At 39.1% G+C, this 69,208-nt stretch overlaps 7 protein-coding genes across 9 annotated transcripts; 3 read left to right on the forward strand and 4 right to left on the reverse strand.

The window, feature by feature from the left end:
• Positions 1–2,319: 2,319 nt before the first annotated feature.
• Positions 2,320–4,702, reverse strand: LOC129777825 (uncharacterized). The gene is made up of 6 exons (XM_055784345.1): positions 4,434–4,702; positions 3,610–4,256; positions 3,332–3,491; positions 2,985–3,275; positions 2,711–2,927; positions 2,320–2,650 (listed from the first exon to the last, which is right to left on the reverse strand). The coding sequence occupies exons 2-6, from the start codon at positions 4,149–4,151 to the stop codon at positions 2,442–2,444; spliced, it is 1,419 nt and encodes a 472-aa protein (XP_055640320.1). The 5' UTR covers positions 4,152–4,256; positions 4,434–4,702; the 3' UTR covers positions 2,320–2,441.
• Positions 4,703–13,419: 8,717 nt separating this feature from the next.
• On the reverse strand, positions 13,420–15,390 carry LOC129778453 (uncharacterized). Of its 2 annotated transcripts, XM_055785348.1 has the most exons (5): positions 15,300–15,390; positions 14,677–14,967; positions 14,457–14,621; positions 14,236–14,404; positions 13,420–14,175 (listed from the first exon to the last, which is right to left on the reverse strand). In XM_055785348.1, exons 2-5 carry the CDS (start codon positions 14,874–14,876, stop codon positions 13,471–13,473), a joined length of 1,239 nt encoding a protein of 412 aa, XP_055641323.1. In that variant the 5' UTR covers positions 14,877–14,967; positions 15,300–15,390; the 3' UTR covers positions 13,420–13,470. The 2 variants fall into 2 exon arrangements, with proteins under 2 accessions (XP_055641323.1, XP_055641324.1); XM_055785349.1 differs by lacking the exon at positions 15,300–15,390 and having other exon boundaries at positions 14,677–14,980.
• An 11,592-nt stretch (positions 15,391–26,982) lies between these two features.
• Positions 26,983–28,820, reverse strand: LOC129779011 (uncharacterized). The gene is made up of 4 exons (XM_055786244.1): positions 28,297–28,820; positions 28,033–28,201; positions 27,675–27,974; positions 26,983–27,621 (listed from the first exon to the last, which is right to left on the reverse strand). Exons 1-4 carry the CDS (start codon positions 28,644–28,646, stop codon positions 27,223–27,225), a joined length of 1,218 nt encoding a protein of 405 aa, XP_055642219.1. The 5' UTR covers positions 28,647–28,820; the 3' UTR covers positions 26,983–27,222.
• Positions 28,821–31,769: 2,949 nt separating this feature from the next.
• Positions 31,770–32,525, forward strand: LOC129774120 (uncharacterized). The gene has a single exon (XM_055777819.1). It carries the CDS (start codon positions 31,770–31,772, stop codon positions 32,523–32,525), a length of 756 nt encoding a protein of 251 aa, XP_055633794.1.
• Positions 32,526–34,686: 2,161 nt separating this feature from the next.
• On the reverse strand, positions 34,687–39,135 carry LOC129778464 (uncharacterized). Of its 2 annotated transcripts, none has more exons than XM_055785364.1 (5): positions 39,003–39,135; positions 37,841–38,335; positions 37,614–37,779; positions 37,027–37,540; positions 34,687–36,968 (listed from the first exon to the last, which is right to left on the reverse strand). In XM_055785364.1, the coding sequence occupies exons 2-5, from the start codon at positions 38,182–38,184 to the stop codon at positions 36,817–36,819; spliced, it is 1,176 nt and encodes a 391-aa protein (XP_055641339.1). In that variant the 5' UTR covers positions 38,185–38,335; positions 39,003–39,135; the 3' UTR covers positions 34,687–36,816. The 2 variants fall into 2 exon arrangements, with proteins under 2 accessions (XP_055641339.1, XP_055641341.1); XM_055785366.1 differs by having other exon boundaries at positions 37,841–38,256; positions 39,003–39,079.
• Positions 39,136–53,040: 13,905 nt separating this feature from the next.
• On the forward strand, positions 53,041–54,944 carry LOC129777007 (uncharacterized). Its single transcript, XM_055783031.1, has 4 exons — positions 53,041–53,655; positions 53,717–54,010; positions 54,077–54,293; positions 54,393–54,944. The coding sequence occupies exons 1-4, from the start codon at positions 53,137–53,139 to the stop codon at positions 54,572–54,574; spliced, it is 1,212 nt and encodes a 403-aa protein (XP_055639006.1). The 5' UTR covers positions 53,041–53,136; the 3' UTR covers positions 54,575–54,944.
• A 9,196-nt stretch (positions 54,945–64,140) lies between these two features.
• Positions 64,141–65,949, forward strand: LOC129776461 (uncharacterized). Its single transcript, XM_055782119.1, has 2 exons — positions 64,141–65,291; positions 65,349–65,949. Exons 1-2 carry the CDS (start codon positions 64,223–64,225, stop codon positions 65,546–65,548), a joined length of 1,269 nt encoding a protein of 422 aa, XP_055638094.1. The 5' UTR covers positions 64,141–64,222; the 3' UTR covers positions 65,549–65,949.
• Positions 65,950–69,208: the final 3,259 nt, after the last annotated feature.

Below are 69,208 nucleotides of genomic sequence, written 5' to 3' on the forward strand. Positions count from 1 at the left end.
TAGATATAACCCACTCATTTTATTTTTTATTTGTAATTATTAATTTTATCCTAAAAATTCATACTAAACTTGATTGTTTCTATCAATTAAATTAAAGCTCTCTAACCTCTCAATTTGTTCTTTGACGCCCAACTTCTATCTCTCTTAATTTCGCTGCAATATCGATATAAACAATTCCTGATGAAGATTCAATCAAAATCTTCAAAAATCGCGATTTTTAACCCACTGTACTTATAAAAGCCACTTAAATTTCACCTTAATGCTGAAAGGTTAATTTTTTTTTCTTGAAATTATTCATATTTGAAAAAAACTTTTTTTTTCAAACTGTATACAATCGAGTCCTAAATTTTACATAATCGAATCATATATAATCGAGTTTGTATATAATCGAGTCCGACTTGCATGAGGCACTAGGTTAACAAAGAAAATATTTATTAAGTATGTTACTCAAACTGAATTGTAACAATCACGCAGGAACTGTTCAATCACAAAGAAATGTTCGAATAGTTTCACAGGAACATTTTCAGTTGATTTCAATATTCCGGACATATTCATCAGGTTTGATTAAACGTTCGAATTAACATCTCAATAGAACTACTATCTTCAGTGTTTTTCTCAGGTTTTTCAACACTTTCCAGTATATCGGTATCTGGCATCAGATCACAGCAAATCACATTTTGGTCCTTTTTGCACTAATTATTAAAAGACATTGAGCAATCGAGCGGTATTGTACCGTCGACATCAGCAAGCTCACGACGCATTAATTATGCCAGCGGAATATCACTCCCGTCCATGTTGGTTGTGCTTTGAAGCTAGGAATTCCCAGTTTCTGGACAAATTCTCAAGCCATATCCCGAAGAATAGAAGAGGGGTAATTTATTTTGTCTAGCTTGACAAGACAAAAATTAATTGACCAACCTTATATGCTTTTGGTCTAGATACAATTTTCCATTCCGATTCCATTTTTACTTTAGTTTGAGTAGTGTTGATACCGCACTTTGTGCAATACTGAAATTTTTTGCAGCTTCAGATCCCTTCCGTCCATACTTTTCGACCTGCTCGATGATGCTCAAACGTTGCCCAATGGTTAGCGTTTTGATTGTTCGCTTGAAAGGTTTCTCGTGGCTTTTCATACTTGAAAAGAAATTGTTTGATGACACGAACACTCCGTCTTCACTTTCAAGAACAATTGAGGGGCTCAGAATGCAAGGGGTGTCAGTGACTTGATCGATTTCTCTTTATCAACTTTTTATTTAGTTAATAACTCAACTGCAAAAACTTTCCAATTTAAGTTTGCTATAGAATCCGATAGATGAGGTTCCGACCTATTTTCCACATTGGTAAATACAGCTGGGAATGTATTTGCAGCTAAGCTATGACCCAAAGAGAGAGTCGATGTAGACAAATCGATCAAATCACTTACAACCCTTTCATTCTAAGCCTCTCAATTGAAATCTGAGGTAATAACGCACAAAAACATGTTTTGTACGCGAAAATCAATCGAGTTAGGGAGGTGAAAATCCATGGAAAAATGAATCAAAACACATCGAGTAAGGGTGCTCATACACTGTTTGACCGAAGCCAAATATTTGACTCTTTTTGACAGATAAAATTTGGTCAACGTGTGCTGATCGAATATATTCTACACAAAACACGACAAGCAAATATTCAATTATTGGATGCCTAAAATATTTTTTCAGTCTGTTCTTCGAACCTGTCGGTACATGGTTAGGTTACCTTGAATATTTCACTTGATTTTTTCCATGTTCGGTGTTTGATATTGTTTACTACTGTTGAAAATTGAAGAGTGGCAAACAAAATAGTGTTTGTACAAATATCAAATCAAACCTTATCTGTCAAAAAATAACAAATATTTGACCTCCGGGCAAACAGTGTACGGCCACCTTAAGAGAGGCAAAAGTTAGGGAGGTTAGGGAGTTAGGGAGGTATCGTGTTATGGAGTGAAGTATGCTTGTAAAATCGAAGGTGCCATGAAATCCATCGAGTTAGGGAAAATATCGAGATACAGAACATCGAGTTAGGGAGAGTTGACTGTATATGTTATTTTTAAGTGTAATTTCAGACGGTGTATGGTTCCAATTGTGTGGCTTGATTTCTTTGGTTGCGTTCCATGTTCTTTATCATCCAATTCGAAAACATTGTTGAAACCACTTTTTACAAATGCCTGCCGTTGAAGCATATTCCTTGTACGTTTCCGCTCACCGCTTTGATCAATGAAATCCCACTGCTCTTTTTATCTTCGTCTATTTTTTTCAGTAGTATGCGAGTATGACAACGTTAAAAACTAAACGCAACTGATTATATTAAAAACGATTACATTTTTATTCATACCAGGTGTGACCAAGATATGGAATATTTTTTAAAACGTAGCCTCCTTTTTTTAAACTGGATATTACAACATAAAAAATACAATAATAGGTTTACAGATCAAACAAGCCCTGATTCAGGAATACGGGCAAATATCTTTGTATCACTTTAACATAATCATTTTTTTGGAAAAAGTAGTTTCTGACATCATCCATTCTTTCCGGCTTACTCGCAAGTTCCGTTGGCGAAGCTCCTCCTATAATTATTAATTCTTCAAAAGAGGACATCATAAATGGAAGGAAGGTACACGCAAGAAATGACTCTAGAAATATACAAAAGCATGAAAATAAACGTGTATAAACTGAGTTCACTGTCGACCTACCAAAATGACCACATCTCAAAATTTCCATTCGCAGATTGAGTAGAGATGGAATTTTGTCTTTGTAGCCCAACTTTTTCAGCGTTGTTACAAATTCGTCATAATACAATTTTATTAGTTGATCACGATGATCATCGCGCGTTTCGCATGAGCACGAGTTGTACAATACATAGATGATGTCGATGGCAGGAGTTCCCCAAACACTGAGCTGATAGTCGTACTGAAATAAGAAACTATTATAGCATGAAAATAACATCAAGTATTGCAGCAATCGCACAAATAGAATATCCTCAATTTTTCCGTCCCCGTCTTTGAACATCATGTTTCTGTTGTGGCAATCGCCATGGTTCAATACGTTGCAGAAAATGGAACTAGCGGGATCGAAAATATGTCTCAATTTCTCGAAAATAGGCTCTTTGAACTTAGCTATCACATTGGCGTATTTTTCGTACTCAGGCCATGTGGCCAGTATTTCACTTAGCTTTTGTATCGTTGCTTGCCAAATAGTTTTGTAGTGATCGTTACCAATATCTACGAAGTTTTTGGTCAGGTTCTTAATTTTTGGTACCTATACAGAGGGGTTCTTGGATGTAATAATTTATGTTGGAATTTAAATGTTCGAACCTGTTCAGCTGCTATCACCGAGGAAGCGTGCCACTTGGCTAGTTTTGTAAATACTAACTCAGCGGTTTGAAGGTTTATCAGCTTGTAGGACATATAGTAACCGCGTTCTTTGATATCCTCGAAGACTAGCCCAACTGGGTCACCGCAGTTATACAGTAGACTGGGAAAGATATTGAAATTCGCATGAATGAAGGAAATTTGAATTACTAATGTCTAATATTGGATAAGATGGGAGATGAGATCTTGGATTCAATATTTCTGTAAAAGCTATGCCTTACCGTGGTCCGAATACAGTTTTATCTTTAACTGTACCAAGAAGATTCTCCATTGCCGGAACCACGGTAGAATACATAAAAAGCTCCTTCGCAAACAGTTGTCCATCTTTGCTAACCTCGTTTTTGATACATTTTCCGTTGAGCGGTGGTACTTTGAAAATCATCGTCATGGTGTTCATCTCATTTTCGTAAGCTTTGGTGTATCTTGTGTAGGCACGGTAAATAGCACTCGAGAAGTTATCCCCTAACATACTGCCAGTTTTGACAACACACCCGTATACACATATCCTAGTCTGGTCCTCTACTTCTTTAAGTACCTTCTCGGCCATAATAGTATCGATCCAACGAGGTGCGTATACCTTTGCATCTCGGAGTTGTTTCAAAATTTGCCAGTTTATGACCGGCAGCAATTTGGCTGTGGTGGTTAATAGAGGGTTGCTTTCGACTTCGGAAATAATAGCTGCTTTGTGTTCGTTCTGAATCGTTTCGACATCATAATAATCGTGTTCTATTAATTGATACGCCGATTTACTATGCTGTGCCATTTTGAGAATCTTTAGCGAAACTTCATGAAGGATGTTTGGTTGTAAATGGTAAATAATAGGGTTTTTTTCTAGCACGACAATTGTCCGTAAATATTATATGAAATGCTGAAAGGGAATCCGAGATTGTAAATTCATAATGATGTTTTTCCGTACATCATAACATCAATAATCAACAAAATCGTATGTTCTAGATAATCACTTTTATAAAATTGTGTCGCTTGGCAAAGCAGCCATTTATATTACAAATTAATTAAATCTATTGTGTTGATATCAAAGTATTACCTTTTTCACCGGTCGAATAAGACAACAAGGTTAAAACACAAAGAAAGCCCTGCAGGTATCCTATACAAAACGCTAACTTTACGAAACTTAAATTGACACAGATAAAAGCACTAATTTGACTTTTATTATATGTTTTGAATCAACTTGCCAGAACATTGAAATAAAACACTTAAAATTGATATATAGACAAAGCACTAATTAAAAACTACATTTAAAATTGATAGAGATGACCTGCATGCCCCGATGGAAGAATCTCCAATGAGCTATTGTGCGCTGCATGTGCTTGACAATAGAAAGTCTGTTGTTTACGCGGTAATTGTTCTGCCGAAAAGGCTTTTAGTATATCGCCATCAACGCTGTTAAGTTCGAGCGATGGTTAGATGAGAAGCAATAGTATGGTTAATTTTATGGCTGTTGTCCAGTTCATAATTAATTAAGCTACATTGTGTTTCCCATATATGTTTGTTTTTTTTCTCCCATTTTATTTATTTAAGGCTCATTAGCATTTTTAGCTGTAACAGAGCCGAATTTTAATCGTGTACATGTCACATGGTTATCATATCTATAATTAGCACATTACACAGTTGTCATTCGCCAGTATTCCTTCTATACCATTACAAATGGTACATTCACACAGTAGCCATTTAGGCGTAAGGGTTTTTTTTCTGTTCTTCCATTAACCAGTTGGACCACCGGACAGCGGAGACAGTTGTTTGGTCATTGTTGAGTTATTTATAGAACAGTAGCCCGATGTGTCTGGCAGAGCAGAGCAGTTGTATGGATGAATCGATCTTATTTCGACCGTGGATCGATCTCCATCGCTGATGATTGTTGCGTGGACGTAGCTATTCTGTAACAACACAAAGATGGTCAATGAGGGCCCTGAGTTTTGAACTCACGATCGATCGCTTACTAAGCGAACGCGCAACCAATGTGGCTACGGAGACCCCCTTATATATGTTTGTTGAAATTAATCAAATTAATAATTCCGTATAAAAAATTCGGACCAATATTTCTGTTAATTCATGTTCCCTTCAAATTCATCTTGGATTACAAGGAATCTTCGATATACGGCCATTCGATATAACGTACATTTTACCCCGATATAACATACACATTTTCAATGGACGAACTTCATGTCAACTCGTCTTAGGAGGTGGCAGCACCATCTCAGATTGCAGTTGGTTATTTGAGCAACTTTGCATATATGAAATCTCCAAAAAAAGAATTATACTACTTTTTGGAAAGCGACAAAGTTTTTTTTCTTATTTTTTTTACAAAACTTTCTAACTCAAACACTATAATACCTACGAAATTAAAATAATGAATCGTAGGAAATTGTTTAAATTTTCATGTGAAAAATACATAAATGAAATTACATTGAAAAAAAAAGTATAGCAAAGATACAAAAAATAGCAAAATACTCATAAAAATAGAAAAAGTAACAATACCTTTCTCCCAATGTATGGGAGGCTTTTTGGGAGTTGTATGGAATATCTATATAACCTTTGTTTAGAATTTTAAAATAATATGTTTTTGAGAAGAACAAATTTTAATTTTCAAATAATTTTGTTTAATGACTTTTTTTTTGAAATTGAGTTTGCTATTTTTCAATGAAAGCTTTAAACATTTCCTATACCGTCGTGCGGGGCTACTTTTGAAATACGGGGCTACTTTGGACAATTTAGGTTTTCACAAATTTCTTATAAAATTACATTTTTTCAAAATGTATTATCTGTGATAATTCATTCATACAATACCTTTCTAACATTTCACGTTGACAGGTTTTTTTAAACGCAACTACTTCTTTTCAGAAAATTAAACATCTCGAAACGTCGAGTGGTAGTGAAAGTAGCTCCAGAAAAATTGTTTCCGTATATATTGTTTTTACAATTTTAAATACTGGTAAGTATGTAAACCTATCAGAGAACTATTCGTTTGTCATATATCAGCAGCAGCAACGTTATTTTATCGTTGAAATTAGTTGTTTTTGAAAAAAAAATTGAGAGCGATAAATTTTCCACCGTTAGCTATATTGTAAGGTTATGTTTGTTTACTTTTTTGTAGGTACAAGAATGGTGAGGAACTATCGGAAGGATAATAATGCTCGGAAATATACTGTAGTTTCCACTGCAGATTCAATGCAGTGCCTTGAAAACGTCATATCCGGAGAAATGTCCCACGCAGAAGCCGCTAGGCAACTCCATTGCAGCCGACAAACAATATACAACAAGCTAAGCGAATCGCACCAGAAACAGCCCGGACATTAGAAAGTTTTTACTGACGCGGAAGAATTATCGTTTTCAGACCATCTCAGCTGCTTGTCCGATTGGGGCTTTCCCGTTGGAACCGATGATCTGCGGGAAATAGTTCGAATTTATTTGACAAAGCAGGAAAGAAAAGTGCCAACTTTTGTAAATAACAAACCTTCACGGGACTGGGTGGCACGATTCCTACGCAATCACCAACAACTAAACAAACGTTTTGCACAAAATATAAAGTTAAAACGCGCAGCAATAACAATCGCAGAGTACATGGCCAACTTCAAGGAATCTCTGGAAGGTGTTCCGACTTCCAATATTTTCAATTGCGACGAGACGAATTTGTCAGATGAGCCTGACTTAAAGTATTTTGAAAACGTGAGGAACTTCAGTAAATTTGCTACTTCCGTTATGTTTTGCGGAAGTGCAACTGGAGAACTGTTGCCACCATACGTGGTGTTCAAGGCAGAACATTTATGGGATTCTTGGACACTTAATGGCCCTCGAGGAACACGCTACAATCGAAGTGCTTCTGGCTGGTTCGACGAAAGAATTTTCGAGGACTGGTTCAAGACACTTTTTCTCCAAGCTATAAGGCATTTGAAAGGACCAATTGCGCTGATCGGAGACAACCTCTCATCTCATTTGAATCCAACAGTTATTGAAATTTGCCGTCATAAATATATTAAATTTATCTGCTTGCCACCTAATGCAACTCATCTGACACAACCGCTCGACGCAGCATTTTTCTCTCCAATGAAGCGTGAATGGCGGAAAATTTTAGGACGGTGGCGTGCCTCTTGTGAGGGTTCTAAGAACGCAACTATTCCCAAAGGTCGCCTCGGAAGCCTTATCAGTGAACTTTTGAAGGCACTAGCACCACACACTAGACGTATTCTAATATTGGGCTTCCGGAAATGCGGTATCGTACCATGGAATCCCCACGAACTCATTAATCAGCTGCCATCTGATAGCTTAAAGCCCAAGTTGATCGGAAACTCATTTAAACAATTTCTAAAGGAACATCGTAACGACGTGATCGGCTGTCCAGTTGAGCCTCAACCGAAGAAAAAACTAAAGTTTTCTCCTGGAAAAAGTGTTTCTCTTGATGAAATTCCAAAATGTGTTTCGAAACCCATATCTAAGACACCCGGTAAAAGGGGACGAAAGCCCAAAATCACCTCGTTGTAAAATGTAAAATTGTTGTAATAAATTTGGCCTATGTAATTGATGTAATTGATGATGATTTTAAATTTTCAAATGACTATGTCCAAAGTAGTCCCCAACGTATGCAACGGAGCTATTTTTGATCGCTCTATGAACAAATGTTTTATTTCTCAATTAATTCAGATCATATTTTGCACAAATGTCATCTATACATCCAGGTTAAATATATGTCAAGATTGTTAAAATCCACCCACAACAATCGGAGTTAAAAAAATTTTAAATGATGAAAATGAAAAAAAGTGTCAAAAGAAGCCCCGCCCGACGGTATTTAATTTTTTTTTATTTCTGTATTATAGTGACTTTCAACACTTTTGGCTAGTTCGTCACTTTTGCTTCCATATTTGGAAGAATGTCGGGAGTGAGAATTGAACTCGTGATCTTTAGCGTGAGAGATATGGATGTTACCACTACGCAAGATCGCCTCCTTTCACTCCTATATTTCATTGTCCGACCAAAATTATGTAGTTAGTATTAGTTTAGTATTAGTATTAGTTAGTTAGTATTATAGTTTTTGAGTTAGTTTTTCTTTTGATTTTTTTTTTATTTTTAGTTTTTTTTTCGAAAAAAAATAACTTAAAAACTTCAAGGCCTATAAAATTTTGGTCGTATAATGAAATATAGGAAATAATTAATTCTATCATAAAAAATACAAAAAATAAATATAAAAACTACACTGAAAGAAAAATTCCAAAAATTTAAATTAATTCTTCTCAAAAATATATTAGGCTGTCAAAAAAGTCCTGCGGTATTTTTTTGAATTTTCATTTGTACATAAAATTAGTTACAATCATCTGTTTTAAGTCAAATATGCGCCGTTTTGTTCGATGACTTGTTCCCAACGAGATGCCAACTTCATAATACTCCTGTTATAGAAGCTCGCTTTCTTATTGGCAAAAAACTCGGATAGCCAATTTTCACAGGCCTCTTTTGTGGCTAACTTCTGACTACCTAGCTCGTTCGCCATGGACAAAAACAGATGGTAGTCGCTTGGTGCAAGGTCCGGACTATACGGCGAATGCAAAAGAACCTCCCATCCGAACTCCCGGAGCTTCTGGCGCGTCATCAAAGAAGTGTGTGGCCTGGCGTTGTCCTGATGGAAGACAATGCGGCCTCTGTTTATCAAAGATGGCCTTTTCTTCATGAGTGCTACCTTCAAGCGGTCCAGTTGTTGGCAGTACAGGTCCGAAATGAGCGTTTGGCCATAGGGAAGCAGCTCATAATAGATTATTCCTTGACAATCCCACCAAACACACAGCAGAACCTTCCTGGCCGTTAATGAGGGCTTGGCCACCGTCTGAGCCGCTTCAGCGGGCTTCGACCACGACCGTTTGCGCTTCACGTTGTCGTAAGTGACCCACTTTTCATCGCCAGTCACCATCCGCTTCAGAAACGGGTCAATTTTGTTGCGATTCAGCAGCGATTCGCATGCGTCGATACGTTCAAAGATGTTTTTTGCGTCAACGTGTGTGGCACCCATACATCGAGCTTCTTTGTGAATCCAAGCTTCTTCAAATGGTTAATAACGGTTTGATGACTTATCCCCAGCTCTTGGCCGATGCTACGGCTGCTACTATGCCGGTCTTTCTCTGCTAATTCAGCGATTTTGTCGCAATTTTCGACGACAGGCCTTCCGGAGCGTGGCGCATCTTCGACGACCTCTACACCAGAACGAAAACGTCGAAACCATTGTTGTGCGGGGGAAATGGAAAATGTATCGGGTCCATAAACTGCACAAATTTTATTGGCAGCTTGAGATGCATTTTTGCCTTTGTCATAGTAGTACTGTAAAATATGTCGGATTTTCTCTTTATTTTGCTCCATATTTGCGAGACTATAACTCACGAACGACTTTACCAAACAAAACACTGTCAAGGACTATATTATAGCGCGCAAAAGTACCTTTCCAACAAGCTATAGTATGACTCGATACAATGAATACAACTAGAACTACGCGCTTACAACGACATCTCGCGGAAATATCGCAGGACTTTTTTGACAGCCTAATATATATTTTTTTATTCAGAACAAAAATTATATGAATAGTCCATACAACAATCAACAAGACTCCCTAACGGAAAAGGGCACTGTTACAGGGAAAAAGTTTTTTTTGGCAAGTAAGTGGTAATTTTATCTGTTTATCCTCAATCAACAGTATGAAGGAAAACATCATGAGAAAGGTTGGCGACACTTTCTGGTTGAATTTTGTCATCACCCAAACAGTATCACAATAAAGTAATATGAGCTATGCTTCCGAGTTCTTTATTATGCTTCAATATAACGTACAATTCGATACTTACAATGATTTTGTAAGTGAAATGTACATTACATCGAAGTTGCCCTGTATTCATTAGTTCTGAAAATAGAGGGTGGAATGGTCAAAAATGGGTCAAACTTATTTTTTTTTTTGAAGTTCAATGATTACATAATACAGGAAAATTATTTGATGATGCTTTTGATTTTGAAAACCGTTTGTTATATGAGCTGAACCGAACTTCAAACAGACTGAAGAGTTGTAATGGTAGGAAGGAACCATCAATTATTAATAATTTCTATTTTCAATAGTAAACTTTGAAAAAAGTCAGACAGATATTCCAACATAAACACAAAAAACTCGAGGTTCTCTGATATTCTTGTGTCGACATTCATAAAATGTACACTGCAGCCGCTTTTTACGCGGGGACACGTAAAACCGCATAAATTCCAAAATCCGCGTAAAAATAAATTGCGCAAATTTCAAAATCCGTGTAAAAATCTAACAAACATTGAGATATTAGTTTAAAATGCATCCCATATTCTAACAATTGATTAACTGAATTCTATGCTACAATCACGATATCTGTTTCTCCTTTTATTTCTCAGCTACTAGTTAGTGATACAATACAAACTTATTTCGTGAAAAGTCACATCAATTAGCACATTAAATCTGTTTACACTGGAGTCACTTTTTATACGGTTGATACGTGTCGCGTAAAAAATCGCGTAAATTTCGCAAAACCACGTGAATTCCGGAATCCGTGTAAAAATAAACCACATAAATTCTAAGCTCGCGTAGAAAGCGACTTCAGTGTCCCCGATTATCCGCGGAATAGTTTGGCTAGCTCATCGCGATTAATGAAAATCGCTTTCAATAAAGAACTAAGAATTCCAAACAGGAAAAAAAAATTTTAGTATGAAAACTATGTTTTATCAACACAGAATTAAACTATCATCAAACTATCCACCTACAAAGTCGTTTGCACCAGAGGTCAGATATTGTGAAAGCTATGACCAAAACGAAAGAGCATGAGCTTGACAAATTCCAGGAAGGCCTATAGATTTACTATGGAACCCGATGTCGCGAATAGTCCGCACCGCGGATCATCCGCTCGCGGATAATCGGGGTTCCACTGTACATGAAACCATATCTACAGAAATATTAACCGATTGGTCGCATGTTTAAACAGTTTAAAAAGCTAGCTTGCCTCGGAGATATTATACTTGTCTGAAACATTAACTGCGCTGTGTCGTAATGGTTATATCGCAAGGTGATGCAGATCAGATATCCTATGATCATGAGGGTCCCTTGTGAGTTTTGTGTGGATTATGTAATGAACTAATCCCAACGAGTGCTGCTTATTTATAGGAAAGGGAATGGACAAGTGGATTTGAGGAAGTGTTGTTGGCTAAACAAAATCATTAGTACTTCTTGCTAAAATATCGAGAACTGGTATTCGTGGGTGTACCTTTGTGAGCCTCTCAATAGGGAACTAGTCTAGTTCTTTTGATTGCAAAATTTTTGACCTCACCAACGTACTCAATATCATATCCTACAAGATAGAGATGATAAAATATGTATCAACATTTAACCCTTCAAACTAGACTCTCGTCGAAACTTTGGGGATATCGGAGTATGGCAATCTCCCAAGTAATCTCCTCTTCTTTGATTCTCATGAGTACTTAGTATCGGCCATTATTGTATAATACTTATACGAGGACTGCTCAAAAAGTATCGCGATTTTCGAATTTACGCGGGTTACGCATATTCGATTCTAGATTTTTTTGTGACATTATGTTGGTACTCATGTCTCTCACTTATGCTGACAAGTACGGCTATATTGAATGTTCAGTTAATTTTTGACAACTTCTTACATGCGCTTTGGTTCATCTTCGATTTTTACCTATTGCAAAAATGGATCAAAGAATCTGCATCAAATTTTGTGTGAAAAACAAAATTAAGTGCCCGAACACATTCCGAATGTTGATTGAACTTACCTTGGAGCGAAGGAAATTTAATGGTTTATAATTTTCCCACACAGATAACTTTCTTAGTTTTTTGCTAGGATTGATGTGGAGGAATATCAATAACTTTTGAGCAATTGTAATGTAACCATGTGCGAACTTTATATGTCTTGAGCTCTGGGTCACTGTCTTGGAAAAACTTGAATCCTCGGTTCTATTCTTTTTTGTTGACATTTTGCTTCATATTTTCTCTCAGGATGTTCAAGAAAACATTCTGATTCAATACATTATTCTGAAAACAGATAGCAAACGTTTTAACTCTCATATGGTCGGGGTTCTGCTAAAACGAACCAAGCACCATTAAATCAACTTATTTTCAATTATTGAGATATTATTTTTTTCCAAATCAGAAAAAGTGAGTCAATAGATACCATTCATAAAATTAGCCAAGTGCCGTTACTAAATACTAATGTGTTGTGTAATGATATTATGCTAATAGCTAGCATGTACTTGGTTCGTTCTATATATATATCTATATATATATATATATATATATTTCGACTTTCTGCATGGTGGAGTACGATGACAAGTTTGAATCACTGTATAAATTTGAAAAAAATAAAATGCCATACAAATTAAATTCAAATTTCTGCATTACTCGAGAATTAATCAAGCAAATGAAACCAACATTGCATGTAGAGGTTTTAGGGTGCAATAATTGTTTCTACGTTGGTCAGATACTCCTCCCCCCTCTCTGAGGGGGGGGGGGGCTACCATACAAATGAAACACAAATTTCTGCATTACTCAAGAATTAACCAAGCAAATGAAACCAAATTTGGCATGTGAAGGTTTTAGGGTGCAATAAATATTTCTATTTCCGATTTAGGGCTGTCTTTATTCTATCATATTTTCTGTATAAAATATTTGTTCCATGTAACGGAGAAACATTATTTGCAAGTGGTTGAAAAATCTTGAACGAGAATTATGTTTGAAATTAATCTGATATTATAATGATGAGTTTTGTTAGAAATACTAGGAATTTTATAGTAACAGGTAAATTCAATGGGGTCGATTAGAAGATCAATCAATGAACAGTTCTGCGATTGGACCCATGAACTTGCTTATAGTAAGAAAACGTGAATGTTTGAAGGTATTGATAACAGAAAACTAATGTTGGGCAGGACGAAGTTTGCCGGGTCAGCTAGTAACTTCGATAAAAATAATAACACAAATCTGTTGGACAAAATAATTGCTCAACAATGTAGGTTGTACTCTGGTTTGTATTTTCGCTTTCGTATATTACAATGTATTTAGAACAACTACTCGTGTATCAATCAAGGTATCCTTTCCTATCGAAATAATTCAACAAATACTCCATTCTACATTGATAATTAGGATGACTAAATATTTGTCTACGGAAGTTAACCGCCTCAGCGGACATACTGAGAAGATTGCCCAAATCTGCATTTGTCGTGTCTTCCATTAACCGCAGTGGTATCAGAAAAGTAGCGAACATAATACCTACAAATCCCTTTCGCAGCATATCTACCTGTATGTCCAGCAACGTGGGTAGAGTCTTGGTGTATCCTAGTTTCATTAAACAATCCACAAGCTGACTGTGATAGAATTGAAGCAGTAGATCGAATTGATCAGTTGTTACATCATTACAAGAGGAGGTGAACAATAGATAGCTGAGGTCGATAGCGGGTGAGCCGAAAAAACCGACTGCGTAATCAACTAGGATGCTGTCGATGAGATTCTTGCGTGAATCAAACTTGAACATCACATTGTTGACCCATAAATCTCCATGATTCAACACGTTGAAACTAGTGTCGTCACGTGTGTATACATTACAGCCTTTAGCGATAACAGTTTTCTCCAACTTTGATAACTTTTTGGCAATCGTTTTGGAAGTAGTGGGCCACTTTGCCGCTTGTTCTGCGGTGGATACTACACCGTTTTCAAAGAGCGGGTACAAATGCTGAATTTCTTCGTTAATGTTGCGATAGTTATGGTCACACATGCTCTCTTCGTCCTGTAACAATCGTAAACATTTTGGTAATGTTTGAATCTCAAATCTATTATTTTCTTATACCCTGCTATAGAGAAATGCAGTAGCAGCATGAAATTTTGAAATCTTCTCCAAAACCATCTCCAGCTGTTTATACGTAAGTCCTTGTTTTCGATCAGCATTTTGAAAGCCCTGTAGAGCTAGGTCCTCGAATATAAAATGCTTCGGATTCTCCGCACAGACCACGTGCGCTCTGAAAAGGTACATTCTAATATAGATCGGAAAATTAATCCAAGTGTACCTACATAGGAGCTAATTTTCTAGTATAGCCAACATTGGCTAACATTTGCTCAACCTTCGGCAATATATTGTTGTAAACAGCAATCTCGCGGTGGAACATATCATATTCCTCTAATATGTCAGCCATTCCTTCGGATGTTAAAGCAGACTTAATGATGTACGTCTGGATTCTGCCGAGCAATGGTAATCGTGCATCAATGGATATCGATATGGTGTACTACGAACCTGTGGTTCTTACTCCCGGTAACATAGTTTATTTTCACTCGTAATATATCGGCGGAATAGTTCTCTCCTTTGGCCAACGCGGGTTCCACACAATATTCCTTGATTGTGATTGAATTATCAAACTGCTCCTTACGCAGTGCGCCTTCCAAGTATTCTTTCGTGATATAGGGATATTTTTCGGCGGCACTCACAGGTTCCATGTCTGCACGGTGATGTTCCTCTTTGAAAGTCAACTTACGTATTGAAATAGTGCTGCTGCATCAGTAGAGCACGCAAGATAAGAGAATACACCTATCGGTAACGACAAACGATAGCAACTGGTTATCGTCATCGTTGGCAACGTTATGAAATGTACTTTTCGCGAAAAGTGGCACATTCACCCCACCAATTCGCTGTTTCTCTAGCTCACGCAAGAGATGGAAAGCACAGACGAATTGAGAAAAGATACCTATTTGTTTGGGTCGACATCATCGTTTTTTTTGTTTTCATTTGTGCCGAGTATATTTGGGTGAGTTTGCAAACACGTGGATTATTCTCAAAAGTGCATGCGTGTGTTTGTACGCTCTCAATAATTGGGATGACTATGGTCGAATCGAAACGCTGCTATCAAAAATAATACTCACTACATGACACGTCGACTAGGAATTTCACTACAGATGTCTAACACCACCGTTAATTAACATTTTGTGAAGCTTGGTTACGCATATCGCTACGATGGGTAGTACACTACTTCACGGGTTTTTTACAATGGGTCACATCTCTTGCTTCGATTCATTTTATAATCGCAACGAATACACACCGTTTTTGTGTCGTTGAGCGAGTAAAATCATGGAGTGATCGGAATGAACCACTATTATCTACCCAAAGATAGAGCTTAGAGTCTGGTGGGATAGTTAAGGAATTATGTATTATGAGCTTCTACCAAGCTACCAATCGAAAAATTCCAACGAATACTACTCGGGCGAATGAAGAGCAGTGAACCAGGTGAGACATCAAGAATTGATCCATATGATAGGCGTCGTGTTCCACCAGGGCAAAGCTAAACTTCATGTCTTTTTGACAATCCAACAATTTTTTGTTGAAGTTTGGTTGGGATACCCTATCCCAGGAGTTTTCAAGTTGTGTTCCGCGAAGCTTTCGTAAGTGCACCCACATTGCTCAATTAGATATGGCACTGTCCGTTTATCACTTTATGTTCGAACTTCTGTCAATACTTTGGAGAGCATGAAATCGCCCTGAACTTTCCGGACAACCCAATGCATAACGAAAGAACAAACTAGGGCAATGTTATGCGAAAGTCGCAAAATCGCAAAAATTTATTCAATCAATGTGAAGATAATGAGATAAAGGGACAGGTGCTGATGCCTGAGGTTCTCTCACCGACGAAAATTCTTCCGACTTACACAGCGCACTTCATAACACGCTGTCTAACAGTCTGTCACAAATGTTTTTCTCATGTAGTTACTTACTCATGACGCTTAAACATAATCATTCTTAATATTTAAGCTATTTCTGTTTAGAAATCGATCCTTCAGAATCTACTATCGCAGAAACAATAGAGTTTCTTGGTGGAATATTGTTTATTAATTTCTATCCAAACTTAACGAATTTATTTAGTATACAGGTAAATCTTTCGTTTGTGCGGGGGATAGGTAGCGCTCAAAAAAAAAATCGTGCAAAACTTCACCAGTAGTTTTAAAAAATCGTGTTCGGTACACATTTTGAAAAAACTTTTTTTGCGCGGTAGGGAAAAAAAAGTTTCCCCCAGGAAAATAACTCAAATCCACGCCATTCACCGTTCAATTTCCATTTGTTTCCTTGCATGAAACAATCTCTGGGTTATATCTGTGGTGTAACCGCAAGGTTGACGTAGGACTGCCGTTGATTTAGTGATCATGTGTTTGAAGTGCATCTGAATCAATTCTCAATGAATGGATGAATGAATATTTGTGGGGAGGAGAGGGGTTTTCAATTTGACTGAACGAGTGACAAGATTATCACTTCATTTGAAAGATAAAATGTCTACGTGTTATATGCATTGTAAGCAAACTATTGATAGAATCGAATGTACTGAAGAAGTTTTATGTCTTTATAATTCAAGACAACAACAGATTATAATATAATCTGTTATATTATAGAATAACTTGACAGCAATCGATCGATTGGTTCTTGAGTTACCGCATTGAGTGTGAAGCAATTTTTGTTATTGTGAAAAAATGGAAAAATCCGAATTTCATGTATTGATGAAGCATTGCTTTTTGACTCTGCTGGAACGGAGCCCGGATAACGTTTGCCAAGCCATGCTTTGGTTTGCACTGTGTTTTTTTTCGTCAAAAAGCAATGCACGCGCAACACGAAATTCGGATTTTCACATTTTTTCACAATAACAAAAGTTGCTTCACTCTCAATGCTGTAACTCACGAACCAATCGCCCGATTGCTGTTAAATTTTGACACGCGTCCATTGAAAGATTGTGTTTTGTGATAGTCAAGTAGATTTAGATTTTTGCAAGATTTGTAGATTTTTGCAAGAGGTGCCATCTAGACGCTAACCTTATGAACTGTTCAGCCGAACTGTTATATACCGATTGGTGCGATTTCAATAGCCTGTTTTGAAAGCAATTTTAAAGTTTTTGGATCGAAATTATAGGAGATTGTGTCCAAGATACGACCGCATTGTTGACGTAGAGCTACGCTGTTATTTTATATAAGTCGCTTGTTAATAACTTCGAATATTATTTAATAATGCTGTGAAATTTTAGAAATAACTATTTAGTAGAATGGTTTGATCGCCCTGAAATAGTTTTTTTTTATTGTAGAATCAGTTGACGATAATTGATTGATGATTTATTCTTGCCCTCGCAGAACAATACACTAACTGATCGTATGCCACAATTTGTTTCATGTCAATGCATTGAAATTTACCTCGAACGCTATACCTTTTCCTTTTTCGCAATTGACATAGACTCAGCTACAGTCGATTATATACTTGTTGAACCAGCACCATTATTCCACATCTCATAACTACATAAATATAACTTTGGCACCACATTGAAACAACAATAATGATAATACTAGCAAGTATCAAACATCATGCTACATGTTATTTAGTATTGCCTCAGTGGAATCGCACCTCTAGACATCATCCGTACAACGTAAACCAAGCGCCAAACAAGCGTTCGTCATAGTTATATTTTCAATAGAAACGCTTCTGTTAATATTACTGTATTCCCCAAATATCTTTTGGCGCACAACCTTGACGCCTGCTTCGCCATACCGTCAGTTCAATTCATTGAATGCAATGTCAAAGGCGCCAACAAAGCCTTTATGATGACGGAAAACAAACAATGTTAACTGCTTGGAAATAGACTGAATATCAGCCTCAGCAGAGATTCATTACTAATACCCCAACGCAAATATTTCCCTCCCGCACTTTTTTTACACACTCACGTATGCACATGAATATCCATATTTCGATGGCTTGAAGCAACTAAATATACACACACTTATCTCCGTTTTGCGCTCTTTTTTAACAGAAGCCCTTTCTGTTAATATTGCCGGTCTAGATCGGCTTAGTTGCCATCCTTGGTGTGTTTTACTACCGCCAAGCGAAACTAATTCACAACCCAAATTCCAGAACATTTATTTTCTTGGTGAGCCAACGATAGCCTAGCTTGATGATTCTTCACACAATTGTGTAGCTCAGAACATTAATGTAATGGCGTCAGTTTGATGCAATGATTGCAATGCCAGAGACATCAGCCAATGATTAACTTGGTCGCGTCCACAGCTCAACCCGAAACGAAGGCATGTGATGAAGCAAAACAAGGAAGAACAAGCGATGTTCATTGCTTTTGAAACAGAACGAGAATGAAAATTTGCCTAAGCGAGATCCACTGTTCATACTCTAGGCAAATATGCCCCTTCGTTGTTCTTCCCTTCCCTCGTTCACGGAGACAACTCTGTTCGGAAAGCACACAAATCAGCAGAACAAATGTATGAGAAAATATACGCTTATATTTTTCATGAATTTTAACCATTTACACACCAGTGGATTGGATGTATAGAATATCAAACAAATCTTAGGGAATTTCCGATTCGTTTGGTATGTGAAAAAAAAATCGTTCGCGGCAAAAATAGTTATTAACGTTAACTTTATTTCATAAAAACGTGACCTGTTTTCTGATTTGGCACCCTTAATGAAAGACGTAGCTCTACATCAAAAAGTAATAAGCATATTAAGTTTAGACATTTTATCTTTCGAATGAAGTGTTTATCAAACCATTTCATTTAGATGTTTAGGAGCTATCAACGCTCAAAATCTGGTTCTCCGGCGTAACCTTTACGTTTTCGAAACTTTGTACTTACGGCCTAGTATAGAAATGAAAGACGTAGTCTTACATCAAAATATTTTCACAAGCTCGAGAACAATTTTTCACCATGAAAAACCATTTTGTATTCAACCTTATTCAAGTGGTTCTAAACGATTTTTGAGCAATGTTTAGCTGCCGAGTAAACGAAACAGTGTCTGACATGATGGTTGCACTCGACGATTTCAAAATTCATCGGAACGAAATCGGCGAAACCAAAATAGAGCGTGACTGGTTGTTACAGTATTAGTACAATAAACTCTATTCACATTCACAGCCGCTTGGCTTTCGGTTTTATCGAATTAAATCTGTAAAATATGACGTATTTTATGTTTGTTGGTGAGTTCTCACATCACAAAACTGCGTTTAGTGCAAAATATTATTTATTTTACGTCACTTGGTTTATCTCCATTACATTTATACACCGCAAGATATCGATAACTGTAGTAATCTACGTGAAAAATGTATTTTTTTTTCTCCAAACTCTGTTTTTCATCTCATTCATTTCCAATTGTGCTACATCTTATGGAGAGAGCTTAGAAAGAACAGTCCATACCAGTTCTTAGCAAGTTCTGCCCCACTAGGTTCAATCACTTTGCTCCGTGAGTTTGTCTCTTTCTTGCCCTTACCGAATTCAATTGGAGCACTGTTTTCTGGCATTCTAGCAACGCGCTCCACTTATGGCATTCGTTCAGCCTTAGCAACTTTCTGGATGCTGGGTTCGCCTCAGAGATGTGCTAGTTCGTGGTTCATCCTGCTTCTCCATGCTTTGTTTCCCTGTACTCACCGTATATCGTTCTGAGCACTCAGCGTTCGAAGACTCCATGTGCTTAGGAGTTCTCCTCTAGCATCGTCCTTGCTTCGTGCACGTGGTCATATAACAGATTTGTACGTGGTACACTTTGTAGGGGGTCAGGGTTTGTTGGTGATTTATGTGGTTGACTATGGGTCTTTGAATTTCGTGGCTGTTGTTTTGGTTGCTATCAAACTCGCCGACCAGTTCGAGCTCAGCGCCATCGATTTCAACCATAATACCAATAGCGGTTCTGTTATAATCAGCCCCTCTCATTGGCATGTATTGAATCTTAGACAGATTGATCTCAAACTCAATCAACCCTGTTTCGTGTTTCAGTCGGGTATACAAGTCTACTACCGTCGCTTGCTTCCAATATTATTCACATCATCGGAGAACTGACTTGACTTGTTGAAAATTGCATACATTGAATAGTAAACAGAAGAGTCCATCAAAATCCCTTGTGAGTCTCAAAAGATTCCGACAGATCGCCTCAGATTCGCACACTACACCTCATGCCGTTCATCGTTGCCGATATCAGTCTTGTCAGCTGGGGAAGATGTACTCGTTTATGATTCTCTGTCGTTCGTCGATAATATCATATCCGGCTTTGAGGTCAACGGAGGTGTGGCACAGTGTCTTAGAATATCAACAAATATTCACGAGAAACGAATATGATTTTGTTCCTGTGTATTTTGTTTGCTATAATGAATGAATGCGACATTGAGTGGGGTTCATAACTTCGCTGTTATTTATACTTTGGACATCAAAAGCAACAAATTGATATTCATCACATCCGAAACGATATTCGTTCTGGCAGTGAATTTAAGTTCAAAACAAATTTTATTTGGCGAGACGGTAGCAACGGCATATGCAGAATGGATACAACGAGTGGTTTTAGCTACCGTCAAGTCATTTGCGACATCGGGAATTTCATAAGGTATTTCCGATTACGGCATCCGGCAACTGCAAAACCCAACCGATCACAGCAGCCTCAGGTTAGAAGTTAACCTTGATATTCCTTGATATTCAGTTGATATTCATTTGGCTGAAATGAAATTTAGTTCTGACGTTTCCGACAATCAAGATGAAAATGACACTGGGTGGAAAAAATAAACATCAAAACATATTGAAGTACAAAAGTACATTTGCTAGCCCGAAAATCTGTGCATTTGATCTTAGCGAAGATGATTTTTTCCAACACTGGTGTGGCATATGCACTTGGTTCTCAAATCATTCGTTCGCGTTGAAAAAGGTTCTTTTGGAAAACTTACCCTAACTCTAACTATCGGCCTTGAGAAAGGCCGTTTGAGATCCTCGACGCCCCAGCCTTCTGGTCGTTATCTAGATGACTGATGAATCGTGAATGAATTTACCAACTCACATTTAGCTGGCGGCTGTGGAAGTTGATGTTGAAGAAATGGCCTTGCATCCTAAATCGACAAATTCACTCGTAAGTTAGCCAACAGCCAATTACTAGTTTCTGCATCTCCCCCGTAATGAAAAAAAACTGTTCCCAGCTATTGTGTGTTATCGCAGCTCTGAATTGCAACAGCGACTTCGGCATTGAAATGTATAGTATACCGATCGTGGTTGAGCCCGCCATTAACTAAGTATCGGTTTAGTTTTGCGCGCATTTACTTCGAGTACCGTATATTTTTTTGTTACAAATCGTGTTACGCTTATAAAGGAGTAAGGTTTCAAAGGAACGTAAATTTATTGAATTTATGCTTTATTTTGCATTTAATATACTTGAAGAAGGTAATTATTGCCAGAAACAACAAAAAATCTCATTCTGCACCATCCCAGCCCCTTCCGTAGAACATATTAGGCACAAATTCCTCCACTAACAGTACACCTTCAAAATTTCCAGCTATTGTTGTTGAATATCTTGAATACGCGTGACCATAATGCAATTCGGAAGAAATTTCTTTGACGAAAAATCTCCCGGGCTGAACAGGGATCGAACCCGAACCCCCAGCATGATGATGGCTCACGGGAGCTACCCTCTGACGTATTGATCTTATGTCAAATCATTTCTGATTAAACCGATCGAAATTTGTTGTAAACTATACCTGGTTCTGTAAGTAGCGGCTAGCTCAGAGAGGATAGTTAACCACAGAGTCGGCTTTCAATAAAAACCGAAGCAGGCTCACGATTTAAACAGCAAACAATAGAACCTCGAAACTGTAAAGATTCAACATTTTAATAGAAAGAGAATGGTAAGTAGATTCGGAGAGAGATGTAGGTTCGGGGTTTTTTCACTTACGCATGATACCTACATACAGGGGTCGGTCCCATCGGTCAAAGTACGATGAGCGGGGGCCAGGCTCTACCAGACCTAACCGTAGTGTCAACCGATTTATCTGTGTGCGTGTGGAGCAGCGATAACGAAGATGCTCGCTTACCATCGGCACATTTTCAGGTAACTTCTCCATCGGTATCTACTGCGAGGAGGGTGGATGTCGCCAGTCGTAAACGGTTCCCGGGAGCAGCAACTTGTCCATCCCCCATTGTCTCTCGTACGTCGACGGTCCGTGCGCTAAGAAGGAGTCGAATCTCTTCCACCTTCCCTTACAGCTCCAAGATTTCGTTTTCGCTTTCTCTCTCTCTCTTTCTCTCTCAATCTCTTCCTATTTCTCTCTTCCTTGTAGTTTTTCCTTTCCACTGTTCTGTAGTCATGAGTCATGAGTAGGCGTTTGTAGCAAATGAGTTAGGATCGGTTAGCTATTTGTTGATTTTAAACTTTTTGTTTGAATCGGTTCTTATTAAATATTGAGTAATTTTATTTTGTTTCGGTTTTTATTTTTAAACCGTAACAACTTAAACGTTAAAGTCGCACTTTAAAAAAAACAAACGGCTTTCCATACCTTGTCGGTGATCTCTATGAGTCTCAAACGATCCCTAGATTTGGCAGTTGGTGAGATTACCCTTTGAAGTACAGAGTTTTGGTTCGTATACGTTCTCTCCATACTATAAATATTGAATTTAAATCCAAAAAATAATGGGTGTGTCACATCAAATTGCATCACGGAAAAAACGCTGTAGAAATTCGCCCAGTAGACCGATCCTTTTGAAAATTTTAGACAGTAAAATAAAAACTATTAAACAACTTTTGGCATTTTCTTTTTATTCATACTTCGAGCCCAAGCCCGTATGCTCGCACCTTCCTCTTTACCCCGTCCATAAGGTTCTGTACAACGTCAGGTTGTAGTTTTTTTTGGACAGAAATCCATTTTCTCTTGAATTTCCTTTGGCACGAAGGTGACCCCGTTGGCTTCGTACCACTCCAACACGTCCTTTGAATAGTGGCACGAAGCGTGATCCGGCCAGAAGATGGTCGGGCCCTCGTGCTGCTTCAATAGTGGTAGTGAGCGCTTCTGTAGGCACTCCTTAAGGTAAACCTGCCCGTTTACCGTGCCGGTCATCACGAAGGGGGCGCCCCGCTTTCCGCAAGAGCAGATCGCTTGCCACACCATGTACTATTTGGCAAACTTGGATAGTTTCTGCTTGCGAATCTCCTCCGGAACGCTGAATTTGTCCTCTGCGGAGAAGAACAACAGGCCCGGCAGCTGACGAAAGTCCGCTTTGACGTAGGTTTCGTCGTCCATTACCAGGCAATGCGGCTTCGTCAGCATTTCGGTGTACAGCTTCCGGGCTCGCGTCTTCCCTACCATGTTTTGCCTTTCGTCGCGGTTAGGAGCCTTCTGAACCTTGTATGTACGCAGGCCCTCCCGCTGCTTGGTCCGCTGGACGAATGAACTTGACAAATTCAGCTTATTGGCGACATCCCGGACCGAACTTCTCGGATCACGTCTAAACTGCTTAACTACGCGCTTGTGATCTTTTTCACTGACGGAGCATCCATTTTTGCCGTTCTTCACCTTCCGGTCGATGGTTAGATTCTCGAAGTATCGTTTTAGTACTCTGCTGACCGTGGATTGGACGATTCCCAGCATCTTACCGATGTCCCGATGTGACAACTCCGGATTCTCGAAATGAGTGCGCAGGATTAATTCACGACGCTCTTTTTCGTTCGACGACATTTTTCCAAATTTACGAAAAATTGACAGTGAAGCATGGCCAACGTGATCTATACACTCTTATCTGATTATAAGCGAAAGCTGAAGATATAATTCCTAAAAATTAAATTTCTACAGCGTTTTTTCCGTGATGCAATTTGATGTGACACACCCTTTATGTTCTCTAAGTTCATATGATACGGCAGTGAACGCTGAGATGGCAAAATTTTGGAAGAAAAAAAAGGGGTTGTGTTCAAGACATTACTGTATTGTTGACGTAGAATGACGCTGTTATTTGATTCAAGTTGTTTGTTTAAAACTTCTGATATTATTTTAGAATGCTGCGAAATTTTCATTTTTCGTTTTTCTCAAAAGAAACGCTTCTTTTAATATTACTGGCCTCGCAAAAAGTAGCATAACGCATCACATACAAAATTCCAGAACGACTTTCACTCTGTTGGTGACTAAATAAACAAAATAAACTCTTTCTATTAATCTCAATAACCTCTCAAAGAGTTGGATTGCTTCATTAAGATAAAGATTAGAGCAAATGCCATACTTGTTGATGGTAGTTTTGCGACTGACACGTCAACCCTAATAACTCATAACATTCCAGCATAATTATCTGGCCCGCTTCATCAAAGTGTCAGTTCAATGCATTGATGCAATGCCAAAGACACCAACGATCCCCTTATGATGACGGAAAACAACTTGAATAAAAAAAAAGATTGAATATTTATCCTTTATTCATACCCTAGCGCAAATATTCCCCCTCCGCTATCTTTCCTCCTTGTTTATATTTATTCTCACGGCTTCATAATTAGTACCAGGGTCCGGGGAATCTTCGGAGGTGGAAAATGAAGCTTATATCTTAGTTTAAAGCGGTCTAACTAGGACTATTTCGGCAGTCGCCGTAAACAAAAAGTGAATTGACTAGAAAATGAATTGACTAGCGTTGAAAGCGAAGATGACTAATGAATTATTCTAGTCAATACTTATTCTGATTGACGCGACTGATGAATACTAATCTGCCTCTTCATTCAACTGACCTCAATCCACACTTCCATTTCCCCCTGACACTAATTTTATACCGCGTACACAATCTTATTTTCCGTGAACTCAAACCAACAAACTTAGACAGTTATTAGGTATGCTAGAATGGTCCTTGCGTTAGTATTAGTAAATTACGTGTAGTTTGGGCACAACATTGCACGCTATTTTATACGTGTGAGTAATTTTCTACTACGATACAAAACAATCTAGCTATCCTGTAGTATATGTCAAACCACGATGAACTCAGACATTAATACATGCATACGTGGTACATGAGAGAGAGAGGAACGAATTCGTTTTGAGGGAAGTCACTTCAAAATGCAATGAAGACAATTTGACGGGGAAGAATGAAATGAGATAGTCGAGTCGTAGAGAGGGGAAAGCGACTAAACGCCCGACTGACTGTTTTGTTATTTTGGCGGAGAAACTGCGTGAAGAAGCCAAAAGTCATTACCTACTGAATATGGAGGGCAATTTCCCCATAGTCAGCTGACTATGACAATGGTGAGCCCTGATTGGTACCACCAACCAATCACCCATCAAAGCATCAAAAATTTAAAAAATTGTTGCGATGCACACAGGAGCAGATACTTGAAGGAGCAGGCTTGAAGCAGCTAAATATACACACACTTATCTCCGTTTTGCGCTTTTCTTAACAGAAGCCCTTCTGTTAATGTGGCCGGTCTCGATTAGTTTAGCTGTCATCCTTGGTGGGAGTTTTGCTACTGTCATGTGAAACCAAATCACAAGCAAAATAGCCTAGTTTGATGATTCCCCACACAATTGTGTAGTTCAGAATCTTATGCAAAGGCGTCAGATCGATTTAATGATTGCAATGCCAGAATCATCAGCGAGTGAGTAATTTGGTCGCGTCCACAGCTCTATCCGAAACATATATGACGACACAAAACAAAGAAGAACAATATATGTTCATGCAACAAAATCGACCCGTTTCTGAAGCGGATGGTGACTGGCGATGAAAAGTGGGTCACTTACGACAACGTGAAGTGCAAACGGTCGTGGTCGAAGCCCGCTGAAGCGGCTCAGACGGCGGCCAAGCCCTCATTAACGGCCAGGAAGGTTCTGCTGTGTGTTTGGTGGTATTGTTGAGGAATAAACTATTATGAGCTGCTTCCCTATGGCCAAACGCTCAATTCGGACCTGTACTGCCAACAACTGGACCGCTTGAAGGTAGCACTCATTAATGAGAGGCCATCTTTGATAAACAGAGACCGCATTGTCTTCCATCAGGACAACGCCAGGCCATTTATTTCCATATCTAATATCTGTATAAACAAAAATGGAAGGCCAAATGTGTTGGTGTGCCCTAAACCCGAGGAAGGAATGGTCCGATTTGAGCTGTCTTTATTTTGTAATATGCTCTGTATCATACAAGTATTCTATGTAACGGAGAAACATGTTATTTCCAAATGCTTGAAGAATCCTGAACGAGAATTATGTCTGAAAATAATTTTATATTATAAGGACGAAGTTTCGTAGAAGTACTAGACAATTTATAGTAAAAGGAAATTGTAAAGGGTCAAAGGGTAATCAATCAATGAAGAGTTCAGTGATTGGACTCACTAACGTTCACTTAGTAAGAAAACGTGGATGTTTGAAAGTATTCAAATCAAAAATCTATTTTCGACGAAGTTCGTCGGGTCAGCTAGTTATTAAAATGAATGCACTGGTGGGGTCACATCCAAGATCACATCCAATGCATGATGGAAAGTGAAGGGAATGATGATGATGATGTTGGATTAAAGAGGCTTTAAACTTTGCAGTTCATCCGCCTCTATGAAGGGAAGAATATTCAACTTTTTTTTATATTGCTTTCTCTGTTTGTTCTATTTCAGTTTCTGGACACGTAACACTGAGAGAGAGAGAGCGAAATTATTCCTCTCGCGAGCGATAAACTTCTGCGCTTCGTATATTATGAAAAGGTGCACCTTTCCCCTCACTACATGTCCATTATACCCGCATCGATGAAAATGTTGTACTTTTCGGTTTGTTTTAATTCAAGTAAAAAACATGTAAAAAAAAATTTTTATAAAACATTTGGCCGATTATTTCGAAAACCAGTATATTGAACGGCAAGAAACTGTTTTTATGTTTTGGAAAATATGAGTTTCCAAAGATACAATTGAAGTTCTTCTTAACATGTCCGACTTACCCTCATTTCCCCTATTTTTATTATTTCCATTCCTTAACGTATTTAGCTATAAAAAATTCGAAAACTCTTCGAACGCATTGGCATTGCAATCATAGATTATCCTTTCTTTTTTCGTGTTACGTTTTCTGAAGGTCCGTTAGCAGATGAATCCTTTGTGCAGAAAATATGGTAATAAACCTTCGATCAACTTTCCATATTGTGGGTTGTTGTACAGTTGTCTCCTATACTCTGTTGCATTTTGAGCGCTGCTGAATACATTCTGTATGGCATTGTAATCGGCGAAAAGGAATGGCATGAAGCAAACTGAAATGATAACTTCTAAGAACCCACATCTCAGTAAGTCACAGTTTAGATCCAATAAAGTAGGAATCTTGCCCAAGAATCCTATTTTTGTTAAGGTTTCGACCAGTGCCAGGTGGTAGTGATAAATCAGTTCCTGTCTGTGGTTATCACGTGTTTCACGATCACAAACCAAATATAGGAAGTATATCAAATCTACAGCAGGTGTACCGTAAAAGCTCAACTGGAAATCAATCTGAAAACTGGTCATTAGTTGATTGACGAACCGAACTTCATGCTAAAACTTACAAACAGTATATCAGAGACGCATGTTCTACTGCTATCAAATTGAACAAGCATATTATTGTAATGAAAATCGCCGTGATTCAACACTGTGGTAGCGAAGGCTCGGTTGTCTTGTTTAAAAATGTCTAAACCAAGAGGCCAAAAGCTCGGTATAAGCTTTTTGAAATTTTCCGCGTACTTCTCGAATCCACTCCACTTTGATATCTCTTCTACAAAAATAACGAAATTTTGCTCCATGAATTTCACTCCGTCATTTGCCGTCCCATTGAAAAGGCCATTTGAGACGTTTATTGGGTTTTTGTTCTATAAATTATTTAGATCATTTAGCTGTTTTTGTGTCATACTTTTGGATTAGATTTACCTTGGTATCATTCAGCAGAGAATAGGAAGAAGCATGAAAAATCGCCAACTTCCGGGCTACCAACATAGAATTAGTCAGATTCATTAAACCTTTGTGAAGCTCATATTTTTTGGAAGATACATCTTCTAGAATTATCATAGGCTGGGGATCAACAGAGACAAACACTAGTCTGGGGAAGATAGTAAAAATAGTGTATTGAATTTTTATGTCATTTGAATGTTTCGTATGAATTAAGTATTGAAATATACAGTCGATTGTACTTACTCTGGGGCTAACTGGACATTAGCTTCACCTGAAGTTTTGAATAAACTCTGCATCCGTCTAATCGTATCTTTGTACAGATTGGCTTCATTCTCGAATGAAGCAACATCATCGAGTCGGTTAGTTTTCGACGAAGTTAGCTTGATGACAAATGCAATTTGTTCCAGCCTATCCTTGGACCGATAGCTGACAATGGCCCGATACAATGTGCTCGAAAATTGTTCACTAGCACTCACATGTCGATTTATGAAGAAATCCTTCACCGTTAGTGATTTGTCATTTTTCGCTTGGCCTAACACCTTCTCAAAGAAGCTTTTATCCAGCCAACCGATTGGACCTTTTTTATTACCCATTTCACGCGAGTGTTCTCTACGAGTGCAGAAACACTGGATTAATTGGGGAACCGAATGCACTCAGGTCTGTCTCAAGATATATTATTTTATAGTCCTGTACATGTTATCAGTAATGTTTGGTTGTATGTGATCACTACATGACATGGGCAAATTTATTGTTTCATTTTTTGTCAGTATCTATTTCACAAATCAACTGAAAAAAGGTGTGACGTGGGATCGAAATTGGTGCATTTTGTTACGGCTAACATTGACAAACACAGGCGACTGGTCCTACAGGATGTACTTTCTACTGTTGCTAACAAAATATGTAATCAGATGGATTTGCAATAATACTACTGATAAGTATATCTAGTGTTGGTTTTTGTTTGGATATGCCAGTGGGTGATTTCTAGAGTAATTTTGATGTATTACTCGCTATACAACTTTGATTACACAATGGCGGGAGCTAACAGTTCTGGTATCGGCACGCGGAAACTACTTTGGAATTCTGTTTTTACAAGAGCACTTTTTTTTTTGAAAACGTTTTGATGAAGGCACATTTTGACATAGAATAAAACGGTAGAGGCAATTTGGCGTAGTGGTTAACATCTGTATTTCTTACGCTAAAGGTCACGACTTCAATTCTCACTCCCGATATTCTACCTTCGGAAAGGAAGTAAAGCACTGACCCGAGTGACGAACCAGCCAAAAGATTGAAAATCACAATAATACACCAATAAAAAAAAAGAAAGAATCAAACGAATATTAATCAATATATACTGAATTCACCTAAGAGTCTTTCCGTGACTTCTTTCCTATTGATCAAATTAGAAAACCACCAAGAGGATCAGCTTAAAGCTTAAAGGTGTTAACGTAAAAATCGAATCTTCGATGGTCATATCCTAGAGAAGGCGTAACTCTTACAAATATCAATCTCTGATGAAACCTGGTAGGAATGTAAATGATGATAGATGCGACAATCTAAGTAAAACTAACCGAAGCGAAACTCATAACGGATTGATTAAATACAATGGAATTCAAATTCAAGTTCGTTTTCAATCACGTTTGGGGTTTTGCGAATGTCTGGCTTTACAATGACCCAATATTCTTCGATAGGTTAAAGAAATCTTTCGGTAAAAAAGCAACATTATTCGTTTTGTACCCTTCTAAGATGAAACGATGAACCGGCAGAAGGCCAAATCTGGCAACATCAGTATCAGACTTTCACGGAACCCAAATAAGGACATATTAGCAAATTACTAGCAAATTTATCTGAATTTCGCGGAAGTAATTTTTTCATTTTACAAAACAATAAATAAAATGGTTGAATTTTTTGTCTTCTTTTCTTCGGCACATATTGTGATATTGTGTTATTCTGAATTTCGTGCAGAATATGTACGAATAAGTTGACATCCCGTTTGCCATTCTAGGCTTTTAGGCTACATTTGATTGCTTCAAAGTTCGTCTTGTTGTATTCCGGTACTTCTCCATACTCCCAGTCGATGGGCAATTGTCTGTTTTGTATCAAGATTGAGTATTCAATTGCTGTGTGAAAATTTTTTTTTCCAAAGGGGAATCATAAACTCATACACAGAAAAGTCGTCGGTGATGTTAGTGAATAATAGGTCTAAATAATAATTTTGGGAATTTTTTACGTGATTTATGTGATTAATTTCGAGATGTGCAATTCCTCCTTTGTTCCATCTTACTTTCGAAATTTCAGTCACAGAGGTATATCTGTTCAGATCTGCCAAGTTCTCCATTTGGTTTAGACATAAAAAATAACCCACCGGTCAGTTCCAGGTGCATTTTCTGGACAGACCTTGTCAGTTAGGGCGGGACAAGGGAGGAGAAAGATGAAGACGGCGGTTGAGTTGAAACGGCGACAACAGAGGGAGGTGATAAGGAAGATGGTTGAGTGGAATCAGAAATAATCAATGGGAAATGTTAGGTTGTGGACTGAGGGGAAGCAGGTGGTCTAGGGGTCGGGAGGAAAGGTTTTGGGGTATTTATGGAGAAATTTTCCAGCTCCCGTTCGAGCAACCTAGGGTGGAGTCAACCGTTCCAGTGCCAGAAATCTCCATATCTGTAGATTCCCTACCTTCTGCCTGTTTTATTTCTATTAAATCTTAAATTACTTCTGTTTTAAAATACATAGATGCACAAAGCAGCGCAATTGAATTTATCTATCAGCTGAGCGCTTGCTGGTCGCTAGGCACAAATGAGATGGTTTACCACACACCACCAAAAAGTAATTTGAGTGCTTTTTCACACTTTCACCAGTGAGCGGCTAATGTCATTGGCATGCAACTAACCGCTAACCGCATTAAGCTAGAAATCCTGGGACTGAGCGAAGTCCGTTTGCCGAACACCGGAGAACACAAGACACCATCCGGGCAAGCCCTGCTTTATTCTGGCATCCGAGGTGAAACATCAACTCGGGAACGAGGGGTTGGATTCCTATTCAGCCCGGAGGCCCATGCGGCCTTAATGAAATGAGAACCGATAAATGAAAGAATAATCGTCGTCAGATTTAGAACACGGGTGAGAAACCTTACGATGGTCCAGTGTTACGCGCCAACCAATGCTGCCGACTTGCAAGAGAAAGAGAGTTTCTACAGCCAGCTGAACAGCGTGGTTGAGAAGATTCCGAAAGGAGATATCCAAATCCATCTAGGAGACTTCAACGCGAAGATTGGCTCCGACGACGAGGACCTCGAGCGCGTCATGGGACGCCACGGTCTAGGATAGATGAGCGAAAACGGAGAGCTGTTCGCTGAGTTTTGTGGCAACAATAACATGGTCATAGGTGGATCGCTCTTCCCGACCAGCGCATAAGGTCACCTGGGTTTCCCGGGATAGCCGAACAGAAAATCAAATTGACCACATCTGCATCAGCCGAAAGTGGAGAAGGAGCCTGCTTGATCCAACAAGCGCAGCGCTGACAAAATCGGATGTCGCTACGACGTCCGCCGGTTGGAGAACCCAGAGGTGAAAAGGGCCTTCGTCAAACAGCTTGAAGCCCGAGTCTCTGAAGTACCACCCGGTGGAACAGTTGAAGAACAATGGACAGGCATCAAGAACACCTTTACCACGACAAGTGATGAAACTCTCGGTAAGCTGCGTAGCGGAGGAGAGAATGGAATGACGGATGAAACCTGGAGGATCGTCTATGAGCGGAGAAAGGCGAAAGCCGACATTGGGCAGGTGCGCACTAGATCGGCTAAAGCAGCTGCCCGCCAGCGTTATGCTGACCTAGAGAAGGCAATCAAACGATCTTGTGGACGGGACAAGAGAGACTGGACCAACTCCTTAGCCGAAGAGGGAGAAATAGCTGCCGCCAATGGAGATATCCGCATATTGTACGATATTTCTCGTTGCCTTAGTGGTGTCAGGACAAATGCCAGAATGCCGCTGAAAGATCGAGAAGGTCAATTAATGACAGAGCGTACAGATCAGCTCAAGCGTTGGACTGAGCACTTCGGCGAACTCTTCCGAGCTCCAAGCGAGGATGATCAACAAAACCCGCAGCGTACGGTACCTACAGTGCGGCGCATTAACCGCGTCAACTCCGCGGTGCCGTCATTAGCTGAAATAGAAGCGGCAATGAAAAGCATGACATCCAATAAAGCGCCAGGAATAGACTGCATTCCTGCTGAAATGCTCAAAGCTGACCCAAGTGTCAGCGTAGATGTTGCATCAACTTTTCACAGATATTTGGAAACCGCGACTTTTTCGGCCGACTGGATGCAGGGCATTTTAGTAAAAGTCCCAAAGAAAGGAGATCTTTCCGAATGTGGTAACTGGCGTGGCATCGCGATGCTATGTGTGACTCTGAAAATACTTTGCAAAGTTATCCTTAATAGGATACAAGAGAAAATCGACGCTACTCTCCGATGACATGTGTGGACCACATCTCCACGCTCCGGATCATACTGGAGCAAATCAACGAATTCCAGGATTCTCTCCTGCTGGTGTTTGTTGATTACGAAAAAGCGTTTGACCGACTCAACCACAAAAATATCTGGGATGCACTTAGGCGTAGAGGAGTTCCGGAGAAGCTAGTCATCTCATCGAAGCACAATACGAGGCATACTCGTGTAAAGTCCTACATGATGGTGTCTTGTCGGACCCTATAAGGGTTACTGCTGGAGTGAGACAAGGATGTATATTATCGTCGCTACTCTTTCTCATCGTAATGGACGAGATTTTAGTTGGAGCTATTGACTATTGACAGACCGAACCGAGGATTACCGTGGAATCCTTTAACCATGGAGCAACTGAACGATCTTGATTTGGCCGACGTCGTTGTCTTGCTCGCCCAACGTCGAGCGGATATGTAGTGCAAGATTGATGACCTCTCTGAAAGCTCCAAAGCAGCAGGTCTCAAAATAAATGTCGGAAATACAAAGTCAATGGAAGTAAATAGTAACAATTCCTCCAACTTCACAGTAGCAGGGCAAGAGGTTGAGAAGGTAGAAACCTTTCAATACCTTGGTAGCCAGTTTACGTCAGATGGTGGCACTAAGGTCGATATAAACACACGGATTAGGAAGGCTCGGTGTGCCTTTGCGGGTCTCAGAAACATTTGGCGCTCAAGCCAAATCTCGCTACGAACGAAAACCCGAATTTTCAATTCAAACGTCAAAACCGTACTACTATACGGTTGCGAAACGTGGTGTGTCTCGACCGAGATAACGTAAAAACTGCGGGTATTTGTCAACAGGTGCTTGCGATACATCATCCGCGCTTGGTGGCCAGGCAATTGGATTTCCAATGTGGATCTTCACCGCCGCTCTCAGCAAAGGCTGATTGAAAACGAAAATCGGGAGCGCAAGTGGAAGTGGATTGGGCATACATTGCGAAAGGGCGCAAATGAGATCTGCAAAGAAGCACTCGACTGGAATCCCCAAGGACAACGGAGATGAGGCAGGCCCAGAGGCTCATGGCGGAGAGGCTTAACGTTGGACATCCAGACTGTCGATGAAAACCTCACCTGGCGTCAAATCAAGTGCAAAGCAGGCAGTCGTCAGCAGTGGTGATCTTTTTGCTCGGCCCTATGCGCCAACCAACCGGCGCAGGATTCATAAGTAAATCAAGGGACAAAGCATCTTGACGATGTTTACTTACCACACCTGCTCAATTTCTCTTTCGGATGAATTAAAGCTGAGTGCTAATCGAAGGATAAATGTCGGATTTGCTGAACAGCTGCACTCTTCTAAATTTTCCATCGAAACGCATTTTATAACAAAACTCAAAACATCTTCGCGTAAACTGTATTTGCTTTAGATCGGATAGTTTCGGATGGCATTATCTTATTTAACCCGGATGTTTTCGATTGAATTTTGGATTGGAAAATTCGGTGTTTCCACAACAAACTGGCTTTGATAACATAGCTTAAATAGAACTGAGTTTTCTCAAAAATCAAGTCAATGGCAATAATTCTCGATCAATTGTACACATTTTGTACAGATCAGATTTTCGTAATGCACGCTTATGCTGATTATACATGCAATTTCAAGAAAAGCCTCCTACTGAATATTATCCCCTCTGGCGTTTATGTCACTTTGTGAGATTACGGCAGTACATCGGTCTGGCATGAAAAGGGTGTATATTTATAAAATGCATATCACAATTTTATGAATAGTTTATGTATCGAGTTTTATATTAATGTTAACAGATACAGTGGTAGACATTCGTTTAGCTGCACCCTATTTTTCCTCAATATTTTTAAAAACAAGTCAATTCTTTGTACAGTTTTGCTCATAAAAGACGATTATTGTTTATTTTCATCGAATTCATTCTAAAAAAAGTATAAATTCACTTTTTGTTTTCTAAGTAATTCAAATATGTGGAATCAGGGTGGACATTCGTTTAGCCGCATCCTAAAATTTCAATAAAAGAAAATTTGTGCGGCAAATTTCGAGTCCAATCGGTAGCTAATATTTAGTATGTACACCTCCATTTCGGATCACTTTGAAAACTCGATTTGGCATCGAGTCAGACAGCTTTTAAAGTGTTGCCATATTGATTATAGCCCAACATTCCTGAATTACTGCCTTGGGACTGGAAATGTTGTCAAATTGTCATCCGTTTGCATGGACCATCTCGGCCAAGATTCTCCATAGGTTCTCTATGGAATTGCAATCGACTGCCAGCAGGTCATTCAAGAAGCGGAATGTCCTTCTCGGCAAACCATGTCTTCGATTGCTTGGAAACGTGGATCTATGCATAATCCTGCTGAAAAAATGACATCCTCGGTAGCGTTATTCTCAATATGGCCAATCAAAACGTCCTCCAGTAATTGAATTCGGAGGGTGAAAATGAAACAAATGAGAAGCTTGCTGTGATAGGAAACGGCTCCCCACACTGTCATACTTCCGCCCCCAAAGTTTCGCTTCGATCTCACGGTATGCCGTTGACTTAAATTGTACCAATAGCAACTGTAACAGTCCGGACCATTCAAATTGAGCTTTTTTCGCCGGAAAATACAACATTTCTCCATTCTATTTTCCATGCCATGTATTGCCGGGCAAAAATGAGATGGTTCTGCTTATGGGTGGCGGTCAGTTTCGCCTTTCCTTGAAGTTTCTTCCACATGATGTTTGGTGACTCGTTCAAGATGCGCGCAATATGCCTCTTCGTTACTGGAACAACCGATTCTGCCTTAATGCATGAGCAGGACATCGTTTCCTGGTTGCTTCGTGTCTTATTCGACCTTTAAGGCGCAAAGTAACTTTGGTGTTCCCATTTGTTGGTCGTTATATCCCATTTTTCTGGCAATATTTAAAGAAATTCCGTACCACTTTCTCGGATCGACCAATTTTTGTTACGATCGAGCGATTAGAAAACTTTCGTTCACTGTTCACTCTTTATTATTTTCCGTCCCTCTTCCGTCAATAGAATACCTTTCGCCATTCCTTTAAATTCTACGTAAATCAATAATCTGACCGTTTAGAGGCGAATGAACTGCAAAGTTTAAAGCCTCTTAAAAACAAAGAAGATAAGATAATCTGACCAACTTCTTACGTTGCACATCTAATATTTATCTTGTAAATTGAACATTCCCAAGTATTTTTCCAAAAAACGCAGATTATGCGAAAACTCGATTTTCATGCCCTGCGGCAAAACGTATGTCTCGGGAAAAAACGACGTTTGAATGTTTATATTCACCGATGCCCCCTTGTGTGTGTGATTGTGACGCACGTCCTTTCAATAAAATTGACTTAAATATACTATCACTACACTGCCGTGATCTCGCAAAGTGACGCAAGCGACAAAATTGACATTTTACTTTTTATGTTATAGATCGATAAATAATACCAAATCCTTTTAATCGACTACAAAGTTTTACAGAAATGTGAAAAAATGAGCCCGTAAAAGCTTGAAAACGGAATGGCGTAAGCACCATTTCCGCCATGTTGTGGCGCAAGCGCTATTTCCCTTATGATGTGACGTAATTTGATTGTGATGCCATGTGATTTTTTTAACTTTTCTGATGGCATAGAATGAACGAGCAGGGACAGCAAATTTCATGCAACAACATGTTCCGTATTGGTCTATTTGTCGAATGAGAGTCACATGTCTTCTTTCTTGTAAAAAAAACACTTCCGAAAAGCTCGTCATGCCTAATATTTTGATCAAAAAACAGTCGTTCCCCGTGCAGTTCTACATTTATAAAAGCAATTTTGTTTTAGAACTACAAATCATGTAAAAAAAACCTCGTCAACTATTTAAATTCAAAAAATCAAACTCATCTTGAAAGAAAAAAAAAATCAATCTAGGGTATTCTCGCATGCTTTGTTGGATGAACGCCAATCGGTTGTGTAAACAGCGATTAAAATTTGCTGTTTCCACAACAAACTGGCGTTGGTAACATAGCTTAAATAAAACTGCATTTTTTCCAAAAATCAAGTGGATGGCAATGTTTTTCCATCAATTGTACACAATTTGTACAGATCAGATTTTCGCGCTTGCGTCACTTCGCGAGATTACGGTAGTACAGCAAATAAGTATTCCGATAAAAAGAACATTCCTAGTTGTTTTGTAAGTGTTTCAAGTTTTTTTTAAGTGTGGCTAAACGAATGTTTATTACTGTAATACAATAAAGGTTCGAAAACGGTTGGCTTTGTGGCACCTGAATAAAATGAGCTCACACCTCATAGACCATAATGCGATTTAATCAGTTTCATCAACAGTTTAGACAGCCTTTAAACATCAACGTGTGCATGTCAGCTATAATATTTTCGAGATATTTTTCACCATTGTAGTTCAACTGATTCAGATGATCTTCACTCGGTCCAATGTAGCTCGCTTCGTCGAAAATAATATTCAGATAAACTTCTGCAAATATAGGAATTGAGATAGGTTTTCCACCTATCTATATCATAAGAACACCTACCGAAGAAACTCTTTTTCAACAGCTCAGTATGGAGATCTACGAGACTCGGCACGCTCCCCAGGTAGCCAAGTTTGGTCAAGATACGCACAAACTGTCGGTAATACTCGTAGATAATCTCGTTCCGATGACTGAGCTTTATGTCGTGGCATACGACAACATTCAAAATGAACAGTAAATCGATGGCTGGCGATCCCCAGGAGCAACTCTGGAAATTGGTCAGCATTGTTTTGGTAACGCGACCAGCATAATCTGTTTTGTGTAGAATGTTCAATGTGTGGACGCTTGCGTAGTTCAAAACATTATAACCACTATCATTTGGATTCACGGCGTACACGTGGTTCAATTTCGCGTCCAGTGACGGTTTCAGTTTTTGGAATTTAGACACCAATTTTTCACAGTCTTTCCGAGTTTGTATCGTGTCACAGAACCTTTCAATATTGGTGGAGATTGAATCATGTATACCGTTCATATCTCTTGGAAAAAGAGTTTTGTTGAAAGCGGTTAGATCACAGCTCTGTAATGTTCATATGTTATGTTAAATGTTATTCAAACCACTCTTCAGCAAATTTCTAATAATTTACATTTACCTTTTGATTAAGGTTGTATGAAGCGGCATGTAATTTGGCAATTTCTTGAATCATTGGAATCACATCTTGGAAGGTGTTTAATCCTAGTTTATTGGCAGTCCATCCGAGCCAAGAAACATCCTCTATTACAAGCACAGAATGTGGTTTCTGCATTGCACTTATTAATCTACCGGAAATAATATTGGAAATAAAGATCAAGCAGTTTAAACTACCCGATTAATACCTACCTTGGATGGTGGAAAGGTTCTCCAGCATCTTCCAACATCTTGGTCATCGTAGGAAGTACTTTGGTATACATTCTAAATTCTGTGCTGGAGGAGGGCTTGTCGTTGAGGGGTGTTTTCACGACCAGGTCTATGGCTCGCTCCTGATGGAATCGATTCGAGCGATAGTGGAGTGTAGCGCGAAAGGTGCTTTCATTGCTAGAGCATTCGTCTGTTACCGGACGAAGCTTGAACCCATGGCACAGTGTTATGGAGGGGTCATTTTTTGTCCTCCGGATGATATCCAGAAGAAAATCGTTATTCAAAAAGCTAGGAACGCTTAGTTCAGAGCCGTTGCACTGCTTCATGTTGTTAGAAATGAAGAACCCAAAAGACTGAGCTTCGGATTGGGGAGTTTCATATATCAGCTGATGGTATGACTAGTGGTATGATTGATGGGTAACTTGGTATTTTTATTGTTGGTGATAACAAATACGCGAGCGTTCGGTTAGGGCATAGCTTATTTGAGATGAGATGTAATAGATATGATAAACAAAAAATCAAATCGTCATTGCTGCTCAATACATTTGTGTACACTGTAAAATATGGATGATAATCAACTTCCTTGTCGGTTCGGTTAGTTAACATTATTTATAAGTTTTGGGCGGGGTTTGTTAAATGCTGCGCCAAATTGTTTTTGAGTTTTTGGGAAACATAAGTTTTCAACCACTGATATTTGAGGTATGAAAATAATGGACCAAGATTTATTTTCTCAAATTCCGTTGAAACTGTAAGAATTAAATACAATCATACGAGTCTGGTTCTGTCATACTGTAATGGCACACAATGTTTGTTTATTCGTTATGGTGTTCTTACGAATTCGTATAACCATGATTAAATTAATGATTCATGAAATCTCAAACAACTTGAGATATATAATTTTCAACAGATGATTATAATTATAATTATATTTCGAACAGTTGAAGGGAAACCTTTCAATTAAAAGTAGACAACGAGCAGTGATATTATTCTCATTTTCTCGTTCTATATTTAACGACACTAGAAATGCCATAGTTTTTCTAATTTGATAAGGGGTGCAATTATGTTTTCTACTTCTTCGAAGCTAAAACAGCATTATTTTTTCTTGCAATAAAATCAATTTGTTATCAACTCCATCTCTACATACCCAGATATATTATTTATAAACTGCACATGCCATTGTCAATAGAATCGTCATGGTTCGTCAGCACGTTATCGCCAGATTTGGACTCCATCGACAAAGAACATACATAATCAACACATGTCCGAAATTGTTTTATACACATCAATTATATCTGGCTGGTCGTTCATATGTGCAGCTATTATCACGAATGAAACTTAAGGCAATAAAATAATGGAGCCAGTATTTCTATGCGGGTGAATTGTCTAACCTTTTTTAGTGGTGTTCAATGAATCATTCTGGATGGGGAGTTTGAAAACATTGGTGTATCATAGCTTTTATCAAATAAATTTTAAAATATACAGTATTTATGATACTTATTCTATTGCTTTTTTATTATGATAATATTGGTGCCGTATCAGGTTGTCCGGTAATTTCTACAATTATGTTTGCACGATTTCATTCCACAATCTATCACTAATCCCATGTTCTCAAAATTTGTTCGGATTCTCATCGAAAAACTAGCCTGAGTGCTTTTTATGCTGTAGAAAGGATCGATGTTCTTGCCATCTGAGAGAATTTTGTAGTGACTTGAACTAATAATCGCAAGGTGCTATATCTGGTGAGTACGACTCAGCCAAACTCTAACTACAAGACATAAGGTTTAGCATTGTCCTGGTGGAAATGACCAACATCAGTCAATTGCCCGGCGTTCCCAAGAATTGGGCGTCTCCCAAAACTTATTTTGGCGTATTTTGCGAAAAGATCTTGCGCTACATCCTTACAAGATCAAATTGACTCAAAAACTGAAGCCACTTGACCATATGGAGCGCCGAAACTTCTCCGATTGGGTCCTAGCGAATCTTGAAGAAAAGGATGATTTTCATCACAAAATCAACCTTTACTTCAAGCAAACTCGCGTGTGCTTCAAGAAACACCACTGCATCCGCAAAAATTACTGTACAACACAAGCAAACAACTTCAGAAGAGCTCAGAGACAACATTCAACGCGAAATTCACAACATTCCGGTCGAAATGAGTGGCCGATTAGTGAAAAATTGGGTCCAACGGTTCGATCGCTGTTAACGCGCCCGTGGTGGTCGCATGACCGAAATCGAATTTAATTCTTAAAATACTTAAAATAATAAACTTAATATCTCAAACAACCTGTGCTTTATTAGAAAAAAAGTTGACAAGTTTTTAATGAAAGACCCGTTATATACACTCTGTCCAACTTCTATAAGACCACCCTGATTCTATTTCGTTTCGTTGGAGTTTCAACAAGATACATTCATACATTGTTGATTGCTTAAAATAAAGTTTATTTAAGTTCAATTCCGTTCAAAAGAGTTGTTTGTTTATTTGTTGTGCTTAAATATGATAATTTTAGCTGTCAAGTTTCTATAAGATCATTTCAAAATTCATAAGTATTATCAATGAAACATCCAAAACTATCGGCTGATTTACATGTCAACAATTGGCAACCTTGCCATTTCGGCTGATAACCAGGGAATTCGTGTTGGAATACTATTTTTCAAATTCTGCTGAACGGATTTCTCAATATTTTTCCATGATACCGAAATTGCGACCTTGAGCTCTTCAATGGTTGTGTACCGTTTTCCCTCGGTGTAGATTCTGCGTAAAAGGATTCCTCTAAGATTTTCAACAGGATTCACGTCTGTAGAGCGAGCCAGTCAGTCAAAAAAATTATGTTTTTGGTACTTAATCCATTGCTTAGTTTACTTGTTGGTATAAATAGTAACTGGAATGTGAACGGTAGGAGCGAGGATTCCAAAACATGTATGTAATCCTTGAATGACGTGGAAGCTATTTTGAGCTTTCCGGTTGCACAGAATCTCACCCAAACCATGCACGAGCCTCCACCAAAATTCCTGGTTGAGAAATACACCAAAATTCCTGGTTGAAAAATCGAAATCTAGATGTCTGATTGAAATATGATGTGCGGTTATTGTTATTAGTTATTGGAAAATCAATGAACTATTAAGGAAAAAAATTGAATACACCGCTAAAAAATCTCACTAAAAATTTAATATTAAAAATGTTTGTAGCTCAAATCATGTCTACTTCGATATTAAAAAAAACATCAGAAAACCATTTTAATTTAAAATTTTTTCACATGGGTGGTGCCTTTTCGGACTCGCTAAAACCCTTTTTTTGTTCCCTTTTTTTGTTCATGAAATTTCGATATTCTGCGAAATAGTAACCACTTAAGAAAAGTAATATAAAAATGTATGTTTATCGTTTTGCCATAGAACTAACCGTTCTCGAGATATTTCAAGTCAGCTATGCTTCCATGCCAAACCGATACAGTGGTTCTCAGATTTTCGTGAAAAGTTGTAGCTTTGTTCTTTATCGCAAAACATTAGACCCGTATTTTTTTTTTCAGTAGGGTGACCATTTCCATTTTAGGGTTGTCCGAAAAATCAACTTTTTCCAAAAATGACTTTTTTTCAAAAATTCATAACTTTTGAACTGCTGGACCGATTCAGATGATCGACATATCAAATTAAAACCAATCACCTGGTACTTTTTGAAAGAATGCTACACTTGCAGAAAATTCGAATTCTGTTCTCGTTATTATAGATTGTATTCGTTTTTTATTGTTTTCATAGTCTCGGAACCAAGGGCGCTATATTTCAGGATTTTTCACATAACATATGTCGAAACCAGAGAGGCGTTTTTTTCGTTTTTGAGTTATGATTTTTCAAAGTAAACCGATAGTTGACTTTTCGGACAACCCTAAAATAGAAATGGTCACCCTAATAAAAAATAAAAAAAATACGGGTCAAATGTTTTGCGATAAAGAGCAAGGCTACCAATTTTCACGAAAATCTGAGAACCACTATATCAGTTTGGCATGGGATGGCTGAAGTTTTAGATAATGAAAACTTGGACAAGTCCCGCGTCGAAATGTTCGGATTCCGTTTGAAACCGTTCTCTTGATTTTTTGACGAACGAAGTTCGGATTGAAGCGTCAATAAACATAGATGTGTTTCGATTGTTATGGGTTTTACATAGGAGAAATACTGGTGTTTCGCAGAATATCACATTGGCGATCCTGCCATAATGAAATAGCGCAGGAAAAAAGTAGTAAATATTCTCAAAAAGTGATTTGGTTTGTTGCGTTTTTTTGCGCCCGATACGTTATTTTAAAAAAGCCACTATAGTGGTGACACGAGAGCATTCGATATTATCGGAAGAGCTGCAGTAAAACAGAAATCAATCTATATGTTGTGGTTAAGTTGAAATTTCATGAAAGTTAGAACAAGAAATTAAATATAAAAGTGTATATTAAAAAGTGGAGTTTTTTGAAGTTGCTATACTGAGTCGGATTCAGCCCAAGACCAATATTTCGTTGGAGTTGCGACTAGTTCAGCTTGGGGTAATGAGGTGAATTAGTAGAGTCGGGTGAAGCCCAAGGCTAGCTTGTACCTATATAAAATTTTATTGATTCACCATTTTGAGTCGGGTCCAATATTTGATTTGCGCCGAGTCCAGCTCAAGGCCACCATATTAATACTTATATCGAAATCTATTAATCTTATTGAGTCGGGTTCAGCCCATGACCAATTTTTGGATAGATCTACACTTAGTACAGCTCAAGACCGATACATTTCAATTTGTTCAGTAGGGTTAAGGCCAAGGCCAACTTGTAAATGCTATTGATTCGCCATATTGAGCCGGGTTCAGCCTAAAGCCAATATTTGGTTGAGTTTTGGTTGCATGTGAATTAGTTGAGTCGAGTAGCGCCCAAGGCCAGCTTATAGTTATATCAAATGATGAATAAATACATTTCGAGTCGGGTTCAACCCATTGTACATTGTTGATAAAACAGTTATGTTTACGCTGCGTGTTTGAGCAAGACAATCCACAGGTTTTGTAATAAGTAACTGTAAATAAAAAAAGTGGGTGGGTTGCATCTATGATATAACCTCAAGGTTGACGTGGGACTACCTTAGCTTAGCAATCATTTGATTGTATTGATTTAATTTTTGATTGAATGAAACAATTTCCGAGATCAATTGAATTGAATATATTTGCTTTGTGAGTAAAACGATTGTATGATACCACGTGAAGTCAATTCATGCATTTTGATGAATTACGTTCTTCGTTACAAGTAAATTTAATGACACTCCATTTACGTTTGGTATGATGACATCTTGGTTTTGAAGTCTGTGTTAGACAAACACATTTCAGTCGGAACAAAAATGCCCCCGATTTGCTTGTATTTGCAATTCCGAGTTCCCCAGACACCTTCGTTTAGAAGTCTATAATAGGTAAACACATTTCAGCCGGAATAAAAATGCCCCCGAATTGCATGTATTTGTAATGCCAATTTCCCCACGCTCCTTGGATTTGAAGTCTGTGTTGGACAAACACATTTCAGCCGGAAAAAAAATTGTCCCCGACTTGCATGTATTTGCAATACCAATTTCCCAACGCTCCATGGATTCGAAGTCTGTGCTAGGGAAACACATTTCAGTCGGAATAAAAATGTCCCCGACTTGCATGTATTTGCAATGCCAATTTCCGTACGCTCCATGGATTTAAAGTCTGTGTTAGGGAAACACATTTCAGTCGGAACAAAAATACCCCCGACTCTCATGGTTTTGCAAAGTGGATTCCCCCAGGCACATTGACTTTGAAGTCCGTGTTAGGGAAACACAGCTCGGTTGGAACAAAGATACTCCCTACTTGCATGTATATTTGCTAAGCGGATTCCTACAGGTACATTGATTTTGAAGTCTGTGTTCGGGAAACCGTAAATCGGACCAATCAAAACTAGGCAGTTAGGGCGTTTAGATAACGCTTAATATTTCACAGTTATTCAATTGTTTATCTAATGAAAAATAACGTTTTAATAATTGCGATAGAAGCGTAGAAATATTCCGTATCAATTGATGCAAACATCTTTCCGATCCAATTAGAAATGTTCGAGTTATAAGCATTTGGAATCTTTCATTTTTCCCTGCATGTTCTGTGTTTAGGTTGTCATTTTACCCCCCATATACTCCGGTTGGACGTTGTCTAACGTCAAAACAATACGAATAATTTTTGCGTCTTTCCAAAATTGGAACAATCAAATATATCGATAGATCTCTATCCTACGAATTTGATAGACGATATATCTCGATTACTAGTTGCTATGCCACTAAAGACAAAAAGATTTTTTTTTCATTTTGACGTAGGACTACGTCTTTCATTTCTATACCGGGGTGTAAAACCAAAGTTTCGAGAACGAAAGCGTTACGCTGGAGACCGAGATTTTGAGCGTTAATAGCTCTTAAACAACTGAACGAAATGGTATGATAAACACTTCATTTGAAAGATAAAATGTCTACGCGTCACATACTTGTTACTTTTTCATCCAAAAACTTGTTTCAATAGTCTTAAAATTGCTTTCAAAACAGGCTATTGAAATCAAAAATCGGTATATAAGCGAGCGGCGCTCGTAAACCCACTCAGTTATGATTGAACAGCGATTGGAGCATGTTGTCGCTGTTGTTGTGAAGCTAATTTCGTTTATCATGAATGCGCTGATGAACGGTGTCACCAAGAGCCTGTTTGTGCACCTAAGGCCAAAAGGGAATCCATCAGGAGGAGAGTGATGCCACGGTTCCGCTTGAAACATCGGAGCAGCCGCCACACACACACACACACATACACGCGCGGAATTCTCGTTGCTATCATCGTTGCTGAAAAATAATCTGCCAGTTCCCCTGGGAATTGAAAAATACATTCATGCGAAATAGTTTATTTTAATGTTTTCTATCCATATAACACTGCAACCAAATACATTTGGTTTTGTTATTTTTCAATCAATCGCAATTAACAGGAAAGCTTCTGAATATTTTTTTCCCCATCAGTGGAAATTTTCGTATCCAATATTGGATGCATAACATGAAAAACGGAAAATGTTTCACATCGCGAAAATCAAGTCATAAAATGACACTTCCCTTGCTTTCGTTCATTTCTTACTCTACTCTCGCACCGTGAGGACTCGTTTCATCGGGACTAAGCAGACAGCTCGTTAGTCTTTCGGTGGTAAGGCACCACGAAAGCAGCTCGGATAAGCGCATCAGCCGCAGGAAGCGTGAAGAAGCCACATCGCTATCGACCGGGAACTTCGCATGAAATTTGTCGCTATCAGAAGTCGACCGAATTGCTGATCCGCAAGCTACCTTTGCAGCATTTGGTTCGTGGAATTGCTCAGGACTTCAAAACCGACTTGCGCTTCCAAAGTTCCGCGGTTATGACGCTGCAGGAGGCTTATTAGAAGATACCAATTTGTGTGCTATCCATGCAAAACGCGTCACATCATGCCCAAGGACATTCAGCTGGCCCATCGAATCCAAGGAGAGGGTGCTATATTAGCTTAGCATATAATCAACGGCCCTTTTCAGGGCTCCAAATTTGATGGATTAGAGTTCAGAAAAGTTTTTTACAGGCCGAACTGAAAGGAGCATTTAGCGAAAATCGTGGTTTCGATAATAATTGGTTACCGATAGGTGCCATGGATATGGATTTTATAATGAAAAATATGAAATATATAACATGATGTAGTGAATATATCCCCATATCGAAGAAATCACTTTGATGAAACTGTTTACCGTTTGTCGTTTTTAATTGTTGGGAAAGGGCATTATTTCTGCTGACTAAATTCCAAGAAAAAATCCATTCCTTCTTTAAGCGTGATTTATTCTGCTTCGGATCAACGGAACAGTATGATAATCATTTCATACAAAAGATAAAATGTCCAAGAGTTATATGATTGCTATTTATTGAGTCGAAAAATTGTTTCAATAGCTTAATGATAGCTTCGAAAACAGGTTATTGAAATCATTCGTATACCCACCCATGGAAACCCATTAATCTTATTGGAATGTGAGATGGGGAAGCTCATACTTACGTCTATGCATTATGCTGTACACTACAGACTTTTTTTCTCCGTACTGATTAAGAAGCCGACCGAACTATCGGTCGACAAGTCAGTCTGCAGTAGGCGGGGGCTCTTAATTTCGTTTTTGCAGGCCGAACCGAAAAAATTTCAGTCGAGTTAACTCTTTTTTACAGTAATGCTTTTGAATCCGGACACTTTGCATTACATTCAATATCATACCACAGCCATAACATTTTTTTCATGTTGAATTTATGCGATTAATAGTTGCTAATATAGTTACTGATAGTTTCTTGATAGTTACTTATCAATCGCATTAATTCAACATGCAGAAAATGTTGTGGCTGCGGTATGGTATTAAATGTAACGCAAAGTGTCCGGATTCAAATACATTACTGTAACTTACTTCGATGTTATTCGTTTCTCTCTCAGGGTAAGCAACGAATATAATAAGGGTGGGGTTAAGATTCTATACTTTTATGGTTTATAAAATGACGCTTCCTTTGCTTTCGTTCATTTCTTACTCTACTTTCGCACCGTGACGACTCGTTTTTTTGGGACCAAGCAGATAGATAGTTAGTCTTTCAGTGGTAAGGCACACGAAAGCAGCTCGGATAAGCGCACCAGCCGCAGAATAGGTGAAGAAGCCACATCGCTATCGACCGGGAACTTTGCGTGAAATTCATCGCTATCGGAAGTCGACCGAATTGCTGATCCGCAAGCTACCTTTGCAGCTTTTGGATCGTGGAATTGCTCAGGACTTCAAAACCGACTTGCGCTTCCAAAGTTCCGCGGTTATGACGCTGCAGGAGACTTAATCGAAGATACAAATTTGTGTGCTATCCACGCAAAACGCGTCACATCATGCCCAAGGACATTCAGCTGGCCCATCGAATCCAAGGAGAGGGTGCTATATTAGCTTAGCATATAATCATCGGCCCTTTTCAGGACTCCAAATTTGATGGATTAGAGTTTAGAAAAGTTTTTTGCAGGCCAAACTGAAACGAGAATTTTCGTTTGGATGCCATACAGCATCGAGAAAATTCCGGAAAGATCTAATCGTTGCTGAAAAATAATCTGCCAGTTCCCTGGGAATTGAAGAATACATCCATGCGAAAGAGTTTATTTTAATGTTTTCTAATTATATGGCGAACACAGCGACCAAATACATTTGATTCCGTAATTTTTCAATCAAGTGTAATTAGCTGGAAAGCTTCTGAAGATTATTCTTTCCCATCAGTAGGATATTTTCGTATCCAATAATGGATGCATAACATGAAAAACGGAAAATGTTTCGTATCGCCAAAATTATATAATTTTCAATCGATTATTGCTCAGTCGCCGAAATTTTCATACTCAGAGAGTTCATTCTCCTCTAGTTTGCCTTCCAAATTGCCATCGTAAACCACACCTTCTCTCGATTCAATCACACACGAAAAGCATACTGAAATGATATTCTGGTGGTGAAACCGATTCATTTTTCGTGAGGCGTCGTGCACAAATTACGTAACGCGATAAGGGGGGAGGGGGTAGATGTTGCGTTACTTTCTGTTTATTAGAAATAGGAAATTGCGTTACGAAGGGGGGGGGAGAGGTGGTTCAAAATTCGGATTTTTAGCGTTACGTAATTTGTGCACGACGCCTGAGGACATCGACAAGACAACATCGTTACTGAACGAGCTGAACGGCGAGGGATCGAGGGATTCATTACCTGGCCTGACCTGACCTGAAATGCAATCAGTTTGTTTTAACTGTGAGGGAGCGCAGAAAAGCCGATGCTGATACTCTCGTGACCAAGAGAGTATCAGCATCGAAATACGGTTCCTCGGGAAGACATAGAAGCAGCCGCCACACACACACATACACGCGCGCAACTCTTTTCGTTTGCTGGTTATCGAGAGGAAACCTGGAAAAAAATGATCGTTGCTGAAAAATAATCTGCCAGTTCCCCTTGGAATTGAAAATTACATTCAAGCGAGTTTATTTTAATGTTTTCTATCCATATAATACTGCGACCACATACATTTGGTTTTGTGATTTGTCAATCAAGTGCAGTTAGCAGGAAAGCTTCTGAAGATTATTCTTCAGAACAAGGTTTTTTGTATCCAATATTGGATGCATAAAACCTTGAGTCTCCAACGTAACACTCTCGTTTTTGAAGTCACCCAAATATTTATTTATTCATTCATTCAGGATGGATTTAGATTCAACTTCAAACAAATGATCTCTAAATCAACGATAGTCCTACGTCACCCTTGCGGTTATACCATAGATATAACCCACTTCCTGTTTTTTTCTAAAATTACTTTCCAGAATACATACTTCGTTTATTTCTCATTTCTAGTGCCTCCGGAGGATGAGGGATCTTGTTTAACAGAATAAATGAAGTTAGTTTCAACGAGATACTGCGGAAACTCATTTTGACGTAGAACTACGTCTTTCATTAAGGGTGCCAAATCAGAAAACAGGTCACGTTTTTATGAAATAAAGTTAACGTTAATAACTATTTTTGCCGCGAACGGATTTTGGCGATTTACATACAAAACGAATCGGAAATACCGTAAGATTTGTTTAATATGTTATACATTAGAATCCCGTGGTTTGTAAATGGTTAAATTTCATGAAAACTTTAAGCATTTCCATTTTCCCATACATTTGTTCTGTTCATTTGTGTGCTTTCCCGAACAGAGCGGTCTATAACGAGCAACTTATCGACGACCAACGGAGGGGAAATCGTAGGATTTAAAGTCTCCGTGAACAAAGGAAAAGTAGAAAAATGAAGGCGAACACTTGCCTAGAGTATAAACAGTGGATCTCGCTGAGGCAAACTTTCATTCGGAATCGGACTGTTGAGCAATCCAGTTCACTTTGCTTTCGTTGCGCTTCGATCTAAGATTGGACCCCACCAGTGGTAATCCAACTTGGATATCGTCGTTTGGTTTTTCTGTTCGTTTTTCGCGTTATTAGTATCGTGTGTTTTTCTTTCCGCGTCATAAATTGGACGCTTCGCGTAGTGTCATGAGCAAGAAGAAGAGGAAGGCAGGCTCGAGCCCTGCAAAAAACGAACGCATTGCCAGGGGCAATAAAATTTCGAGGCAAGCGTCATCTAATGATGCACGCGATGTTGGTGCAGTGAAAACGCTCGCACTGAACCGAGCCTTCGCGAGTGTCACACCGCATCGAATAACAGCAGAGTAGGTGATTTCGGCACGTCAAGCGTTAAGCATTAAGGTTGTGCGCCAAAAAATTATCTGGGGAATACCAAGCATCTTGAATGTCTTACTGGAATGTTATAAGTTATTTGGGTTCGCGTGCCAGTCGCAAACTGCCTTCAACTAGGATTGCATTTGCGCTAATATTGATCATAATGAAGCATTTCTACTGTTTTCAAGGTTGTTATTAACAAAAAGAGTTTATTTCGCTTGTTTAGTCACCAAGAAAGTAAATGTCGTTCTGGAATTTTGTATGTGATTAGGTTTCGCTTGCCAGTAACAAAACTTCCTCCACTAAGGGTGACAGCTGCGCTTCTCTCGAGTATGAGAAAGTAATGCAAGTAATGCAGTAATATTAACAGAAGCGTTTCTTTTGAGAATAGCGCAAAATGATGAGAAGTGTTTATATTCCTAGTAGTTTCAAGCCACCAATGTATGGCTCTGTATGCATGCTATGGCGAACGCTTGTTTGGCGTTTGGTTTACGTTGTACGAACGATGCCTAGAGGTGCGATTCCTTTGAGGCAATACTAAATAACATGTAGCATGATATTTGATACTTGGAAGTTTCTAAAATTTCACAGCATTATAGAATAATATCCGAAGGTAGAAACAAGCGACTTATATAAAATAACAGTGTAGTTCTACGTCAACAATGCGGTCGTATCTTGGACACAACCTCCTATAATTTTTTTCTAGATGTGGAGCGTAAGATTAGATTAGCAATAGACAACATAGATAATAAGAAAACTGGAATCCCAAATACTCCTTCTAAAGTTGTGTTAATTGATTAGGTCACATTCTTTTCCTATTATTGTTCCTGTTACTGTCATTGTTGTGTTATCTTGAATTAGAGTGTAGCTCTGATGAGGTATGTAAACAAAGGAAGCTTGGATTGAAGCGTCAATAAACATAGATGTGTTTCGATTGTTAGGTGTTTTACATAAGAGATATACCGGTGGTTCACAGAATATCACACTTGGAACCTTTGGACTTTTGAGGCGGTTGAATGATGTTTATCCAACGCGCGATGTGACAACCAGTGATTTTTTAATTACTGTGCAATTAAACTACTGATACACACACTCTTTACAGATGCACGGGCCGAAGGTTGTGCAGTCCACTGATCATTCAACAAGAGCCAAAGGTTGTACCGCTCATGACAACTCTACACGAGCTGATGATTGCGCCGGCTAGTGACCATTCTATCCTGGATTCCTCGAGTCGAGAAAGACGCACCACGCTAGATATGGGGTACAGACTAGGGGGGCGTTGCTAATTAATGGTCAGCTGCATCCCAATAGGAAGTATCCCGTGTCGGGCACACGTACAGAGCATCGAAGACTGCAACATACCAATTATGAGAACACTTGTAATGCTAACCTCGAGCCAACTGCGAGTAATCGGTTACATATTACTAACATAGTTTTAAGACAAAAATTGTCAAAATATTGGACTCCCGGCCCCGTCAGGCTAACGCCACATGTGCCTTAATAAAAAATATATTTTGGGGAAAAAAAACCAGTGATTTTATTTTATTTGACTATAAAATGGCAGAACTAAGGGGATTTAGACAAATACTTTAAAGAAAGGCTGGAAAAAAAATCGGTTGAGTATGAAAAAAGTTACGCAAGTTTGAAAGGGTTCATCGATTCACTCTTTAGTAGATAGAGATGACTCACGGAGTAAGAATATTTTTCAATGCTGTATGAAAAATACTCTTTTTTCTTCTTTTTTTCAAAAAGTGCACCTTACTTTTTGAACACATCTCGTACATTTCATCCTGCGATGTAATGGCTCAACGTGTCTAAACATCGGTGTGAAATGATCAGTGGTTATTCATCGATTGTAAGCAAAGATTATTGTTTTGCTTGAAGTGCTCAGCTATTTTGGTCATCCAGTGTGTGCGACCACATATCTACTCGTCAATCATAAATGAGTCTCATACGATGGTATCGACTCACCCAAGGTTTGAACCATATTTGTGTTGATGCCATTTGCTGACAAGTTTTTCAAACGTACAGTATGTCTAGGAACCCGGATTGCACCGGGTGTATCCTTTTCTCATCAGCGGTGTGTATTACCAAGTCATTTTTCCAGGAAAAAGGCTATTGTCAATTTTGACAGTTTATTGTTGCGAAATGAAATCATCCAGATGGTCTGAATAATGCTCGGCATGCTCCTTGGCCCCAGACAGCCTAATTAGGATTTCTAAATTGTAAGATTACTTTTTGGATGTCTTTTCAACTTTCTAACGAATATGGCCATCTTCGAGGATCGTTTTTGAATAGCTGTCAACCGTTCATTTCCCAGCAGTGTGGTCAGCCAAACTCAGCAGGACTATGCATCTCATCTCTAAATCTCATGCGTCAGTGAAACATATTCCGAAGTCAATTAGGTTTGTTGAAAAGCCCAAAGTCTCTAGTTACTAATAATACCATAAGACGTTTAAATTGTTCAATTTTTGATGATTTTTAACGATTTTCTTCAAAGAGAAATTATGATCATGGTTTGTCCACCACTGGACATAGTTTGTCCGAAAAATGATCATGGTTTGTCCTGTTTTAGAAATCACCATTTTTGAATGAAAAAATCGAATTTTCAAGTAGATGTTGCATTTCTCATTGCTTGAGTATGCTGTCATCATATTAATCCGTTCATAATCTAGGCTTTCTTGATTACCTTTTCTTGGGCATTTTGAAGGTGAACACAGAGCAAGCATGATGTTTACAATATTTGTTAGTGTTATAATCCAGTAAAGGTCTGAATAGGTACCAAATAATCATCTGGTGATTGATTAAAAGTTAGCTCAAATGAAGAGCGCATTGACACCAATAGAAGGTAGATTTCATAAACCTTTAAAACATGTGAATCCGTAAAAATATCCTATAAAACTACTGTAAAGTTAACCAATGGTCCGAAAATTCACTCTCCTTTTTAACTTAAATTACTGTTTTAAAATTCATAACTTTTGAACTACTAGATCGATTCAGATGATTGATCAAATTGAGCTTGTCTTCTTTGAAACACTTGCGAGAAAATTGGATTTTGTTCTTGTGATTATTGATTGTATTCGCTTTTTATAGTTTCCATTGTCTCGGGAACAAGAGCGCTATATTTTTTAATATCTGCCATACAAATGAAACATACATTTCTTCATAACTCGAGAATTAATCAAGCAAATGAAACCAAATTTGGCATGCGGAGGTTTTAGGGTGCAATAAATGTTTTTACGGTGGTTAGACAATCCACCCCCCTCTCTAAGGGGGAGCTGCCATACAAAATTAAACGGGGTCGATTAGAAGATCAATCAATGAACAGTTCTGCGATTGGACCCATGAACTTGCTCATAGTATGAAAACGTGAATGTTTGAAGGTGTTGATAACAAAAAACAAATTTTGGGTGGGACGAAGTTTGCCTAGCTGACCCAGTGTTCTATAATCAGAGAGGTGTCTTTTTCATTTTTGAGTTATGATTTTTCAAAATTAACATGTTTTCATTTCTATGCGACTGGACTAGCTCATTGACTTCAATTTCATATGTTCGATTATCAGAATCAGTTCAGTAAATTAAAAGTTCTGAATTTCTGATAAAAAATCATTTTTGAAAAAAATGGGAAAAAAAGTATTTTTCGGACCTAAAATCGAAATGGTTACCCTTACGAAAAAAAATCGGGTCTTATATTTTGCGTTAAGAAACAAAACTATCAATTTTCACGAAAATCTGAGAACTATAAGAACTATATCGGTTTGGCATGAAATGGTTGTGCAAAAATGCAAAAATCTCCTATAAATCTCCAATGTTCCATCCAGAAGATACACATCAAAAAATCTAACTTGAGAACCCCTAGGCACAGAATCAAAAAAGAGAAACAGACGGGAAGAGCGAGTGGGCTACCGACGGCGTTATGGTTTCAATCACGTGAATTAGTTCCATTCAGTACTCGTGTTGTCGTGCTCGATTGCAGGTTTGCCGGGAGTTCATAAACGGGCCAGTACGATTTTTCATTTGTTGTTAGTGATCTCAAGTGATGGCAACACAACTGGACGAGTCAGCGATAGCGGATCGGATAAACGCCGACTCTCTAAGGGACATACTTGAGAAGTACACCCACAACGATGTGGAAATTTGTAATTATACAATTGAAGATGGTGCGCCTAAGGGTCAGAACTTTATGAGCACTGTTATGCGCGCCAAAGTGACTTACAAGTTGCACGATGATGAGCAGAAAACGATATCGATGATTTTGAAAACTGGTTTGGTTGATTCGGAATTAGCCGAAAATTCGGAGTATGTCTTCAAAATTGAACGGGACGTTTATGGGCCAATTATGCGCCAAATAAGGATACTTCTAACGAGTTATGGCGATTGCAGCGTGTTTGGGCCGAAATTAATCCATGACGATACCAACTTATTAGTATTAGAGGACCTATCAGAAAAAGGATATAAACAACCTGATCGTAAGCAAAGGCTCGATATGAGTCATTGCAAATTGTTAATCAGAAAACTGGCCAAGTTCCATGCCGCAACGGCTGTGTTAGGGCGTAAGGTGAGGAAATTACAAATGCATTCTCTGTTCAAGTATGTATTTCATGTTTTTGTTTTTATAGAATCCAGAGCTGTTTAAATTGCATACGACTAGCGCATTCCTAGATGTAGCAAATCAACTTCGATTATATTATCTGAATAGCATAGCGGAATGCATATCTCTGGCTAAAACTACAACTGAGCTTAAACAGTATGAAAATTTTCTCAGAACATTTGGGGAAAATGTTATTGAGCGAGAGTGCGCTGTTTTTTCTCAAGACAATGAAGAATTTCCGGTCCTCAATCATGGAGATCTCTGGCTGAATAATGTCTTATGGAAGTACGACAGCGAAGGCAACGTTGAAGATGTTCTGCTCGTCGGTTGATTCGAGGCTCGTCAAAAAGAAGAACGTCATCAAACTAAATGTTTGTCTATTTTCCAGATCGATTATCAGGAATGTTTCTATGGTTCGCCAGGTATCGACTTAAATCATTTCCTCTACACATCGGCAAACAATGATGTCCAGAGTACCGGATTCGAAGAACTGATACAAATTTATGTGGATGAACTACAATCAGCATTATTGTTGTTCAAATATGACGCAACGATACCCACACTGGAATCAATTCTGCACGAGATGAAAAAGAAACTCGACCACGGTATGAAACAAAACTATCTCAGTACCACTAATTAACATAACAACGTCACGATGATAATTGTTTCCCCTATTTACGACATTCTCATTTTGTTATTTGCAGCGGTGGTCGTGACAACATGCATCGTTCCGGCTTTGATAATCGAGAGAACAGAACTGGCTACGCCCGAAAACATGCTCGATGATAGCGAGCAGGCTCGGCAGGCACGACGGGAGGTTTTCACCAATCCCAAATTTGTTGAAATCTTGAAAATTTTGCTGCCCAAACTGGCTGCTGACCAGTAATCGCCGTCGGGGGATTACCCGGTCGGGCAGCTTTTTTTCCTGGCGCAGTTATCAGTATGCTTGCTTCCAATTTTGTGTTCGTTATGTGTGTCACTAGTACAGATAACGCAAAGACAGCTAAGTAATCCGTGTCGAAGAAGGAAATGGAATACGTTCGTGATTGTATAGATTAGATTTAGAATCGTTTCCGTCTATTTATGGAATGTTAGGCGAACACTTTTTTGTGCATTTTGAAACCCCTATGAAACTGGTGTTGATGGTGGTAATTGATAGTAAAAAAAAGACGGGTGGGTAATGTCGCGGACATAACCGGAGTGACGTAGGACTATACAAAGGGGACAGCTCTTGTTAAATATATATTTTAAATATATTGTTTTATTTTCTTCTCCTACGTGAATACCTACCTATCTACCTGAAAAATGGATTAGTGTACTGTTTACTCTTTATGAACATGTTGGTGGTTCTGAAAAGAACCTTTGGCGTTGTGTTTTTGCGTTTTATGGTTTCCCTTTCGACAGTCCCCTCTGGGCTGGTTTTATTGTGGCTCTCCACTGGGCTAGAGGCGAATGAACTTCAAAGTTTAAAGCCTCTTAAAAACAAAAAAAGAAAGAAAGAAAAATACATTCATTACGATTTGTTCGCTCGTTGGATTCACATGCAGGCTAAAAAGGGTCCTTTTCAGGATCACAAAATTATCTTCAATCTAAAGAGTTTATTGTTTTGTTATCACTCGATATCCCCATCTTGTTCGGCTAAACCTTTCTGTTTAGCGATTGCGTTTGCCACTCGCCACAGCTTTCACAGTTGGGAAATTTCTTCCCATCCAGCTTGTGACATATTGTACAGTAAATTACATTCAATGGCACGTCGCATTACCACCACTCAGTGTCGGATTGGAGGTAATTTTAACCTGTAATTGAACATTTGCGATGACAGTGGTACAGTGTCGACTTTCAATGTGGGGTCATAATTTGGACCCCGAACTCTATGTTTACAAATATGTCCAACTAAATATGTCGCATTACAGGTCCGTCCAATTAGCTAAATGTCGAGATAAGTGTAAATTACTGTACTTTCAATCTAAAAGCAATTTAAGAATTGGTGATAAATTCAGTAAAAAAATAATAATAATAATAATCAATATGTTCAGAACAACTGCCAAATTCACATACTCATCATATCCTGACAAACAAATTATGAAAAAAATCAATTTGTGTTTTATTATTATTTTGGATATTGTTTTAGAAAGCATTGAACTGTATTTCCTAAACTCTTTTTGGAAGGTTTAATGGCCCTGAAAAGCGCCTTGTTTTATGGAATGGTTCCAATTTAGAAAACTTAGTACTCGTGGTTTTGAAAAAAACCATTTCGAACGCCCTCGATGCCGCCTTGTTCGGTATTTGCCACCAAAGCAGTTTGTATAAAGAACAAACTTTTTTCTTCTGCTACTTGATGCCGTTTTGCGATTGCGTTTGCCACTCGCCACTCGCTGCAACTGCCTGTTATTGTCTTGATGTGTTCTGTTCTGAATGCGGGTTTTCTTATCGTCGCGAGCAGCTTTACCAGCCAACTCGATCACTTCGGCGGCCGAAACTATATAACGCCGGCTAGGTGGACTGGTGCACTGGTACTAACGCGCTCGGCCTAGCTACCCTTGCGGGGAACTCCAGATCAACATGGTTCGAGCGGGATTTTGCCTTTCCCTTCACTTTTCCTCCTTTACCATGTCCAGACATGGCTGCTTGGGTTGGTTTGTTGATGTGTTGTGATGCGAACCGATGTGGTGTACGGTTTGGATGAGAATGATCGTTACGGAAAGAAGGAAGGAAGGTCTTGTATTATAGAGACTTTAAACTTTTGCAGTTCATTCGTCTCTAGCCTTGAGAAAGGCCCTTTGAAAACTCTACTCTACTCCAGCGCTACCACCTCCGACCTCTTGCCTTGAGAAAGGCACTCGATCCCTCGCCGTCCAGCTCGTCCAGCAACGATGTTGTCCAGTCGGTGTCCACACAAAGAATGATCGTTACGGCAGCCGAGCGGGGATTTTTAAGCTGACTGGCTGGCTCGAGAATTACGCATGTGTGAGACTGCGACCAATGTTTCGTAATTTTTTTTTTCTTTTTCCTTTCCAATCGTACTTCATTCTATTTCGCTGCTGCTCTGGTTCCATTTCTTTGTGTGGACACCGACTGGACAACATCGTTGCTGGACGAGCTGGACGGCGAGGGATCGAGTGCCTTTCTCAAGGCAAGAGGGCGGATGTGGTAGCGCTGGAGTAGAGTAATAGAGTAGAGTAGAGTTTTCAAAGGACCTTTCTCAAGGCTAGAGACGAATGAACTGCAAAAGTTTAAAGTCTCTATTATTCAAGACCTTCCTTCCTTCCTGCTCTGGTTGCCCGTTTTGGACGGTACGATTTGAGGAGCACAAAATGGACCAATAAAAAATGGGCACATAGTGCAATTGGACAATGCTTGATATTTCACAATTATTCAATTATTTATCTCAAGAAAAATGAAATGTTACTCGTTATGATAGATACGTAGATATATTTCCTATCAATTGATGCAAAAACCTTTGCGATCTATTGAGAAATGCTCGAATTATAAGCGTTCCAAATCTTGCATTTTTTCCTACTTGTTCAGTGCCTAGATTTCCATTTCACCCCCTATATCTTCCGGTTAGACGTAGTCCTACGTCAATACAATTTACAATTATAGTATATCCAAGCTGAAAATATATCTTATAAGGTTTAAAAAATATTTATGTAAGGAGTAATTCTATGCGACATCTGCGCCGAAAAAAATCAATTCTGTTCGACGCATTTTATTAAAAGATTATACAAATGATGACGAATATCAAAATTTAATTTTTATCCAGTACAGAGGAATGAATCCTGACACGCCAAGGAAATGTTCCAATGATGTTCTTTATACGGATCGAAACTCGACATTTTGACTACGCTGAACAACCATGTTATTCTTTTTTTTGCAGAATGACACTAACATATTTTCCAGTATCAGAGCAAAAAAAAAACAGGAATCAGGAAAAACCATATATATTTGCTTAAAAAAAGATGTAAGTGAACAAATACACGCAGGCCGGCCACGTCCTTATAGTCACCAGGGGAAGGGAAGGAATGTTAGTATGATATTCGCCGCCCGAAGGCCAGAAGGGTCGTCTCGTGGTTCCCTAGCGGTTATCATGGAAAGGATAGTTGTTAGTGGGGAGAGGAATGAATCAGGATTCACTGTGGTGAGTGATGTGATTATATAAACTATCGACCACTTAACGGAAAGAAATTCCGAAACTCTTATGAGTCACAACACGGTTCAAGGTTAATCCTGAGAAAAAAATCTATATTCTGTTATTCATCGCGCGTATCTTCTATTGAATTCCAATCGCGGATAATTTTCTTTAGGAAACCTGATAAGGTAACTGGGAGAACTTTTCTATAATCAATCTGACCGGATAAATATTCCGTTAATTAATGCGGGTGCTGTTTATCGAATTTCAATGGCGACGAAGGAGAGTTTTCTTTAGGAAACCTGAGAAGGCAACTGAAAAGACTTCTCCAAAAGCAATCGGACGCCGGTATTTTCCGTTATTCAAAGCGCGATACTTCGATACTTCGAGAACCTAATCATCGACTGGAAGGTGAAGAACGGCAAAAATGGATGCTCCGTCAGTGAAAAAGATCACAAGCGCGTAGTTAAGCAGTTTAGACGTGAACCGAGAAGTTCGGTCCGGGATGTCGCCAATAAGCTGAATTTGTCAAGTTCATTCGTCCAGCGGACCAAGCAGCGGGAGGGCCTGCGTACATACAAGGTTCAGAAGGCTCCTAACCGCGACGAAAGGCAAAACATGGTGGGGAAGACGCGAGCCCGGAAGCTGTACACCGAAATGCTGACGAAGCCGCATTGCCTGGTAATGGACGACGAAACCTACGTCAAAGCGGACTTTCGTTAGCTGACGGGCCTGTTGTTCTTCTCCGCAGAGGACAAATTCAGCGTTCCGGAGGAGATTCGCAAGCAGAAACTATCCAAGTTTGCCAAAAAGAACATGGTGTGGAAAGCGATCTGCTCTTGCGGAAAGCGGAGCGCCCCCTTCGTGATGACCGGCACGGTAAACGGGCAGGTTTACCTTAAGGAGTGCCTACAGAAGCGCTCACTACCACTATTGAAGCAACAAGAGGGCCCGACCATCTTCTGGCCGAATCTCGCTTCGTGCCACTATTCAAAGGACGTGTTGGAGTGGTACGAAGCCAACGGGGTCACCTTCATGCCAAAGAAAATGAACCCGCCCAACGCGCCGGAGCTTCGCCCAATAGAGAAATATTGGGCGATTATGAAGCAGGCCCTCCGGAAGAACCCAGAAGTTGTCAACTCGGAGGCGGACTTCAAGAGAAAATGTATTTCTGTTCAAAAAAAACTACAACCTGACGTTGTACAGAACCTTATGGACGGGGTAAAGAGGAAGGTGCGAGCATAGGGGCTTGGGCTCGAAGTATGAATAAAAAGAAAATGCCAAAAGTTGTTTAATAGTTTTTATTTTACTGTCTAAAATTTTCAAAAGGATCGGTCTACTGGGCGAATTTCTACAGCGTTTTTTCCGTGATGCAATTTGATGTGACACACCCTTTATTCCATGTAACGGAGAAACATGTTATTTTCAAGTGGTTGAAAAATCTTGCACGAGATTGTGTCTGAAAATAATCTAATATTATAATGATGAGTTTTGGTAGAAGTACTAGGAATTTTTTAGTAAAAAGTAAATTCAACGCGGTCGATTGGAAGATCAATCAATGAACAGTTCTGCGATTGGACTCATGAACTTGCGCTTAGTAAGAAAACTTGAATGTTTGAAGGCATTGATAACAAAAAACAATTTTTGGGCTGGACGAAGTTTGCCGGGTCAGCTAGTAAAATATATCAACGCTCAAAACTTCGTACTTCGAACGTAACTCGCTCGTTTTAGAGACTTAGAATTCACACCCCAGGACAGAGAGGAAAGATGTAGTATGATGAAAAAAAGAACTGTAAGAAAACCAAGAAAGATTCTATAACATAAACCTTTGCATAGTGACTTGTATTGTTAGATAACACCATAAGTAATAACCGGTTACCTTCATTCAAAACCATGTTTTTTTTTGTCAATATAATATATTAGGCTGTCAAAAAAGTCCTGCGGTATTTTTTTTAAATTTTCATTTGTTCATAAAATTAGTTACAATCATCTGTTTTAAGTCAAATATGCGCCGTTTTGTTCGATGACTTGTTCCCAACGAGATGCCAATTTCATAATACCGCTGTTATAGAAGCTCGCTTCCTTATTGGCAAAAAACTCGGATAGCCAATTTTCACAGGCCTCTTTCGTGGCTAACTTCTGACTACCTAGCTCGTTCGCCATGGACAAAAACAGGTGGTAGTCACTTGGTGCAAGGTCCGGACTATACGGCGGATGCAAAAGAACCTCCCATCCGAACTCCCGGAGCTTCTGGCGCGTCACCAAAGAAGTGTGTGGCCTGGCGTTGTCCTGATGGAAGACAATGCGGCCTCTGTTTATCAAAGATGGCCTCTTCTTCATGAGTGCTAACTTCAAGCGGTCCAGTTGATGGCAGTACAGGTCCGAATTGAGCGTTTGGCCATAGGGAAGCAGCTCATAATAGATTATTCCTTGACAATCCCACCAAACACACAGCAGAACCTTCCTGGCCGTTAATGAGGGCTTGGCTTCGACCACGACCACGTTTGCGCTTCACGTTGTCGTAAGTGACCCACTTTTCATCGCCAGTCACCATCCGCTTCAGAAACGGGTCGATTTTGTTGCGATTCAGCAGCGATTCACATGCGTCGATACGGTCAAAGATGTTTTTTTGCGTCAACTTGTGTGGCACCCATACATCGAGCTTCTTTGTGAATCCAAGCTTCTTCAAATGGTTAATAACGGTTTGATGACTTATCCCCAGCTCTTGGCCGATGCTACGGCTGCTACTATGCCGGTCTTTCTCGGCTAATTCAGCGATTTTGTCGCAATTTTCGACGACAGGCCTTCCGGAGCGTGGCGCATCTTCGACGACCTCTACACCAGAACGAAAACTTTGAAACCATCGTTGTGCAGTGGAAATGGAAACTGTATCGGGTCCATAAACTGCACAAATTTTATTGGCAGCTTGAGATGCATCTTGCCTTTGTCATAGTAGTACTGTAAAATATGTCTGATTTTCTCTTTATTTTGCTCCATATTTGCGACACTATAACTCACGAACGACTTAACCGAACAAAACACTGTCAAGGACTATATTATAGCACGCAAATATAATATCCAACAAATATAATAACCTTTCCAACAAGCTATAGTATGGCTCGATACAATGAATACAACTAGAACTACGTGCTTACAACGACACCTCGCGGAAATACCGCAGGACTTTTTTGACAGTCTAATACTTGTCATGGTCATGGGTGTCACCCCTCTAAGGGTGAAACCCGGGGCGGACCACCTCCTCAGCCCCCCTACACTACGCCACTGTAACGGGGAGAGCTCTTCTAAACGCAAATGTATCGTCGATTCTGTTATTTATCGCGTGTATCTCTTATCGAACGCCAATTGCAGCGGCAGGGGTTTTACTTAAGGAATCCTGAAAAGGCAACCGAAAAAACTCCTCAAAAAGCAATCAGACCAGTGATGTAATCCTTCATTCACAGTTATCCTTGAAAAACCTGAAAAGACAGTCGAGTGAATTTATCTAAGAGCAATCGGCAACGACCAATATTCCGTTAGTTCCGTGAGCACGATGAGCTGAAAAAGCAGCATAAGAAAAAAGCGGGAAGTTTCGAAAGATGGCATTAAATTCCATCTCATCCCTCCACGGTCCACGGTTTGGTGGAACTCAGGAAGCCTGTGTTAAGTCCGTGAAGAAATTTTTCAACGTCAAATTGAGGCCTGTCTCAGCCGAGATTCCATCCCCGACGAAGACACCAACAAAAGACCAACAAAGACACCAAAGACCGATTAATTTCCCCGAATTCCATAGGCTGCAGGAACGGTAAATTATAAATACATGAAATTCCGAAGAGTGAGGGTGGCCCTGACCCGACATCCTTATGTTACTGAAGTATAAATAAAATAAATAAAAATAAATGAAATAAATTGCAACGGCCGTTCATCACATAAAATTCTTGTTCTTCAGCAACCTCGGCATTGAAATGTATAGTAAAACTCTTCAACTATGCTTTTCACCGGTCGGTGTCGTTCATGAGTGTTAAAAAAGAGGGAAGCAGAGGTCAAATCGGATCGGAATCCTTTTTTCGAAACTTTCAAAAATGGAGGTCCTGTATCCTCTATTTTTTGCAGCGAATCTACTTCCAATTGGCCGGAAATGACATACACTCCCAATTGTATAGGTTAGAGGTGAAAATAAGTGACAAGCGGAAAACAAATATAAACGGTTTGCTAATACTAGCTCTAAAAAACCAGCAACGAGCGAAAACTCCCACGATGTTAATACGCTTAACGCTCAATGCTCAACGCTTAACGCTCATTGCTAAACGCACAACCCTTAACCCTTAACACTCAACGTTCAACGCTCAACGCTCAACGCTCAACGTTGAACGCTCAGCGCTCAACGTTCAACGCTCAACGCCAACGTTTAACGCCCAACGCTTAACGCTCAACGCTCAACTCTGAACGCTCAACGCTCAACCCGCAATCACAAACGTTCTAACACAGGTACGCGCATATGCACACACAAGCACACAGCCACAAATATATGCTTCAACATGCTCACGCTGCCGGCGGTGGACGGGAGTTTAGCAAAGGCCTTCCCCCCGTGTGATAAACGCCTGAGTGGGCGTTTAAAATAACTACGTAGCTAAACCAAGGGTCGGTTCAGTGCCACCCCGACTTTTTTCAAAAAAATGGCGTGCCGTGTACTACAGACAACATGTAGATTAAATTAATGTAGCTTGTTTTGTAGAGTGGACCATTAGCAATCTAAATTGTCTGGTATTGTAATTGTTCGACATCTAAAGGAACATTTAATTTATTTTCCGTACAGGTCAAAAATTTACCTTTTCCTTTTTTTTGAAGGGAGCAGAAAAAGGTACTTTTTGAGGTTGAGGAAGTTATTTTACGGTAAGGTTAATTCTAAATCATTCGCTGGTCATAGTATATATATATAGAATATAGAAATATAGAACAGTATTAAAGTAAATCTTGTCGAAAGTGATTCAATTTTTCTATAACTGGAAGACGATTGTTACATAATTTTCTTCAAAAACAGCCTTTGTCAAGGCGAAAATCCAGTATCCAAAACAAAGCTTTAGTTCGGAAACCATGCCGGTGAATCGCATCTTCCAGGGCACTTTCCCGGTCAACCGAGGTATAATATTCCTGCTCAGTATTTAATACCAGTTTTCGTACAGTTTTTCCGAGTGCTTATTTACTCTAAAATGCTACTGCATTCTGGTCAAGTATCCCTAAAACAGTTCAATCCAGCCCGATTCTTCGTTTTTTGAATGAAGGATTGCAAAAAAAAAAAAATTCGCCGCTTCCCTCGGCTTTCGCTTCAAAAGAACGACCCGTCGGCTTTGCCGGTATGTCACTCCGGGCATTTCCGAGCGATTGTTAGACTTTTTCCCGAACCCTTTAAGAAAAACGGATAGAAACAGCTCTCAAACGGATAGACCGGGATTATAGATTCGAGCGTGCAGAAATTACGGAATGCCTACTGCGATTCTTTACACTCTGAGCTAGATTCAGTTAAATTTTGACAACAGAGATACTCAAAAAACCTTAATGGCAGTCTTAAACATGGACACTTTCCCAAGCCTTGATAAATCAGGGAGAAAAATTGCGATTTGAACTAATTGACGTCACATCAAGCATGTAGAGAATGCATGCGTTCCATTAGTTACAACTACTGGAGTATTATTAGTATAAGATAGTAATACACACAAGCTTCACGCGGGCTCACCGCACTTTGCTTTACTACGGCTAACTAATTGAAATAAATCTTACTTCGCATGCAATTAGGATTCAAACTATTTTTACTTATTTTCACTTAAGCCATGTAAGCAGTACAAATTTGTCAAATGTCTGGACATATAACAAAAGAAAAATAATTACATAAGTACATTCACTGAGATAGTGACGCCATTGGCTATGTTTAAGGAATATCTTAGCCAAACAGAGTTTACACCGTGACGAAACAGCTAGCGATATAACGACACGTGCCTTCTGGGATATAATCGAAGAAGAAGCGAAGAAAAGTATTAAACTACCACGATTTCATTTAATTGTTTTTGGGAGTTTCGGCTATAGTTCAACTCAAGATATTGAATGCAAATTATAAATACATTTTTTGAGGATAGTGGTTTCTAGTCGCATCGGTAGGATGTGTTACTTTGGTGTCCGCACATGCAGCTTCGACTCTTCCTCTCGTTGTCTGGCAATAAATTACAGCTGATTTAATCAAGTCCGTCATATGGCTGATATAAGCTACGTCGGATGGAATTAAAACTGTAAATTACAGACATTCCCGCGAGAGGAACAGATCGTATATAAAATAGGATGTTCTCGGATGCTGCTTACACTATCAGTTTGCATATAGTTTGATAGCATTTGCGGACCGCCTTGATTACGATCAAAATGTCTGAAAAGGCGAGCCCAACACTCATCGAAGAGTCTTGTGATGTTCCAGAGTGGCTCAATGCTAAATATTTCGAAGAGGTGCTGAGGAAGGCTAAAAATGATTCTACTATCAAGGTACGATCAATCAATGTGAGATATGCATTGCCGAAAGGTGAAAATTACGCTAGTACAATATATCGGGTCCTCGTTGAGTTCCACACGAAGGATCAATTTGCCGTATGTCGAAGTTATATTGTGAAAGGAATGGCAACCTCAAGCATGGCTGAGCAGAAATTGGGCGAATATGACGTTCACGCGAAAGAAATGGATGTGTACCAATTGGTTATCCCGGAGATGAAACGATTAATGCGATCCATAGGTGATCGCTCCGAACTCTATCCAAAAACGTTGGCTATTGATCGGAACAACGATGTGATCATATTCAGTGATCTCTCCTTGAAAGGATATATCATGGCAGATAGAACAACTGGTATCGACGTAACGCATACCAAAATGTCGCTGGATTTAATGGCTAAACTGCACGCAAGTTCACTCAGACTAGCCGAAATGTACCCGACCATATTGAACCGTTTCAAGACTGGTATGATGACTCGTGAAACGGATGCCTTCTATCCAATGTTCTACTCAAACCTAGACGCGCTCACGGAGGAAATCAGCACCTGGGACCCGAAATGGAACTATTACGCAAGCAAACTTAGAAAATTACGGCCGCATTTCGTTGAGCAAGGACTGCAAGTTTTTGATCATGAAAAAGATGATGATTTGCGTGTGTTCGTACACGGTGATCTCTGGACCAACAATCTACTGTTCAAGTACGATGCCACTGGGAGGCCTTTAGATGCTGTGCTGCTGGATTTTCAATTCTGCTGCTACGGCACACCCATGATTGATCTTTGCTATTTTTTCTTCACATCTACCCAAGATGACATTCGTCAGAATTGCTTCGAAGAACTAATGCAGTACTATTACTATCGCATGACGGACTATGCTAAAAAGCTCAAATGCAATAAAAAGTTGCCCACACTTCATCAGTTCCAGCAACAACTCTTGAGGAAGTTATTTTACGGTAAGGTTAATTCTAAATCATTCGCTGGTCATATAAAAAAAATTATCTTTCTTTTAGCTGTTTACTCTAGCTTTATTGCACTCCCGATACAAATGAATGAACAGACGGCCGATGCAGATTTCGAAGCGTTGATGGGAGACGATGAACGCGCCCGACGGTTCAAAAAAACTATAATGGCGAATCGAAAATATCACAAGATTATCAAGGGGCTGTTGCCAACTTTCGACAAGAAAGGGTTGTTGGACAAGTTGGATTGATGGCGACTGCACGCAGCGACATTCGGGGCAGTGGCCCTGCTGTTTGCACTAGTTATGTGAGCTTCGAATGTTGCTGTGTTAATGAGCTAGAAGGGGCTTTATTTGTATGTGATTTAGATTTTTAAAATTCTCAGCTTTGGTGCAGTATCAGAGATAAAAATAAATATGATTTATAATTCTAGTCGAAAACTGATCAATTAGTTGTGAAAAGGTGGGATTTCACTGACACCAACAATGTGTAGCGTACGTAAATGCCACAGGCCGCAGCCTACATGTTGCCTTAAAGATTTTCCCATGGGCATAGGAGATTGAAATAAATTAGTTTAGGAGGTTAGGAAGCATGCAATATAATTTTCTGTCATCAGTTACGTAATAAATTCCTAAATTGAGTATAAAAAGTATAGTTTTCGAGGCTCTATTTGCATGTTTCGATACGATACCACTATCTAACGCTTGCATTAAATAAAGGACTATTTTTTAAAAGCGATAGTAAAAACTGAAAATAATAATTTAATGGGACAATTTTCCCATAAAACATAATTTTATTGACCATGTTACAAATATATTTCGACACCCTGTCGGACGACCTTCCGGCAGTTGCCTGGTCTTTCGACATTGCTGTCGAAAACCTACTTGTAGGCATGTTTTTCAATTCTTTATAAGCTTCATTCATTAGATCCTCCTCCGTTTCGCCACGAAATTGTTAGAGTAGACCCTCCACTTTAGGTTTACCCAGAAATTGTCGATACGACGCAGAAAACCGAAGCCGCCGAAGAAAACGAACCAAACCAACAAAAACACGATCCAAGTTGCTCTCAGAACAGAAAAAAACAAAAACAAACTCGGTCAGGCCCACAAGCATGCCGCCGCCGAAAAGTGGTTCTCAACAACAGCTGGGACCACCACCGGCGCCCACCGAACAAAATTTTCCTGCGTTACCCTCTACCTCGGATTCGACTCAACCATCGGGCAGTGGGTCGTTGACCGACACAACAGGTCAATTACCCCCTGTTAACAGTGGAGTGGCTCGCAAAACTGTTAGCAGTAGGTGCGATGAGAACGATACCGGTTCTTCAGTTGGTTCATCTGGCTCTACGAGAATCTGCGCGTTCGCCCACCAGGCAAGAAGCCTCGCGTGGAGGATGAAGACGACAAGCGAGAGGGAGGTACTATTCTGTCCTAATGGCTGAATTCTCCAGCTATAAGATTGCCACGATCAACATAAATACGATAACGCTACGAAGATTGACGCACATCGGAATTTTGTCCGAACGATGAATCTAGACATCGCATTTCTACAAGAAGTAGACGAGTAGTTGTCTCTCCCTAACTTTAACGTCGGCTGCAACGCGGATCATGCACGAAGGGGAACGGTATTAGCGCTAAGGGAACATATCCAAGTCTCACACGAATAAAAGAGTCTGGATAGCCGTCTCATCGCATTACGACTACAAAACACCGCTCTCCACCTTAGAGAAAGAACATCCATGCCGTTTTATCAATCCACAATTATCAACAATATTACTCCTTCGGCCGAACTCCCGTGTTTAACCCTCCTGTACTCGCGTGCAAAATCGTAACACGTATACTCGAGCACGGTGTCACAGACCGAAAATTAAACTTCTCTGTAATGTTGCCATTGTGTATTTTCCAGGCTTTATTGGCATTTATTTGAAGAAGATGGTATGATTGAATGAAAAATCTTAAAAAAATATGTTTTCTTCGTCTTTATTATGTTTTAATAGTCATCTAATTCAGCCTTCTCAAAATAGAGTAATTGTTGATACTTCAACACAAATAACGAAATTCGAATTTTCCACTGTTACTTATTAAAAGTAAGCAGCTGAATATAATTCATGGAAGTTTAAAGAGCTATAAAATATTTGTTCATTATTAAAAAAATATCCCCGAAACTGTAACTGTTAAAAATTACCATAAGCCACCGATCAGTTTATAGTTCACTGATAACAATTCTTCCACAAGTGAAACTCTTTTACAAGTGTGTATATGTATGACAATTATATTTAGCGAATAACTATACGAAAGTCAAACATTTATATTTTGGTTTTGAATGTATGAATCTAACGACGAATATATCGACGAATAGTTTATATATGGATCCGTTCAATCCAGTTACAAAAGGGACTGAAATCAAATAAGAATAGTCGGGTAATGATTTTATGCGTTATATTCAATGAATATTCCACGCCACTAACATTAATTTATACATTTCATTCAACAATATTCTAGAATATGAAAAAAGGTACTTGTCCAAAAAAGCTACTCGCGTCGGTGTCTCAGACCGAATTTGTTGAAAAAGTGGCACACGTCCCCTTTGTACCAATACATGCGATACGCCAAACGATGACGAACGACGAATAACGAAGCTAGAGTGAATCGCAAAGTCGTAGTGTTGATATTTTCTGAGAAATGAACGAATTATTGATTTCTCGGTCTGACAGACCAATGCGCGAGTATAGGAGTCTTAAAATTAATTTGTCAACAAATTCCTATGTTACCGCAACACTTAAAACAGAATCCTATCAGCGATGAAATACAAAGACTATGTTTGGAGCTTGAATTCATTTTTAATTGTAATGAATATTGACCTGTGATGTAAATACTATAAATAAACAATATTTAATTAATTAAAAAAACCTTTGTTTCTGGGTCACAGCTTGCTGTTCCGACACGACCAGTCTTGACTTGCGTTCCGGCATAATGATGTTCACTTTCTACGCAACGGGATGAAACTCGTTAAATTTTGTTCGAAAACTCATGAGTTACTTTGATTACACAAGTGGTCTTATTACTAGGAGAAAAATTGGAGAAATTGTCCTTTTTTTCAATGCAGAGGATACTGGTAAACGGAAACCATGCAATCAAATTTATACTGTCAGATTATTGAAAAGAAATCTGATTATTTGTGTATTCATTCCATTGGTGAATGGAAAAGCTAGCCGTGAATCTCGATCTCACCATTTTGAATGATGGAGATCTCATATTATTTCGCGGTTATTTGTCACTAGATGGTATTGATGGTCATATTTGGTACACTTATCCCATTGCGTCAAATGGACGCGCGATTCAAAGTCTGGATTGAGGTCGAATAGGCTAATGCTGTGTGTATGGTGGGAGTGAATTGAAGTGGTCCTTTATGACGTGTTGCCTAACGATTAGTTCAGAGCTCTTCCGTTGGTAATCGGATAGGTAACACGACTCGACCAAGGAAAAACGACCAGAAATGATCAACAGAGAGAGAGTTGTTTTCCTTGATGACAACGCGAGGCCAAATATCTTTAGACTTGGAGGAGCTTGGTATAGCTCGGATCTTGCACTGTCTGACTACCATTACTATACCAGTTTCGATCTCTGCAGAATACTTTTGTTGGAGAAAATGTTCGCCACATAAGAGCTGTCGAAAATAAATTGAGAAAGTTTTTCGCCGATAAACCACAGAAGCTCAGAAGCACAGAAGTACACGCATGGAATTGTGATTTTACCGATATTTGCCAATATTGACTCGATCAAAGGTGTAAGTTAAAGTAAAAGTAGAAAAAAATCATTCAGAAATTGAACAATAAGAAGCGGATATTTTCTAAATGACCCACTATAAACTCTTAATTAATGCAATAACAAATATGTCTACATGATGCTTAT

Source organism: Toxorhynchites rutilus, chromosome 3, assembly GCF_029784135.1.
Source record: "Toxorhynchites rutilus septentrionalis strain SRP chromosome 3, ASM2978413v1, whole genome shotgun sequence".
Classification (NCBI taxonomy): domain Eukaryota; kingdom Metazoa; phylum Arthropoda; class Insecta; order Diptera; family Culicidae; genus Toxorhynchites; species Toxorhynchites rutilus.

Excerpts from the sequence above, each read along its gene's own strand:
- LOC129774120 (XM_055777819.1), top strand. The coding sequence starts at position 31,770 with ATGACGGATGAAACCTGGAGGATCGTCTATGAGCGGAGAAAGGCGAAA.
- LOC129777825 (XM_055784345.1), bottom strand. The coding sequence starts at position 4,151 with ATGGCACAGCATAGTAAATCGGCGTATCAATTAATAGAACACGATTAT. Across the intron at positions 3,492-3,609 it reads AAAACTGTATTCGGACCACG|TCTACTGTATAACTGCGGTG; the intron begins GTAAGGCATAGC and ends TATCTTTCCCAG. Across the intron at positions 2,651-2,710 it reads TTTGAGATGTGGTCATTTTG|AGTCATTTCTTGCGTGTACC; the intron begins GTAGGTCGACAG and ends GTATATTTCTAG.
- LOC129777007 (XM_055783031.1), top strand. The coding sequence starts at position 53,137 with ATGGCAACACAACTGGACGAGTCAGCGATAGCGGATCGGATAAACGCC. Across the intron at positions 54,011-54,076 it reads ACGTTGAAGATGTTCTGCTC|ATCGATTATCAGGAATGTTT; the intron begins GTCGGTTGATTC and ends TCTATTTTCCAG. Across the intron at positions 54,294-54,392 it reads GAAAAAGAAACTCGACCACG|CGGTGGTCGTGACAACATGC; the intron begins GTATGAAACAAA and ends TGTTATTTGCAG.
- LOC129778464 (XM_055785364.1), bottom strand. The coding sequence starts at position 38,184 with ATGAAGCAGTGCAACGGCTCTGAACTAAGCGTTCCTAGCTTTTTGAAT. Across the intron at positions 37,541-37,613 it reads CATACAACCTTAATCAAAAG|AGCTGTGATCTAACCGCTTT; the intron begins GTAAATGTAAAT and ends TGAACATTACAG. Across the intron at positions 36,969-37,026 it reads GTTGAAAAAGAGTTTCTTCG|AAGTTTATCTGAATATTATT; the intron begins GTAGGTGTTCTT and ends CTATATTTGCAG.
- LOC129776461 (XM_055782119.1), top strand. The coding sequence starts at position 64,223 with ATGTCTGAAAAGGCGAGCCCAACACTCATCGAAGAGTCTTGTGATGTT. Across the intron at positions 65,292-65,348 it reads CTTGAGGAAGTTATTTTACG|CTGTTTACTCTAGCTTTATT; the intron begins GTAAGGTTAATT and ends TCTTTCTTTTAG.
- LOC129779011 (XM_055786244.1), bottom strand. The coding sequence starts at position 28,646 with ATGGGTAATAAAAAAGGTCCAATCGGTTGGCTGGATAAAAGCTTCTTT. Across the intron at positions 28,202-28,296 it reads AATGTCCAGTTAGCCCCAGA|ACTAGTGTTTGTCTCTGTTG; the intron begins GTAAGTACAATC and ends TATCTTCCCCAG. Across the intron at positions 27,622-27,674 it reads GCGTCTCTGATATACTGTTT|ATTGATTTCCAGTTGAGCTT; the intron begins GTAAGTTTTAGC and ends ACCAGTTTTCAG.
- LOC129778453 (XM_055785348.1), bottom strand. The coding sequence starts at position 14,876 with ATGGAACCTGTGAGTGCCGCCGAAAAATATCCCTATATCACGAAAGAA. Across the intron at positions 14,622-14,676 it reads ACCGGGAGTAAGAACCACAG|AATCCAGACGTACATCATTA; the intron begins GTTCGTAGTACA and ends ATTGCTCGGCAG. Across the intron at positions 14,405-14,456 it reads ACTAGAAAATTAGCTCCTAT|AGCGCACGTGGTCTGTGCGG; the intron begins GTAGGTACACTT and ends GTACCTTTTCAG.